Genomic DNA, 70848 nt, shown 5'->3' with positions numbered 1-70848 from the left:
TCCGCTCTAGCTGCGTGCACAGGCTTCTCATTGCAGTGGCTTCTCTTGTTGCAGAGCACGGGCTGTAGGGCTTCAGTGGTCGTGGTGCATGGGCTGTGTAGTGTGCAGGCTTTAGTACTGGTGGCACACGGGCTTAGTTGCCCTGCAGCACGTGGAATCTTCCCAGGCCACATGCAGATTAGGGATCTAACCTGTGTCCCCTTCATTGGCAGGCAGATTCTTAACCATTGGACCATCAGGGAAGTCCCAAACTCATTTATTGGGTTAGAAGACAAGCTAGGGGTTACCCTTGATAAGGAGGTGCCTGAAGGGGGCGTTGAGGGGCCCTCCGGGGTGCTGGTCATATTCTGTTTCATCTGCATGCTGCTTAGATGGATGTGCTCAGCTTGTGAGAATTCATGTATCCTTCAAGATGTATATTTATGATTTGTGTACTTTGCTGTATGTTACATTTCCATAAAAGTTTCTATGAGAAGCCTCTGGGGGTAGCTTCGACTTTCTGAGGAAAAATTTGGTTGCAGTACTACTCGAGTAATAGAGACAAGTCTGATCATATTCTCTTTAATCTACCTGTCATGCAGGACACCAATGTTCAATCCCTGGTTTGAGAAGATCCCCTGGAGAAGGGAGTGGCTACCCACTCCAGTATTCTTGCCTGGAGAATTCCATGGGCAGAGGAGCCTGGCGTGCTACGGTCCATGGGGTCGCAAAGAGTTGGACACGACTGCGCGACTAACACTTCCACTGCTCATAGCGATTTGACAAGATAGATACTTATGTCTCCTCCATTGAAAGACTGGTATGGCACTCCACTGTAGGGAACTGCTCTCCTATGTTTTTGTTTCAACATTTTAGGCTCAATATGGCTATTCAAGCTTCGGTCAGCACACTTGCATTCCTACCAGCAGAAAGGAGGAAAAGGAAACTCTACCGTTCCATCTCTGTCTCTCTTGCCCTCAAACCCAGTGTCTTCTAGGATCTGCTCTGGCACTAGACAGTTAGCACCAAGAAGCTGGGAACTGTCTGCTATTCTACTCCAGATTCTGATATGGTGCCCGGTCCATACAAAGTGTTAGTCACTCAGTCATGTATGACTCTTTGCAACCCCATGGACTGTAGCCCGCCAGGTTCCTCTGTCCATGGGATTCTCCAGGCAAGAATACTGGAGTGGGTAGCCATTCCTTTCTACAGGGGATCTTCCTGATCCAGGTATTGAACCCCAGTCTCCTGAATTGTGGGCGAATTATTTACCACCTCAGCCACCAGGGAAGCCCAAGTACTCAATAAATAATTCTTGAATAAAGTGAATATCAGGGTCCAAGTCTGTGAGTTGTGTTATGCTCCCACCTCTGTTCCTAGGCTCTGCCTTTGAAAGGCCACTGTCCTTCAAGACCCAGGTATTTTGCCACCTCTTCTAGAATGCATCTTTTACAAATTGAATTGTGTTCCCCCTCCCCCCAAATTTCTCTGTTGAAGTTCTAACTCACAGTATCTGAGAATGGGACCATGTTTGGAAATGGGATCATTGAGGATGTAATCAGTTAAGACGATGTCATACTGGAGTAAGGTGGGCCCTACTGCTGTAAAACTGGAGTCCTTATAAAGAGGGGACATTTGGAGACAGACACACAAAGGGAGCCTGCCATGTGAAGATGAAGGCAGAGATGAAGGCCATGCTTCTCCAAGCCAAGGAATGCCTGAGACTGCCAGCAAAGCCCCAGCGGCTAGGAGAGAGACCTAGAATAGACTTTCCATCTCACCCTCAGAAGGAACCAATCCTAGTGATAGCCTGACCTCAGACTTCCATCCCCTGAAATCATGAAACAATAACAAAATACCACAGATATGGCAACCTAGGAAACAAATCCAGCATATCACAGCAAACAGCTGAGAGTGCTGGTCTCTGAGTTCCCTGGGGGCCCTTTCACATCTCTGAAGGATGTTGTGAAATTCACTTTGGACAGGGCTTCATCTGCCTCATCCTGTGTGTGAGTTCCTGAGGAAGAAGAACTATGGATCCTACAGGGTATAGCGATCCTTGCCCAATACCCAGAAATTCACAGAAATTTGTGAATTTGGCTGGGCCACAAAAGTTCCCAGAACCCCGGGAGTTAGGCTATGTTAGATATAACGGTGTTATGCGGTCATATTTTTCCTTCTTGTTCTTAAAAAATATTATGAACGTCCTCCAGTGCAAGAGGAGTAGGACCTTTTTTGCTGATTTAAAGCCAAACAATTAGAACTCCCCTAGTGGTTCAATGGCTAAGACTCCAGGCTCTCAACGCAGGAGGGCTGGGTTCAATCCCTGGTCAGGGAACTAGATCCCACATGCCACAGCTAACAGTTTGCATGTCACAGCAAAGATCCAAGATCCTACATACCATAACTAAGACTTGGAGCAACCAAATAAACACATTTTTTTAAATAAAATAAATATGTATTTTAAAAACAATAAAATCCAGGAAAACTTGAAGGGGAGAGTGTTTGATTCTTTGTTTATTTTAGCAGTACTGCACCTTTCAAGAAAAGACCTGTCTGGTTTGTAGGTTGCCTGATTCAAATGATAACAGGCAAGGAACAAGAAAAACTTGGAGGGCCACAGGGATGGGCAGGAAGTGAACAGTTACCTGAGGATAATGTAGCATGAAGCTTCCAATGTTAAAGGCCCCGACGTGGGGGTGGCCTCAATTCTGAAATCACTGGACCTCTTGGGTCCAGAAAGATGCTGGATAGTTTAATTACTTAGAAAATAAATAAGCAAATAAATCATCAAAAGCTTAGGCCTCTCTGTTTTAGATTTTCCTGAGGGAACACTGACTCCTGGGTTGGGTCATTTCATATTCAGGCGGGGGCCTGCCCTGACTCAGGCCTGGTGCTCATGCTGAGGGAATACAAAGAAAGACATCTCCAGCTTCAAAGGTCTCGCAATATAGTGACACACAATGCAAATTCCTACAGGTAGATTGCCTGTGTATACAGATTAAGCGTTGACCAAGCGGCCATGGCAGGCGGACTTCTGAAGAGATTCAAGACTCAGGCAGGCTCAAAAAACTTGGCCACTGTCCTCAAGGAACTTATGACACCCCAGGGCAGAGATACAGTGTGCCTGTTCTGTTCCAAGGACCAGAAAAGACGTACCTTCCTCCTGGGTTTCCAGAAGCTTCATTCCAATCACGAATTTTTGCTGGTGGCTTACATTTTACTTCATTTATTTCCTTTTATCTATTTTGTTTGTTTGGGGATGGGACCTGGGCTCCCCTCCCCCCCACCAGTGGAAGCTCAGAGTTCTAACCACTGGACCTCCACAGAAGTCCCTTTATTTCCTTTTATAACTGCAGTTTAGGGAAGGGTTTCTGAGGAATGGGGCAGCTGTGAGGCTGAAGCCACAGCTCAGGGAGAAGGAAAGATTTGGAATGGTTGGTGCGGAAGGGCAGGGTGGGTGGTGGTGGTCAAGAGAGGGTGATATTTGAGGCCATCCAGCCATGCTGCTGAGCCCTGGCTAGGCTGGGTTCTAGCCTCGGGCCTGGAAGAATAAGAGGAGAGTGGTTCTGAGGGACATGGTAGCCAAACATGAGTTGATCTGGGGGTTGACCAGGAGGTCCTCAGGAAGCAAGTGCTGTGAAGGGAAGCTGAGACCTGAGATGGGGGAAGCTGAGAACGGGGAGGCATCTCATCAGTGAGGGAGAGGCTGGAGCTAGAAGTGGGAGAGTGGGCTGAGACTGAACCTAGGGTGTGGAAAATGGCACTTTATCAGTCTCACAGAGTTTCTTGAGGTGAAATTGAGTGTCTCACCTAAGGCTCCTGGGCGTCCAGTCTGCTCAGAACATCTGGTTCTGCCCTCTCCCCCAAGCACGGTGAGTCAAGAGGACAGAGTCACTTGTTGGAGATTCTGGGGAAAAGTCAGGGGCTTGGACAGCTCAGGGGCTGAGGAGAGGGGAATTCAGAGGAAGGGAGAAATTTAAGGGAACGCAGAAGTTTCAAGATGAAGACACAGGTGACGTCAACAGATCCGTCAGGCCTAAGGCTATTTTTTTTTCTTTTTAGCCTGTTTCAAAGTTTATTTTCTTGATTACATTTCTAATTCTTTCCAGATAAGAGTCTTTTTTAAAAAAAACCAAAAAACTAAAAAAATCCCACTCTTGGGTATATATCTGAAGAAAATGAAAACATTCATTTGAAATCATACATGCACTTCAATGTTCACAGCAGCACTATTTACAATAGCCAGGACATGGGAGTAACCTAAGTGTTCATCAAAAGATGAGTGCATAAAGAAGAGGTGATATAATATATATAATGGGATACTGTGCTGTGCTGTGCTTAGTTGCTCAGTGGTGTCTGACTCTTTGCAACCCCATGCACTGTAGCCCGCCAGGCTCCTCTGTCTGTGGGATTCTGCAGGCAAGAATACTGGAGTGGGTTGCCATGCCCTCCTCCAGCACATCTTCCCAACCCAGGGATCGAATCCAGGTCTCCTGCACTGCAGGCAGATTCTTTACCATCTGAGCCACCAGGGAAGCCCATACAATGGAATACTATTCAGCTATAAAACAGAATGAAATAGTGCCTTTTGCAACAACATGAGTGGACCTGGAGGGTATGATGCTTAATGAAATTAGTCAGACAGAAAAAGACAAATATTGTATGTTATCACTTATATGTGGAATCTAAGAGGCTACTTTTAAACAATATTTATTTATAATAATTATGATAATTTTTTTATTTGGCTGAGCCAGGTCTTAGTTGCAGCATGCAGGATCTTCAGTCCTCATTACAGCATGCAAACTCTTAGTTGCAGCATGTGGGGCCTAGTTCCCAGACCAGGGATGGAACTTGGGCCCCCTGAGCTGGAAGCACGGAGTCTTAGTCACTGGTCCACCAGTGAGGTCCCAGAAGCTACTTTTTAAGAGGGGACTCTGAGGCACTTGCGAGGCCTCACAACGTGTCCTTTGCCTCCATTCTAGTCTGTGGCTGTGTCTGGTCTTAATCCCACCTGCCAGGTCTAGGAAATGTTGCTCTTAAGCTATGGGAAGTGTCAGGGTGGTGGTAGTGGGTGACCAGGGGAACAGAATCCAGGACTCAAGGGACTAATATTCTAATTTAAAAAAAGGTGAGAAAGGGAGTTCAAGAAGAAAGCTACTTATAAAACACCCATATGGGACTTCCCTGGTGGTCCAGTGGTTGGGACTCCATACTTTCATTGCAAGGGCACGGGTTCAATTCCTGGTTGGGGAACTAAGATGTGTGCACACATGTGTGTGTGTGTCTGTGTGTGGTACAGCCAGGAAGAATTAAAAAAAAAATTTTAAACACTGTATAATATGAAAACAAAACGAAACAGATATATGAATAGAAAAAGAAAGTGAAAGGCTATTCACCAAAACCTTGTCTCCCCCTACCCATGTGCTTGCAGTAATAAAAAATTAAAAATTTTTAAATTAAAAGAATTTTTTAAGTTCATGCTTTATACTGGATTCACTTACTTATTCACCAGGAAATTAACCGAGACCCCAGGCTCAACGGCCTCACTGCACTGTTTTTCTGGGGGGCGTTTAAGGCAGAAGCTCTTGAAATTGTCTCTTTGATGGTCCAACCCCCCCACCAGGGGGTGACTCATCCAGACCATGCGCAATATGATAAAATTTGTATTTCATATTTTTGTGTGAAAGAAAAAGAAACCCTCCAGGGATTTACATCAGAGTTTGCAAACTAGTAGGCCTGGGCCTCCCTGAGATAATTCTGCTTGGCCTATCCATTGTTTTATCAATGTCATGAATGCTTGTGAGTGTTCACAGTAAAAGAAGTCCAGATTACTAGCTTCTCTTCTGAAAGGTCAGAAGACCTGGCAATCCAGGGTCCATTCGCAGCCATAGCTAGTCCCAGAAGCACACTGCCCCTTCCGACAGGGTATGGATGGTTCTCACAGCCCCTGTCACCATCTGCTCTAAGTAACCCAGTGTCAGGCACATGTGAGCATTCAGCCCAAACTTTTCTCCTTTATGTCGTTTTTGTGAAACGTAAATTCCTCTGTGGGTATTTCAGCAGGGTTCCTTGGTTTACACTCACTGAATGGTTTCCATTCCATAAAGATTTGGAGCAAAGGGAGTGTGATGGCTTAAAACCATGCTTCTGAATTCTCTGATCCTCTTCCCTCGAAAGATGGAGTTTAGGGAATTCCCTGGCTGTCCAGTGGTTAGAACTCCTTGCTCTCACTGCCAGGGCTCCAGGTTCAATCCCTGGTAGGGGAACTAAGATCCCATAAACTGTACAGCGTGGCCAAAAAAAAGTACAATAAAAAGAAAAAAAAAGATGGACTCTAATCCATCTGTTTTTGAATACAGGCTGGACTTGGTTATTCACTTCTCAAATAGATGTGGGGAGAGTGACAGTGGGTGACTTTCAGAAGCAGGTCATAAAAAGAAAGCTTCAGAACCATCCCTGCTTTTAAGGGCTGCTTGCCCTGGGAGCCTGGCCCCTGTGGGAGGGAAATGTCCCAGGCCACAGGCAGAGTGTAGGTGTGCCAGCTGTCAGCCCACTTCCTTCACTGGAGCACCAGCTAACAGCCAGCTTCAACCACCAGCTGTGGGACAGAAGGAACCTCCAGAAGATTCCAGCCCCAGCCTATGGGCCACCCCAGGGGATCCCAAGTGGAGTGTAGGTGAGCTGTCTCGAAAGAGGCCTGCTCAAGTTATGAATTCATGAACAAAATGAATGTTGCTGGCCTTCTGTGTCTGGCTTTCTTCATTCAGCATAATGTTTTCAAGGTTCATCCACGTTGTAGCAGATGACAGTATTTCATTCCTTTCTATGGCTAAGTAATATTCCACTGTATAGATAGACAACATTTTCACATTTATTCATTCATCCATTGATGGACATTAGATTTATACTCAGTTTCTTTTTCACTCATGAATAACACTGCTATGAATATTCACGTACAAGATTCTCTGTTGCAGCATTTTCCTATCTCTTGGGTACATGTCTAGGAGTGGAATTGCTGGGGCATATGGAAAATTCTCTAGTTAACATTTTACAGTATGCCAAACTGTGTTCTAAAGTGGCTGCATCATTTTACATCCCTACTAGCAATGTACACAGGTTCCAATTTCTCCACATTCTTACTAACATTTTTTATTATCTGTCCTATAGGCGTAAAGTGGTATCTCATTGTGGTTTTAATTTGCATTTCTCTGAAGGCTAAGGATCTTGAACATATATTTTTAAGTACTTTTTGCCCATTTATATATCTGCTTTGGAGGAAAATCTACTCAAATCCTTTACTTATTTTGTTAATTGAGTAAGTTAATTTATTTTTGTTATTGAGTTGTAAGAGTTCTTTCTATAGTTTGAATATGAGTCCCTTATCAGATATAAGATTTGCAAATATTTTCTCCCAGTCCGTGGGTTATCTTTTCACTTTTTGAAAAAAATAATTTTTATTTATTATGTATTTATTCACTTGGGGCTTCCCTGGTGGCTCAGATGGTAAAGAATCTGCCTCCAGTGTGGGAGACCTGGGTTTGATCCCTCAGTCAGGAAGATCCCCTGGAGAAAGGAACGGCTACCCACTCCAGTATTCTTGCCTGAAAACTCCCATGGACAGTCGGCTGTGCTGGGTCTTCACGGCTGCATGGGTTTTTTTCTCTAGTTGCTGCCACTCTGTAGTTCTCACTGCAGTCGCTTTTCTTGTTGTGGAGCACGGGCTCTAGAGTGCACGGGCTTCAGTAGCTGCGGCTCCCGGGCTCTAGAGCACAAGCTCAATAGTTGTGGCACATGGGCTTAGTTACTCCTTGGCATGTGGGATCTTCCCGGGCCAGGGATCAAACCCGTGTCTCCTGCATTGGCGGGCAGATTCTTCACCGCTGAGTCACCAGGGAAGCCCTGATCTTTTTACTTTCTTGATCATATTATTTGCAGCACAAGTTTTTAATCCTCAAAAGGCCCAATTTTTTAAAAACCATCATTTAATTATTTTTCAATTGAGGTAGAATTGATTTACCTTGTTTCAGGTGTACAGCAAAGTGATTCATGTATATACATATATATATATATCAACTTATTTTTTTGCTTTGGTTGTTCATGCTTTTGGTGTCATGTCTGAAAAAAATTGCCTAACCTCCAGTACTCTTGCCTGGAAAATTCCATGGACAGAGGAGCCTGGTAGGCTGCAGTCCATGGGGTTCTGAAGAGTCGGACACGACTGAGTGACTTCCCTTTCACTTTTCACTTTCATGCATTGGAGAAGGAAATGGCAACCCACTCCAGTGTTCTTGCCTGGAGAATCCCAGGGATGGGGGAGCCTGGTGGGCTGCCGTCTATGGGGTCGCACAGAGTCAGACACGACTGAAGCGACGCAGCAGCGGCAGCAGCAACCAAGATTTGCTCCTAAGTTTTCTCCTAAGAGTTTGATAGTCTTAGCGCCTTTATGTAGGCCATTGCTCCATTTTTAGTTTATTTGTCAGTATGGTATGCAGTCAGGGTCCAACTTCATTCTTTGCAGGTGGATCCCACTTTCCCATGTTAAAACGGCTGTTTTGGGAGCTTCTCTGGTGGTCCAGGAACTGAGACTCCACATTCCCAATGTAAAGGGCCCATGTTCCATCCCTGGTCAAGGAACTAGATTCCACATGCTGCAACTAAAGACCTAGTGCAGTCAAATAAATAAATATTAAAAAAAAAAAAAAAAAAAAGCTGTCCTTTCTGTCATTGAATAGTCCTGGTACCCTTGTTGAAAGTCAGTTGACCATCTCTGTGATAGTTTCTTTCTGGACTCTTCTAGTTTATCCCATTGGTCTATATGTCTGTCCTTATGCCAGTGTAAACCATCAAGCTTGGGAGTGACTTTTATGCAACCATGGTAACTGGAAGAAGGAGGCAGCAGGGAGGGGAATGGCTAGAAGAGATCAAGTGTAAGATGGAGAAGGAGAAGGTAGCTGAAGGAAGAGACAGGAATCTTCCTTGCTCCTTTTTGAGACTCCTTAAGCCTATTCTCTGCTTAAATTTGCAGACCCTAAAAATGCCAGTCTTAAAAAAAAAAAGCCACCGTTGCACATGCACAAGTGGTTTCTTCCAACCCAGGCACTGGGTCATGAGGACTGCTCATTTCTGGGGAACTGAAATCTCGTGGCGTAACAAACAAGTAGGCCAATTTAGAAAGGTTCAGGCTTAGCCTTCTCAGTCCCACCCTTTTAGCTTGACGTCATTGGTTGAGGGCATTGTTAGGACTTGTGTAGACCTTGCAAATCTAGCAGATTTGGGGATGGGAGTGACAGAGGCAAAAGTTCAGCCTTGGCCCAATCGCCAATCGGCCAGACTCAGAGTTAACCTCCAAAACGTGTTCAAGGTCATGCACCCACCAGCTAACAAGATTAATCTGTAGGGGAAGGCCAGGCAGATAAGCAACAACTGCAAACTTACAATTTTCCTTCTAGAACTGTGAACATAGGATGTGCCTGAAGACCAGAAACTATTTGTTATTTTAAACATCACACAGGCTTAAGTCAAAAGGAATTTCTGCTTCCAGAGTTCACATCCTTAGCATTTCCTTCCTTCTTCCTCCTCCTCCTCCCATTCCTTCCTCCTTCTAGTAACCATTTCTCCTCCTCCACTGCCCCTCTACAACCCAAAGGCAGGAACTACCCTGAATTAAGTATGTATCACTCTTCTTGTTTTTGTATCCTTACCAACTGGTCAGAAACTCATTAAGAGCATAACATGGTACTTGGCCTATTTGGAAATGTTAGATAAATATGTCATGCTTTACCCATTCTTCTGTAACTTGCCTTCTATTTTGGTCAATATTATGTTTGTGACATGAATCTGTCTTGGTTGGTGTCTAATATCTCTTTGGTTGACTATAAACCAATTTATTTATTCATTTGCCTGCTCAAAACACCCCCTTCCCAGAGAGGCCCTCTGTCCTGATTATTCATCTAAAGCTGAGTTTTTCTTTCTTCTTCTTCCTCTGCCTCCTGTAATATAAACAAATTGAGGGAAAAAAAAGCAGTTTCCAAAAATCAAGTTGGTCCCCTGCTAATTTTGATCCTAGTCCTCTCTTATAGCACTTGTGGCTGAAGGAAAGTTGTCTACTTTTGGGTCCACCAAGCAGTAGATGCTAGGACTTCCCTGGTGGTCCAGTGATTAAGAATCTACCTGCCAATGCAAGGGACACAGGTTCGATCCCTGGTCTGGGAAGATCCCACATGCCACAGGGCAACTAAGCCCGTGCACCCTAACTACTGAGCCCGTGCTCTAGAGCCTGTGATCTGCAACAAGAGAAGCCACTACGCTGAGTACCCTGCACACCACAACTAGAGAGTGGCCCCTGCTTGCCACAACTAGAGAAAGCCTGTGGGCAGCAAAGAAGACCAAGTACAGCCGAAGAAAAAAAAGTAGATGCCAAGATGGGATCAGACAGGAAAATCAGTCACTGGGGAGGAAGGAGGAAAAGGTAAGGAGATTGTTCAGACCTCGATCAGGTCAGACACGTGGAAGGAGAGGTGAAGGAATATTCTCAGGCTGCAGCGTAGTTCCCAGCAAGCTCCAGCCAGGCTGTGGAGAGTCTTGAGCTAAAGTCAACCATTGGAGGAGCCCTGCATCTCGCCAGAATGAGGGGCCTCAGTATTGCTGCTGTGCTCAGTCACTGGCTGGGAACAGCCCCCCAGGGAAGTGTGACCTCGGCCTGAATGCAGTAGTGGTTCCTGAGAAGAAAGACAGCTGGGCCTTCCATGAAACATACTCCTCATGTGGCAGGTCTGAACGGTGGGCTCTCGTGCCTGCCATACCCCTCCCCAGCAGCTTGGTTCTGCCTGCCTGCCTGGCTGATCAGTCCCCCCATTTGTCCAAACCAGAAGGCTCTGGGAAGGAGGGTGTTGTGGACTGAATGTGGTATCCCCCTCAAATTTCATGTGTTGAAAGCTTAACCCTCAATGTGCTGGTATTTGGTGATGGGGCCTTTAGGAGGTAATTAGGTCCTAAAAGTGGAGAACCCTCATGAACGGAATTAGCGCCCTTTAAGAAGAGGCCAGAGCGCTAATTAACTCCTTTCTGCCATGTGAGGATGCAAGGAGAGGTTGGCAATCTTCACCCCCAAAGAGGGCCTTCCCCAGAACCCAACCATGCAGTCATCCTGATCTCGAACTTCTAGCCTCCAGGACTGTGAGAAAGAAGTTTCTCCTGTTTATAACGTCTCCAGTCTATGGTATTGAATAGACTAAGACAGGGAGTTACTTCAGCGTCAAACAAGAGAGACACCTCCTTCCCTGAACCAGACCGGAAGAATCCAAACCCCAACCTCTGAACCTGGGCTTTGGGAAGGGTCTTAGTGGAGAGGGACTGCACAACTTTTGGGGCCTTGTTTTTGACAGAATCCTAAGACCTTTTAGAAAAGGAAGAAGAGTGACAAGGTAATAAATGTTTTAACCTGTCTTTGTTTCATCTTTCTCTGCGACAGCAGTTATGAGAGACACTGAAAAAAGTCTTACATTTTCCTTTCTTTCCCCTCCCCAACTTATTATTTTGAAATTTTTCAAACCTATGAAAAGTTGGAAGAACAGTTTAATACATCCTTTGTCTAGATTCACCAGTTATTATTTTGCTTTTGTTATCTGTGTGTGTGTATAGCCTTTTTCGCTGAACCGTTTGAAACTAAATTACAGACATCATGATAATTCTCCCTTAAACACCCTAGCATACATCTTCCAAGAATAAGAACATTTTCTTACAAAACCACAATGCTGTTATCACTCCTAAGGAAATTTACATTTATTCAATAATATCTTCTAATTTATAGTCTTTATTTCAATTTCCCCATTGACTCAATAGTGATAGAAACCACATCATTGGTTGCCTGGGGTGAGGAGAATGTTGAAAGCAAAAAGGCACAAGGGAACTTTGGGGGGGTGATGGAAATATTAGATTCTTGATTGGGAGTGGTGGTTACATGGGTGTAGAATTGTCAAAACTCATAGAACTGTACATTTTAAATGGGTGTCTTTTATTTTATCTAAATTGTACCTCAATGAGATTGAATTTAAAAAATTTTCCCAGTAGTCACAAAAGTGTTTATTAACTATTTTTTCCCTGATCTAGAGAACTATCAAGGTTCATGCATTGCATTTCATTGTTTTGTCTCTTCAAACTTCTCTAATCTAGAATATTCCCTCCTGCTTTTTTTTTTTTTTTTTATGGCAGTGATTAAGAAACAGAAATATAGCCAGAGCACTTGTTTTGCAAAATGTCCCACATTCTGGGTTCATCCATTTCCTCATGATGGGATCGGGTTCTGCATTTTTGACAAGAACACTGTAGAGGTGATGCTGTGTCCTTTTTATTCTTATTCATCATGTTGGGAGGCATATGGTACCAGTCTCTTCCTCTCCAGGTGAAGCTCACATTGTCAGCTAAAGACTCAGGGTCAGCCATTTCTTTAAGCAACCCCTGGTTCTTGATAGTGGGGAATGGTATTTAGAAACCAAGAACTTGGTCCTGGATGTGTTCATTGCTACTGGGGTATCAATGTTTTGGAGGCCCTTTCAGTGGACACACAGAGCTTGGAAATCCAAGTTGTATTTGTTTAAATATAGAGTTGACAATTCAAATCCAACACCACAAGGTTCTTTCTCCCTTCTGTACATTTCAAATTCATATCTCCCTTCTCACACAGAGGGCATGACATTACCAACATATTTATCATTTGCTCTATCTTATAATGTGTATAAAATTATAAAATACTTTCAATAAAATACAATATCAATACAAGTATCACTACAAGAGATCTGCTAAGTAAATTTCATGATATCTTTGCAGTTATTTTTGTCCTTAGAATATATTCTACTATGGATGTACACTCTCTGTACTGTTTAAAACTGTCTTGAGCTAATTCTTTTCTCTGTGTGGTAATACTGTCAATAGGATACAAAGTTTCATTTGTTCCTGTTTATATTCAAATTCAGCATTTATCCTTATTCATCTATTTTTGCTTTTTGAATATTTAAAACATTAAAAACTATATAATAGGCGTACACAGAGTGTCTTGCCCCGTTCCTGAGCTTTTGTCATTGAGGACTAGCGTTTGCCATAATTTCTCTTTCAGACAGTTTTCCAGTGAAGAGGTCATCACCAGATGGTAGAGATAAAGAAGGAAAACAAATCTATCTATCTGCAAGAATTTACAAACTGTATGCGATGAGACAGGATCATTTCAGGGTCTTTTTTTAAGTATACAACTTTTTAGAAAGGGGAATCTAAGCATTTATCTAGTGCCTACTACCTGTTGGGCACTGTGATTGGTGTTCTCATTTAATCCTCACAACTCAGAAAGACAAGTATTGATGTTCATTAAAAACAACAACAAAAAAACTTTTATTGTGGAAAATTTCAACTATACCCCAAAGTAGAGAGAGTAGTGCAAATAAACCTCCATGTACCCATCATCCACTTCAATTACCAACTGATAATCAGCCTTGTTTTGTCTATACTTAACCTCCTCCTTCCCCCATCTCCTGGATGATTTTGATGCAAAATATCCTGTCATTTCATCCATAAATATTTCAGCATGTATTGTTAAAAGATAAGGTCTCTACCAAAAAAAAAAATAAAATAAAGCTTGCTGTTCCTATTTCCCTAGTTTTCACAAATATTTCCCAGTTTTAGTTTGTTCAAATCAGAGTCTAAGATCCTTATTATACAATTCTGATATTTCTCTTAAGTCTCTTGTTAGTCTGTGGTTCCCCTCACCTGTTTTTTTTTTTTTCCACTGACAACTTGAAGAAACTAAATACATGTGCCTTATAGAGCTTCAATCTGGCTTTTGCTGAATGCATACACATACTGTCCTAACATGTTCTTTTGTCCCTTTTATTTTTGGTAAATTGCAAAATAAATCTAAACACTGTCCATACAAGTAGCTACTGAGCACTTGAAATGTGGCCAGTCCAAATTGATATACATTGGATAATCCAATAAAATAGACATTGGATTTTTTAAAAAAGTTTTAGTAGAAAAAAAAAAAAGTATCTCATTAATAATGATTTTTATGGGCTTCCCTGGTGGCTCAGTGGTAAAGAATCCACCTGCTAATGCAGGAGACACGGTTTCGATTGGTGATCCGGGAATATCCCACATGTCATGAAAAAACTAAGCCTATGTGCCACAACTACTGAGCCTGTGCTCTAGAGCCTGGGAACTGCAACTACTGAGCCCACGTGCTGCAACTAATGAAGCCCGCATGCCCTAGAGCCTGTGCTTGGCAACAAAAGAAGCCACTGCAATGAGAAGCTCCTGCACCACAATTAGAGAGTAGCCCCCAACTTGCTGCAACTAGAGAAAAGTCCATGTGGCAATGAAGACCCAGCACAGCCAAAAGTAATAAATAAAAAAATGCCAGTCGAGATGTTATACCAGTAAAAAAAAAGATTTTTATTACTTTGCCGACTAAGGTCCGTCTAGTTAAGGCTATGGTTTTTCCAATGGTCATGTATGGATGTGAGAGTTGGACTGTGAACAAGGTTGAGTGCCGAAGAACTGATGCTTTTGAACTGTGGTATTGAAGACTCTTGAGAGTCCCTTGGACTGCAAGGAGATCCAACCAGTCCATTCTGAAGGAGATCAGCCCTGGGATTTCTTTGGAAGGAATGATGCTAAAGCTGAAACTCCAGTACTTGGCCACCTCATGCGAAGAGTTGACTCATTGGAAAAGACTCTGATGCTGGGAGGGATTAGGGGCAGGAGGAGAAGGGGATGACAGAGGATGAGATGGCTGGATGGCATCACTGACTCGATGGACGTGAGTCTGAGTGAACTCCGGGAGTTGGGGATGAACAGGGAGGCCTGGCGTGCTGCGATTCATGGGGTCGCAAAGAGTCGGACACGACTGAGCGACTGAACTGAACACATTGAAATGGTAATACTTTGGATACATTGAGTTAAAATATAAAAATTTTCATTTATTTTTTCCCCCCACTTTTAAAAATGTACTTGCTAGGGAATTCCCTGGCTGTCCAGTGGTTAGGAATCATGTTTTCACTGCCAAGGTCCTGGATTCAATCCCTGGTTGGGGAACTGAGAACCTGTAAGTGGTACAGCATGGCCAAAAAAAAAAAAAAAAAAAAAAACCAACCCTCTAGTGAAGAACTGAGCCTCTTGATGAAAGTGAAAGAGGAGAGTGAAAAAGTTGGCTTAAAGCTCAACATTCAGAAAACTAAGATCATGGCATCTGGTCCCATCACTTCATGGCAAATAGATGGGGAAACAGTGGAAACGGTAGCTGACTTTATTTTGGGGGGCTCCAAAATCACTGCAGATGATGATTGCAGCCATGAAATTAAAAGACGCTTGCTCCTTGGAAGGAAAGTTATGACCAACCTAGAGAGCAGATTAAAAAGCAGACATTACTTTGCCAACAAAGGTCCATCTAGTCAAGGCTATGGTTTTTCCAGTAGTCATGTATGGATGTGAGAGTTGGACTATAAAAAAAGCTGAGCACCGAAGAATTGATGCATTTGAACTGTGGTGTTGGAGAAGACTCGAGAGTCCCTTGGACTGCAAGGAGATCCAACCAGTCCATCCTAAAGGAGATCAGTCCTGGGTGTTCATTGGAAGGACTGATGCTGAAGCTGAAACTCCAATACTCTGGCCACCTGATGCGAAGAGCTGACTCATCTGAAAAGACCCTGATGCTGGGAAAGATTGAAGGTGGGAGGAGGGGACAACAGAGGATGCGATGGTTAGATGGCATCATCGACTCAATGGACATGAGTTTGGGTGAACTCCAGGAGTTGGTGATGGACAGGGAGGCCTGGCGTGCTGCGGTTCATGGGGTTGCAAAGAGTTGGACACGACTGAGTGACTGAACTGAAAAAAAAGAAATAACCCAAAACACCTCTAAAAAAATGTAGCTACTAGAATATTTTAAATTACACATTTGACTCACATTGTATTCCTATTGGGCAATGCAGCTCTGGAGGCTCATCCATTTCAGGTTCAATTTTTTGGTACCACTACTTTATAGGAGGTGAAGTGTTTGCTTATCAGGAGACTCAGAATGCCTGGTTGTTCCTTTTTGCGTTTTCTTTCTATTTTTGGTAATGTTGGCATTTATGACTGGTCATTGCCTAGATCTATTTCATTAAGGGTTGTTCATTAAGGGTTGTAAAATGGTTTAACACCTTATATTGGCTGTAATACTATTATAAAGCAAAACATTTCATGGAGGAAAGGCAGAGAAATGCTTCATTTTTTCCATTTGCCAGTTTTGAAATAATGAGGTTTTCCCTAACATTCCTCCAAAGAGATCAATGAGTTTGTTGTTTTATATACCATTATGAACTCATGGATTTGAACATATTTAATGTGTATAGTACTCTCCCCTAATCAATGAGGGATACATTCCAGGACCCCTCAGTGGATGGCCAGAAATTAGAGATTTAATGACCCAGTTGGCTACTAAGTGACAAAAGGGCAGGTAGCATACACAGCGTGGAAAAGTTGGACAAAGGGATATCTCCTGGGAAGGACTGAGCAAACTTTTATTATGCTACTCAGGACAGTGTACAATATGAATTGTTTCTGGGATTTTCCATTGAATGTTTTTGGACCAAGGTTGACCATGGCTGACTGAAATCTCAGAAAGCGAAAACTGCAGATTGGGGGTAGGATGGAGGGAACTACTCTGTATTTGTTGCAGTTACCCTCATTGATGCTTAAAGTGGCCTGTATTTATAGGGGCTTCTCCAAGGTGGCTACTGAAGCTCTGACACAGCCCCACCAGCTTATATTGTGTGTATGTCCATACTCCCTGCCAACTCTCACTGTAATCAACCATTTCTCAAAGGAACCTCAATTCTCTTTAGTGGGAAAAGGTATTCAGTATTCAGTCTAGGAGTTGTTCGGAGAAGGCAATGGCACCCCACTCCAGTACTCTTGCCTGGAAAATCCGATGGACAGAGAAGCCTGGTAGGCTGCAGTCCATGAGGTCGCAAAGTCGGACACAACTGAGCGACTTCACTTTCACTTTCATGCATTGGAGAAGGAAACGGCAACCCACTCCAGTATTCTTGCCTGGAGAATCCCAGGGACGGGGGAGCCTGGTGGGCTGCCATCTATGGGGTCGCACAGAGTCGGACCCGACTGAAGCGATTTAGCAGCAGCAGCAGCAGCAGCTTAACAGCAGCAGCTGGGAGTTGTTTAGTCACTAAATTGTGTCTGATTCTTTTGCGACCCCATGGACTGGGCCCCTCAGTTCATGGGATTTTCCAGGTAAGAATACTGGCGTGTGTTGCCATTTCCTCCTCTAGGGGATCTTCCTGACCCAGGGATCAAACCTGTGACTCCTGCATTAGCAGGCGGATTCTTTACCACTGAGCCAATGGGAAGCCCAATTCAAGATCTGGACTACCTGATTTCTTTCCTTTAGTTTTTGGCTGTGCCACACTGCTTGCAAGATCTCAGTTCCTTGACCAGGGATTGAATGCATGCCTTCAGCAGCAAAAGCACTAACCACTGGATTGCCAGGGAATTCCCAAGGGAATTTTTAACTTTTTCTTTAACCTTACCAATCCTATATTTGCATCTCCTTTCTTCCATGCAGAAAACCACATTTCTCAACCATGCCAAATAACTTTTTTGGTTCATCTCACAACACAAACAGGATAGTCTCAGCATCACAATGCAGACACTATCAACAAAGATAGGATTAGTGAAAATAAACTAATTTATTAATTATTTAAGAGTTTCTCCAGTCTTCTGTCCTTAGGGCAAGGGATTATATAGTCACTTTATTCTTTTTTAAAGCCACTTGAAATAGTTCCTTTCGGTGTGGTTACACTTCCAACTGGATGGTTAGGGTTTGTTTGTTTTTTGACATTGCTTTTGGTTTATAAATATGTAAACTCTCAAGTCGAATTGATATTGCAAGAACATTCAGAGGAGTGAAGCTTCCACCCCTTTCCCTGGCAGCATGTTCTTTACCCAGAGGTAACCATTTCTAAAGTGAATTAGAAGGCTGGCTCTCAATTCCTTGTACAGTTGGCTTAGTATCACAGTGCGGATGTATCACTATAACTTCAAACAGGGACTGGCTGATTGGCATTTGGGTGTTTTCAGCCTTTTGCTGTTACTATTGGGCCAACTTGACAAGGAAGATGTCCAAGGGCACACCTATGGTTAGCATATTAAGATGAGATTTGGTGGGAGTAGGAGAAAAACTCATAAGAACAGTGGTTTCAACAGAATTGTTTATTTTTCTCGAACATAAAAGGTAGGCAGAGCAGGGCAGCACAGGGCAGGGCTGATGTGATGGTTCAGGGACACTAGGTCGTAAGGGGCCCCAGGTTCCTTAAGCACACTGAATGCTCGACTTCCATGCTTCATGGTCCAGGGTGGCTGCTGTGGCAGTAGCTGTCACAACCACATTGTAGCCAGGAGATAGGATAGGACGAAGAGCATGCCCTCAATCTTTACACCTTCAGAATTCTATTCTATTCGGAGAATAGAATACTTCTATTCTCCACCTGTGCTATGAGGGATTCATTGCCTGGGAGCCTGCTACGGCTAGTACGATCTCACTTGCACTGTTATCTTCACTATGGAAAGCTACTCTACACCCAGTGGGATGTCGTCTCTACTGGTGTTCCCTCTGCTCCCATGGAGGGGGGCAGGATGCACCCACACCTATGGCACCTCCTCTTAACCGCTGGGGAGCTCCTTGACATCCAACCTTTCCTAGGCCATGAACAGCTCATTTCCACCTAGAATCAGTTCTTTAGCTGTTTTTCATCCACGTTTTCAAACACCTGATGTTTCTTACAGTAAGTGTTCTAACTTACCAATGGCTCCTCCAACTGCATGAACCATAACCTTCAATGTCTCCTAAACCAAGCCCATAACCTCCCCTGCACCCCTTAAACCTATGACTCTCACTTTTTTTTTTTTTCCCCACTAATTTTCTTAATTAATAGAATGACCTTCATCCAGGAAAGAACCTCAGTTGGTCGCCAGCCCACCCTTTAACTCCAGCCCAAATGCAAATACAAAGAGCCAAATACCTTGGAGTTGTTATTCTTTGCTTTAATTTGGGCACTTGGGGGCCCCTCATTGCCTGTTAATTCAGGCTCACCAGTGCTCTTTCATTTCAATCATTTCTGCAGGTCTCTTTTGCTTTGTGTGTGACCACTTCCACTTGCTATCTGAGATGACTTCCTAAAAAACAAAAGTTCAGCAAAACTGTTAACACTGATTTTAACTTTTCGGGTGGGGAATGGGAGAAAGGGTTGGTTTGGGATGACAAGAACCTCTATTTCTGAAATGTTGAGATTCTTTTTTGAAAAACAATCAAAGTGTATTTTTTTTATGATCCAAAAAATAAAATAATAGGGCTTCCTTGGTGGCTCAGTGGAAAAGAATCCACTGGCCAGTGCAGAAGACATGGGTTTGATCCCTGGGGCGGGTAGATCCTACATGCAACTATAAGCCTGTGCACCGCCACTATTGAGCCCATGCTCTAGAGCTCAGGAGCTGAGAACACTGAGCCCACACACCACAACTGCTGGAGCCCACATGCTGTAAAGCCCATGCTCTGCAACGAGAGGCGCCGAAGGAAGAAGCCCACACATTGCAATAGAGTAGCCCCGCTCGTTGCACCTAGAGAAAGCCCACGCAGCAAGACGCAGCAGAGCCAAAAGTAAATTTAAAAATATAATTTTTAAAACTAATAAATAAAGTGGATAAATTGAGAACACTGTTCTCTGATTTCCTTGTCTTCAGGATACATCCCAAACTTCATTTGGTACTCACCAACAATGGGCTCCTGATGTGAAGAACCAACTCATTGAAAAAGACCCTGATGCTGGGAAAGATTGAAGGTGGGAGGAGGAGGAGAAGGGGGCAACAGAGGATGAGAAGGTTGGATGGCATCACCGACACCATGGACATGACTTTGAGTAAGCTCCAGGAGTTGGTGATGGGACAGGGAAGCCTGGTGTGCTGCAGTCCATGGGGTTGCAAAGAGTCGGACACGACGGAGCGACTGAACAATGGGCTCTCATCTCACATCTGACAGTACTGGATTTCCCTGTTCCCACAAATGGCTCTTTCCCCACCTGCCAGGTCACACAGCTTACAGGACCCCTTCCTCTCCATACATTAAGACCCCACTCAAGTACATCATCTCCATGGCCCCTTCCATCTTCTCTGCCTAGGTGTTCTCAGAGTTCACTATAAGACTGAAAACCACTAACAGCATTCTGATCACAAACGGATTTGATACAAGGAATCTTTGGGAGGGCTGGAGGAACATGTCAAGGATGACACCAGAACCACTGGATTTAAGAACAGTCTACTGAGGTTGTCATCCAGGCATTACCACAATCACTACTGCATCCCATTACTCACAAAGCTAAAGACCGACTGTTAGAAAGGCTGATTGAGTCACTCTAACTGTTCAACATGTCTCCTTAACCGTAACAGCAGCTTGTAGAGCAGGAAGACACCTCTCCCTCACTATGCCTTCCAAACCTAACCACGATTCAGAATTCTAGCTGCAAGGGAGTCTAGTAATATTCAGGTTTCAAGCCTCTGCAGTGAAGAAAGGAATTAAAAGATGCAGGATGGAAACTGAGTGCCAACTGATACCCAACAGGAATACTGCTGTAAGAAGAAAGAGCAGGAGAATAGCAGAGTGGTCATAACTACAAGCCTTTATTGGGGCCAGGCAGGTCTGGACTTGATGCTAAAATGTAACAGAAAAACATGAGGTCTGGAGGGAAAAGTGACATAATAAAAGTCCTATTTCTGAAAAAATACTCCTAAAGATAAAGGGTTAGCCATGACAAAGCTTCTGTAGTCCATCAAGGTCAAAGGCAACGGAAAAGTTTTCTAGGGCATCAGAGATCAGGTAGAGAAGGATCTGAGAACCATCAAAATATAGGCCTATGAACTGAGCAATCGGGATAGAACTTCAAATTGTCTTCTGAGTCTCACTTCCCTGAAATCTAGTCTGTTTCAGTGCATAGAGAGTATAAACTGGCCTAAAGTTATCTATAGGGAACTGACCATCAACAACACTTAAAAAAAAATTGCCAACAGTAATGTTTTACGAAAATACATAGGACACAAGGTACTTCAATTTTCTCCTTTCCTCAACAGGTTTATTGCCTTTTAAGAAAATTTTTGTAAAATATAAATACAAAGGCAGAGAATTTACTTACAAAGTTAAAACACAGGTTTCATACATAAACACACACTTCAGAAAATTTTAGTTTTATGTACAATTTCAAGCAACCTCAACATATTATGTTAGTTTTCAATATTTTACAGGGTACAGAAAAAAATAGCTCAAAGTCTTCTTTAAATAAGAGCATAAAATGTTTAAACATATAAACAATCCGGTTTTGATGCGTGAAAACTAATTTCACAGCTTTTAAATTAGGATATAAAAGTTTCATACAATTAGTTGTTGTGTGTGGATATGGTTTGAATGTATATTACATACTACTGGATCACATCCAATAGCACTGACCTGGCCCGAGCAGGTACACTGTAAACAAAACATAAAGTTACGATATCGCCAAGTGCCTTCCCCGAATACAACCCCCCAAACCAACCACACAGTTCTGACCACACTCTCAACAGTTACGGCCTTTGTCGTGGGAGCTTTACATGAAATTAAGTCAAAGTGTGGAGCTCCTTTTCCTTGTTTTTTTTTTTTCTCCTTAAAAAAGAAAAGAAACAAATGTTCTGAGTAAAAACAAACATATCCCAAAGCATGTGTGCACTGAAAAGTAAAGAAACATTTTTAACAACTGCATAAAAACTGACTTAAAAGTTTAAAAAGAAAAAAACTTATTTCTGAGTCCTTCCAACTGGAGTCATGTCTCTTATATAAAGAAGAGATATTTTCATATGTAATAGTGTCCCTTCTTTACAGAAATAGTCGTATTATGACACATATGCACAAGGATAAACACTATGACACACTGTACACGGCGGGCCCTGGCGAGCTCACCAGCAGTCGTCTGAACCCATGTCGCTGGGGTGGAGCCACTCCACGGATGAGCCCAGCAGAGTCTGAAGCTCGTTTGTGAACTCCACCAGATCTAAGAGCTCCTTGCTCTCGGGGTTGAAGGCTTCTAGGTCTTTGGAGCAAGAGAACAAAAGGCTTGCTGACACTTGCCGGTAGAACTCAGCCTCCGCAATGGTGACAATTTCCACATTTGGGAAATTGCAGCGAAATATGCGGGAGGACATTTTCAATTTCTTGAGCACGTCTGAAAGCAATAGCCAGTTCCGAGGCCTGCACCAGAGAAAGGACAGTGGTTTGAGTTTCTCATAAAATTAAAAGCTCTCCCAACTATGAACTACCGGTCTCCCAGTGGTAACAAGGGCCAGTTACTTCTGCTTTGATTACTTCGCTCACTCCACTTCTCACTAAGATCTAACTTCTAGCAGGGAACTCTGGACCCATGTGCATGTATTAAGAAACTACCTAGGACGGATCAGCCAATTTAGACGTAAGTGGGAGCAGCACCCATGAATGAGCCTTGTCACAGGCCGCCCCGGCACCTCTAGAACTGATGGACACATCCCAGGCAAAGGCTTGGTCCCTCAGCTCCAGCTACAACTCAGGTCACCCTGTCCAAACGAGTCTCCACCCACCCATCCCCCCCGGTTCTAGTCACAAGGGAAAACTAGTCTGTTTGCGAACCCAAGGCAGATGGCAAACACCTCTGTGATCTCTCCTCTCTTCCGACCCTCATGGAGAGAGCATGAGAAACAGGCAAGGTCGCCTGTCTTTCCTTTCCTTTCTCATACCTCCAACCTGCCACTCAATGTTGCTGGGAGTGAGGCTTTCTCAAAGGAAGGGGGTACAACCTTTCCCTGCTGTCCCCTGCCACGCTTTATGAGCTCTATTCCTAAGAGACCGTCAGCACGAGGACAGACGGACAGACACGTTCCCAGGCTCACAGTCCAAGGAGGATGCTACTCCTTAAGCAAGGGGTCAACACACAGCAGAGCAATGTCTCCTGACGTGTTCACTCTGGAGGATTGGGTGCAGGGCCACAGTGGCCTGACTAATGGGGGCAAAACTCGATCTGACCCAGTCTGAGGATACAGAAGATCCCGGGTGCCACATACGGCTTTACCTAATCTCACACAAGGAGAGGCTACATTAGTGTTGTCCAGTGGACCTTGGGTGCCTTGGACAGCCCCTACAGTGGTCCTTTGTGGGGGACTCCCAAGGAGGATCCTTTCCCCAAGACTGTGGTGACTGAAATTGTGAGCAATTCTAGCCAGTGGCTCTTGTGTCCTTTGGGCTCTGGGGTGTATTCCGATGAGGGCAGTTTGCTGGGATCCCCCACTCCACCCCACCCCTTTCCTGGCAAAGTTCTACTGCAGTATGTGAAGTTGGTGGACACTTGGTGAGGAGTTCACTCACCCCCCACCCCCCGACCCTCATCTGCTGCTTCTCAACATTACGCTGGGCATGCTCACCCTTGAGCGACGGATACTTGGACATTATAACACGGCAAGAGGGGGCTTTCTGAGAATTCGAATTCGAACACGTCGCTGCAGGTGTCGTTATCATCGTCCTCGTCCTCTGGTCCTGGGGGGTTTGCTAAAACGTCATAACCACTTTCATCATCTGGTTCTAAGGGAGGGCAAATGAGAGAGAGGAGGGGATCAGTTAAGCCAGAGCAAGATTCTAGCTGTTCTCCAAACAGAAAGTCTTTCCCAAGCCAGCCCTGCTCATGGCACCCTCCCCAAGCCTTCATCCACACTAGAGAGAAAAGTTCTCTTAACTCCTGCACGTCTTCCCCACCCAACTGAAACGAACAAGGCTGCTCACCACACACAGAGCTGCCATAGAAATCCCAAGAGGCATTGCTGCTGCTGTTGCTGCTGCTGTTGCAGTTGCTGCTGCTGTTGCAGTTGCTGTTGCTGCTGTCATCATCATCGCGACCCTGCAGGTCGTTTAAATAATCTGGAGAGACAGAGGGAAACAAGGTTAACACCTGCTGGCTGGAGGCAAATGCTGGTGGAGGTGGGGAGAATCTCACGCTGGGGCTGGCAGGTTTATCTCCAGACAAGTCCCTCTGCACACGCCTCCAGGTATCGAACTATAAGCTGCATATGCATCTACCTGCCTTCCCAAGTGACAGTCCGCCTCACCGCCCCTGCCTGCCAAACAAAAGCTAGGCCTGGCCAGCTCAGAATTTCCCAGCCGTCCCATGCAACACTCAAGTATGTATCTGTTTGACAGACTAATGTTCCGCCAACTTTCCCAGTTAAGTGTAAAATGAGGTGGGGTGGGGGTGGGGGGAACCTGGCCCATCTAGATGCCTGAACCAGACGATTTTGTGATCTCTGTCATACCTGTTAAGAACTTTTCCATAAGTTCGCTGTGGGTCATTTTCATGATGGTTCTACCTGAGTACGTAGCCAGGGTGGGGTCAGCACCATAGGAAAGGAGCAAGCGGACAATTTCCAAGTGGTCATTCTCGACGGCATCGTGGAGAGGCCTAAGAGAGGCGTGGGGGATTGATTATACCTGTGGACATGATGTTTGCCTCTAACGACACAAAGGCAAAATGGACTGTGTGGTCAAGCCGCTGTTTCACCAAGGAGGGGAGTGTACAGTCACTGCCATTCCACATGGGGAAACTGAGGCACTGTGACTGGCCCACTGTCAAATGATGAATCACTCTATTATTATTTCTACACTTAACCTTTTATAGGACAGATGAAGAAACTATCTCAGGCCTAATTCTCGAATGCAAATCTCTCTTAATCCACTTAGCCTGAGGAGGATCTCAGGCCATGATGAAAACTTTCCCAATGAACTTAAATAGTGACAGACTGTAAGAAGATAACTTATGAGGGGAAAAAAATATCCCAGTATCATGGAAGCCAACATGACAAGCAATTATTTATACCATTAAAAAAAAAAAAAAAAAGATTGCCATTTCTAAAAGAAACTAGGGGCAAAGTAGAACCTCTCCTGAAACCAACTTGGAGATCAATGATCAACCCTCTGGCTCAGAAGCAGTCGGCAGGCAGGGTGAGTTCTCAGGAGGGTCCAGAGTCCTTCCTGTGTCTACTGGGATTGGAAACACAGCCCACAGTCCCATCTGGAAAGAATGCTTTTTGGAAACCATGAACCACCAAATACATTTTAGTTTTGCTCATTTTATGACTGTCAGGAAAGCCCTAGTGCCCCGCCTCCTAGTAGCATCCCAGGCACAATCCAGAAGATGCTTGGGCTGACTCAGACCTGGGCCTCTGGCCAATAAGCCAAGGTCAAGGACAGAGTGGGGGCCAGGGTGTGGGTGACCACTGCAGATCCTCTGAAGCCACTGGCCCCTGGCCCTGTCTGTATTCCAGGGACTTTCAATGCATGTGTACTTTAAATATGGTGATTGAACAGATGCTGGTAAAGAGTCTGGGGCCCTAAAAGGCAACACCCCTGATTATCCATGCAGGTGCAACATTTTCAGAGATTTCTGTCCATGAGAGCATCACTAAGTTTACATAGACCTATGTAAATTTGCCAGAAAGATGTCTGATTCCATCAGTGTGCTTACATGGTATTCACACTCCATCTTTCCTCCTGGGGTTCCCCACCACTCACCTGGTCCCATCCTGGGCACTGCAGTTGACATCAGCGCCATATTCAAGGAGGTGTCGTACAATATTGAGCCATCCCCTTGCACAAGCTTCATGCAGGGCACAGTAACCCGCATTGTCTCGATGGTTCACATCACAAATCTTATTCTCCAGGCAGTACAAGACCACTTCCTGTGGGAAGAAGGTAGGGGATGCCATCAGACCACCACAGTGAACCTTCTAAGGGTGGCCTTTCCATAGCTTGGCAGTGCCCACTTTCAAAGGCATACATCCTTGGATCTAACAGCTCACTGAAGTGTGGTGGGTGTCCTGGTGAGGGGGCAAAAGCTTGTGGGAAGGGCTTGGAGATGCAGATAGCGTTGTCTAGAGCTCTGCTGCCCCAGTGGCCTGGCCTAGGGCAAGCTGCCCTTGAACTTCTCCCAAGCTTCCACAAGGCTGCTGAGAGGATGTATTCAGAGAGCCATGAAACCCCTCAGCCCAGGGGCTGGCATGGCCCATACAGAGGTGCGACAGCTGCTAACATCTTAGATGACACAAGGCCAAGTATAGACCATTCTCCCTTGACTGGTCTGTTCTGTCAGTGGCAATAGCTGACAACACATGCACACATGTTTAAGCATTGATGACTGATGCTTAAAGAGAGCTGAAATCCGCTGAAGAACATCCCTCAGGTTAGAGAACGAAGGACAGACACCTAGGTCAGCCACATCCTCACGCCCCCAGTGAAGACCCCAAATCAGAACCTGGGCCTCAAATGCTATTTGTATGTTCAATAGCATCAAACAGAAGCTTTCTCTATCCATCCACAAGGAATGACACAAAATGCTCCAAATAACCCCACCCTCTATTATGCCTCATTCCCCCCGACAACCTACACATTTCAAGAAGCAAACAAAACAAGTCTACCCTTCCCCCTTCCCCGAAGGTGTTCTGTGTTAAGAGTGTGTGTTAGAATCACTGTTATTAATCTTACTTCTTTGGCGTGTTAAAGTATTAATATGAACCCCTCCCAGTTAGCAGAGCGGTAATTTATTCAATGTTTTATTACCTTGATTAAGAAAGTTTTCAAACACATCGAAAGCATTTGCCACCAGAAAACATGTTATACTTGTTTTCTTCCAAGTCATGCCCAGCAGAGAGCCAGGTTCTGAGAGCCAGGGGTAGGCAGAGTGTGCAGGCAGCCCAATGCACAGTCCACTTGGTAAAGGGGGATGGGACAGGGTCAGAGCAGATCTCCTTATGACAACTCTTAACTAACTCATCTGTGTAACCTATAACAGGGTCCATTCTAGCCACCCGTAGATGTGAGATGGGTTCTATAAAACCTTTTAGGACCTTCGGAGGACATGCCAATCAAAGGTGAGGCCACTCACTTGTGAGTGAACTTGCAAGTTCCATTTGCTTAGTCCATGAACCTAATGGGGCATGCTGGTAAACCTGGCCATCAGTGAGGTCAATGTGGCAGCTCCCTTCCAAAACAAGGGGAGGAAGGGAAAAGGCCCATGAAGGTGTTTCTTCATTCACATCCCAACCTGCCAGAAAGCCCACAATCCTCTGAGCTCCCGGGCCACCTATCCTGAGCCCTGGTATCCAGGATACTGCATGAAGCTGCTGCTCCCTTAGCAGGCCCTCAGTAGCCAGACTCAAGTGGACGGCTGCAAGCTAATGGAGCTGCGTGGCCCAGTCAGGGAGAGGCCCCGTCACGTGGCTCCAGATCAGGTCTGAACGCCACCAACTGTTGTGTACAGATCAGTTACCCCAAGTCCTGGTGGCCTGCCTGGGTCCTACCAACTGGGGATTTATTTGCTCTGACAATCATGACCTTCACCTGGAAACCTTCATTGCTACCAGGGCCAATTCAAGGGGACCTAGAAATGAAAGACCGTCAAAGTTGACGGGTAAGTCAAATCTCTGTTCCTGGAGGACATCAGCAAAGGCAGCAGGAGCCCCACAGCCCAGTCTGACCTAACGCAACCGTGCTGATGCTGCTATTTACACAGTGCTTCTTGTTGCCCCAGATAAGGACGTCTTCCACCATCCCACGGGAACCCAGGAGATGTCAGGAAAGGAAGGTAGTACTATCCTCATTGAACACTTAAGAGAAATTGAGGCCCAGAGAAATTAAACCCCAAGTTCAATTAACATGAAGTACTAGACCTGTAATTCAAGTCTTTGGTAGCTGGTTGGCTGGCAAGATTCAAAAGGCCCAAGGGATGCAATCTATCCATGATGAACATCCCACAGGCCATCTCTATTGGGGTCAGTGGGCTAACCACACTCTCCTAGCTGGGAGGGAGCTGGTCTCTAAACGGATGGCAACCACTGTTACCAACAGAGAGAAAGGTGATGAGGTCAAGTAAGTCTGTCTGCCCAACACATCTCTTGGTTTATTTTCTCTGCTAGAAATGGGAGTGTTTGAAGGGCAGCCCACCCATTTCCAAACAAAATCGAACTGTTTTTGTTGGACAACTCTCTGTTAAGTGGCTATAGCTATAAGCTGAACGCCATTAACCGCAAAATGTAACCATACAGGCCATAAACCCGACATTGTTAATTAATTAAATGCCTCATTAACTTTTTTAAAAACATGATTTATTCAATTCATAGAAAATTTAACCATTACCACTAAGCGCACACGCATGGGGTTGCACGTTGGGATTTTAGCCTAAGCAGCAGAAGCCTTTTTCTGGAGAAAGAAAGGTTTGAGGTCTCTGGCCATGCAAGTAATCTATTGAAAGCAGATCTGAAGCCAGAGTGTGTCTCCAGAACCAGATCATTATGACATAAAGCTCAGATTGCCTTTACTGCAACATGGTATAAGCAGAAAATCACCAACAATGAATGGTAAAGACAAAACTTCAGGAAAACCCTCCCCAAGTGTGTTCAAAGCACACCCTTATTTGGTTAAGTAAACTATCCTTCAATGTTAAAAGGTTTAAATTGTCAAATCTCCCAACTGGGCCATCATCCCAACATTTAAAATTCTGCCTAGAGAAATCCCAGAAAGTTGGATAAAAAAGTTGAAAGCATTCATCTACAAGTCACAATGATCAGTATCAAAACTGGTGATAATCAGTGTATAACCTACATGTTGAAATGTACATTTGAAGAAAACCAAGTCTGACCACAAACATTCCCATGGCCTCCTGTACAATCGAAGGCCAGGTAGGGTAAAAAAAAGTATGGATCAAGTGCCCCTTGGTCCAGACCTCAGAGTCACCAAACAAAAATGGAAACTTTCTTAAAAGACCAACAAGGGTCTCTTGAAGTCTCTGGTCCCAAAGGGAGACTGGTGGAAATGATGCCAAGCAGGCTTCCTACCCTACCCCCCATACCAGGAGTATATGTTCTCAACCACAACTAGTACTCAGCAAATACTTGGCACATGGGGCCTAGCTTAGCACCATGTGCAACAGCCACTCTGTCCACCTAGGTGCTGTTGTTCTCTGCTCTTGGGAAAACCACTTGGGTGCTCCTTGGACTTCATCTTAAAGTAACTGTGTGAACCACCACCAGAAAGTTCTCTCTAGCTAATGAATGGAGAGATCGCCAAAAGACATGTAGATATAAACAGCAGCACATTCAAGCCTTGAACTAAGCACAGGTGCTTCCAACGTCCCACCAACAGTCATGCCTTGGGGGGCTGAGGTGGACATATCTCAAAGGGCTTAGGGCATTGTGGACAAGGGGACAGGGGTTCCACAGAGCTGGCTGGGGGTGTGGGAGCTGGGGGTGGGGGAGCCAGGGTTCCCGGCCCGCATGGGTCCTGCCACCCCAGTGCTAGTCCACACCTCCACGCGCTCAGCCTGCTGAGCCACATTTTACTATGACCATTCAACTCCCAGAGGGCTGATGCCAGCTTGAAAAAATGCCTCTGCCCTGTGGGCTATTACATCACAATTGCAGCTGACAAGTGCGGTGGGGGAGGCGCACAGGGCAGAAGGAGTCATCTATCTCACAGAGGTTCTAAACTGTAAAAAGGGCAATTCCAATGTGAGCCAGTCTTGGTGAGGAGCGTGGTGGGGGAGGGTGGGCTGTGGAGCCAGACTGTAGATTGCCAGTATCAGTTAACCCCTGAGGCTCAGTCTCCTCATCTGGAAGTGGGCTAGTCGTAGCTACTGCCACATCAAGATGCCTCCCTTACAAGGGTGAAGGGAGTTACAGCGGATCACACAGGCTTAGAAAGATATCAGTTATCTTTCTATCTATATTGCCCTGGCAGTAGAGGTTATGGTTGTCGTCAGCTGTGCTGGGTTTGGGTTGGGATACAGCGGTGTGGACCAGGACTTTTGGATAAGGATCAAACCCCCTCTCCCATCAGCCCTGGGCTCCAGTACCCTGTCAAAGAGACCCCTCAGGTCTGCCCCATCACCACCCCTATTCTGAACAAACATTTCCTGCTGTTACCCCACGGTGGGGGCGGGGGTGCGGCGGGGGCGGGGGCGGAGGCATCACTGCCTCCAAACAGTGCAGCAGCCAAAAGCAGAGTTAATAACTTCTCTCCCCCTTGCTAATCAGAATCCAAAAGGGCTCATTAAAATTCCCCTAGTCGCCAAGCCCTGGGTTAGGTCAGATTTTATATCAGAGATAAGTGAGCCAGACTGGAAGATGCTGAAGCAGCCTACTTGCCTGAACACGAAGTAAACATCAGAGAGGCTTTTCTTTTCACACCGCAACTGAACAAGCCACCAAAGAGCCTGCAGCGTGAGCCGGGGCTAACGCAAACATCCCGTTGGAACACCCAGCCCAGCCCCCCACGTGGAGGAGAGTTGGGCTCTGAGGTTCCAGCCCCCGCCCCTGCCAATGGGGCCCCCACCCCCGGAGCAGCGGCCGGTATCCAGCGCACCCACGAGGATGCTCACCTCGTAGCCCAGCCGGGCAGCCCGCTGCAGGAGCGTCTCGCCTGCATTCTTATTGACAATAAGCCTCCGCGCTTCTGGTGGCATCGGGCGGGACTGGGTGGCCTCTGGCGGAGAACTTGAGGGGGGCAGCTGTGACGTGTGCGCAACTGGTAGCAGTTGCTGCAGACGGTCCAGGGGCTTCTGGTCTTGCTTGGCCGGTGACAGATCATAGTCAGAACTGGGGTCAGGCCGTTTTCGGAACCTCCGGACGGTCACCTACCAAGAAAGTGGGCAGCGCACACATTGTGGGATGTCCTTCCGCCATAGCGCTTTCCCCCACCTCTTTTGTGTGGGGATGGGGGTGGGGGAAGAAGGGGTTGGGTTTTCTTTAGCCCCACCGGGGAACTTTAGCACCACCCAGGAGACAGGCCCCCTAGGACAGGGCAGTGACATTTTGGGGGAAGGTGTTCAGGAAAAGGAAACCTTTGTCCCCAGAAGCGGAGAAGCGGGCAGGCAGGATGCGCTGGTACGACCCAGGGGGGAGTGCCGGGGGCAAGAGGTACCTTGCCATCGGCACTCTCCACGTAGTAGTCCCCTGGCAGCGGCAAGCTCCGCCTGGGCTCCTGCGGGATCAAATGCTTGGTTTTGCACAGTCGCTTCCCGGATGGTTTCTCGCTGTTGTCGGGGTATCTCTGCAGCAGGGAGGCAGCCTGGCAATCCTCCTCTTCGTCCGTGCACAGCACATCTGTCTTCTGGCTTTCTTTAATTTTCTGCTGTTTGGCAGGCAGCCTCGAGCCTGCCGTACAGCTTGGCTGACTCTGCTTTCTGCCGGTTAAATTGGTGGATGAAAAGCTCCTCATGGGCGGAGAGCCGGAGAACACAGGCAAACCTAAATCGGGGGGGGGGGGGGGGGGGGGGTCGGGCGAGCGGGAGGCAGGGGGTGGGGAAAGAAAAAGCAGGCGTTACACGGTGCGGAAAGAAAAGCCCATTGTTACCTCTGATCACTGGAGCGGCTTCAGTTTTTAAAGATATACCAATTATGTTTTCAAAGCATTAATATTTTAATTATCCCACATTCAAATGCCAAATGGCAAGTTGTTTCAAAGGGCCCGGACGAGGGGGGCAGAATCCAGCCCTTCCGGCTCTCCAGCCCCCACCCATAGGGGGCCTTGGGTGTTTGGGACATGGAAACTGGGGACTGCCTGAGCCTGGAATGAGGGTTCACCCAGGGCTTCCCTTCCTTGCCCAGCCATGAGCCGGGTGAGGTGCAGCCCAGGAAATGGAGCTCCCTCCTCACGGTATATTCCAGAAGGAAGCGTGGAGGCTGAAAGGACCTCATGGAGTAACTCCCCACCTGCCACATGCTACTCTGTCAACTTAGATGGAGCTCAGGTGCCCTCCAGGGCCCTTTCCCACAGAGGGCAGGTGACCCATCCTCCAAGATCCCCCCCCCCAAAACCCCGTGCATACCTTGTTCACTGTCACTGGATTTGAGGGACTCTTCCGACCAGGTTCTGTTGCCTTTGGCTTCTGCCCTTTTCCTGCCAGGTTTCTCTTCGGAGACGTTATTGCCCTGGGCGGCAACCTCAGGCTGAGCTGCCTGGGTCACTTCCTTCCTGCCCTGCCGCCCAGGTTTGCTCTCTGCTGCCGACACCTGCTGCTCCCACCGTTCTCTAAGGTGCAGCAAGTGGCGTTGCTTTTTGGGATGGAGCCCTGTTAATTCAATGCACACCTTCAGGTTGGTCAGCTCACTATAATGTGGCTCTTCTAAGTGGTTAGAGGAACTGTTTGTCATTTCCCTCTCAGGCCAGTCATCTAATGGAGAAATAACTACAAATTAATCAAAAAGCCCCCTGGGGCGGGGAACAAACTGTCTTATACATCACTGACGGGGTGGGGGAGGGGAGGGGAGGGGTGTGGTCACTGTGGAACCAAGTCTCGGGAGGGGGTAGCCTATTTGCCTTTGGTCATCTTTGGGTTCCTGTACCTGGCTTGGGACGGGGGAGGTGTGAGTGGCTTGCCCCAGGGCTCCAAGGTGGGATTGGAACCTTCCACTGCTCCACCCCCGGACTTCCCCTGAGTGCCCTGTGGAAGCCAGGCCAAGCTCACCTTTGGAGACCCGTCTTCGCTTGGCTTTCAGCAGCGGGTCCTCAGGGAGCTCTTCCACAGTGGTCTCAGTGTGGCTGCTATCCCCTGAGACCTTGTGCTTTCTGTCCACCCGGAGGGTGGGGCTGTGCGGCATGTCTGGGGTGGCCTGGTCGGCGGAGGGGTCGCTCACCGGCTGCCGGTCCAGGAAGTATTTCTCCGGGGAAACATCTTTGTCCTCTGGGGCTTCAAAGGGGTCGTGTTTGCTTCCGGCACTATAATCGCCTGCGGGTGGGTGGGTGGGGAGAACAGGGGAGGAAGGAACAAAGGTCACCGGGCGGGCAGGGGAGCAGATGGGATTCCTACGCGGCGCATCCCTACGCCGCGGCTCCCTACGCCCGAGGTAATCTGCTACCAACAGACCCTCCTTTGGAGACTGGGGTTCTCCTGTGCTGGAAGCACAAGACCCTCGGAAAGACCATGTCCCAAAGGAAGGACAGCTGAAGATACTCTGCCCAGAAAATGAGGGGTGTGGGACACTCACTACTGCTCTTCTCCATGTCCATAGTTGAGGTCGGAGAAAGTCAAGATGAGGCATCAGTTCACTCTTCTAAGCACAGGAGAGAACTGCCTGCCTGCCACCTCCCAGTTAGTCAACTTTGATGGCACTCAGGTCCCCTCCTAGACCTTTACCAACTGCGGGTGGGTGAGCCCGCAGCAAGCTTAAGCCAGGGCGGAGCTACCAGTCGCTATAGAAACAGCTGCTGAGGTCATAAAAGGATGATGTAATAAAGAGACCAAATGTCCCCCAAATGCCACAGGCACAGGGACAAAACCAATGTTCACTCCGGTCAGCAGGGGCAAGGGTGAAGAGGGCAGGGCAAGAATGGTGGGAGGCTGGGAGACCAAGGGAGGAGGAAGCCTGGCAAAGCCAAAGGCAAGGCTTCCTGTTGTGTGTACAAAGATGAAAGGCAGTTTCAAAGAACTCAACCAGATCACTACAAGTCCCTGTGTCCTCTTTCCACAACCATTGCAGGGAAAGCATTTCACTCCCACCCACAGGGGGGGCGGGGCACTCCTCCACGTTCCCAAGACAAGACTCCACCCCCTTCACTAGGGGCTAAACCGCTCACACCCCAGCCCTGCTTGCTTCGGCTCCCTCCACTCAACCTAGCACCACTTGGGGCTTTTCTTCCAATCACCCCAGCCTCACATCACTCCTCACTTTTGCTCCAGCCAAAGAACAGTTTGATTGCGTTGCTGATCGTAGTTTTTCCTAGCACACAAATAATTCCATAATGATTGCTGTGATGTTAAGGTGTTCCCCTAAGATGACCCTGACCATCACGGGGTGGGGGGGGCGGCGCGGGGGGCGGGGAGGATGTATGACTTTTGTATTTCCGTTAACACCCAAGCTAAGCGCCTTGAGCACATCTTTCTAAATGAAATCATAGACACACTCTGCATGTTCCCATATATCACATTTCTGCCCAGCTGGCTAGCCCCCTAATCAACCTCTCCTGTGGGGGCATTCCCAGCATTTAATGGCAGTCAGTTGTGGGGACAAATTTCACCCTGGCCTTGGCTAGCCTGGCCTATGTTCTCAATGCTGGAACCCATTGATCTTTTCTCCAAGGGCATCCCAAGGTGGGACAGATCCCCGTCTACCTTTGCCAAGGAATGGTGGAATCACCTCAACTGCTTGGGTTTCCTGTCATGGCAGCAGGAAAAATCCCAGACTCCTGGCCTGTGCTCAAGGGGGATATAGTCCAGATCACTGAGGGTCTGGGAAGAGGGTGCGCTGCAACTCTCTCTCTGGCTGCTCCGTGACCCTCTGAACCACTCTGGCAGGAACAGCGCCTCTTTACAACTCGGCCCCCTTCAGTTGTACAGTGGGAGTGTTAAAGCCTCCTCCTGTGGGTGGGCTTCAGAAACACAGGGAAAGGCTGGAAAAATTCCTTTAACCAACAGATGCCAAGATTTTCAGAGCAGCCTGAATTTCAGGCCTGAAATGTACGCTGTCTTAAGAGGTGAGCCCTCCTGGTTACACCACTGGACTTCTCTGGTTCAAACAGCCTTTCCTAAAAGCCCCATGGAAGGGGACCCATGGAGAAGTGTAACGGCTACTTTACGAACCCCCATGTCCAATTTTAAAGTTCATTCAAAGTGAGTTTCCCCCCCACCTACTTTAGCTAGGAAAGATGGTTCCAACTCGGTGGTTTGGAAGGAGAGGTAACTGGGTGATGTCAGCGAATGCCGTCAGTGTGGGGCCCTGCCCATCTGAGATGTCCCCAACCACATGAAGAAGCTGTCTACCCTCAGTGTTTCTGATTCCACTTTCACCTATTACATTTTAACCCTGTATGTGTAACAGTCTCTATCTAGGGAGGCATCTTGCTCAGGGAGAAGGTTTTCCATCTAAGTTTTCACCCTCAAGGCCAGCTACCTTGGTTAACAGTGAAATTACTTTGTATCTTTGGCTACAAAAGGCCAGTATTTCTTGCCCATAGAAAACCACTTGGGGGATCTATGATGACAGTTTCTCAGGTGTGGGCAGGCAGTGACTGTGGAAGCTCTTCCCTCTGTTCCTGGAAGAGTAAGTGCACCCCAATGAGTCAGACCCCTCCTGGGGGCTCCTCTAGGCTTCCCATCTGGTAAAAGCTGCCTGGGTGCAGAGGGTACCCCTTCACCCCCCAGGACCAGGAGTGCGTCACACACACTCGGCTAGGGAGGGCGCTCCTGCACCTGACCTTCCCAATGGTCCTTTGTCCCCAGGGACCCCATGGTATAATATCCATGGCTCCTTATCCTCGACTATTACTCAGGAAATTTCCACTGCTCAAGTCAGGGCTCACTGAAATCATCCCCCCATGCACATCGCTTAGTTGTTTTCTTCCCCATTAGGTGAGAGGATCTTTTCCCAAACAGGTCCATCCAGTCTTCCCCCAAACTTCCGAGTCTTTCAGGGCAAAGATCTCAATTCTTCTCAGTTAAGGCCCCGCAAGACCTTATGCTAGTGTGACCTTACCCAGGCCAATAATAACCCTGAAGAACCCTGAAGGACATCCACCCTGACTGGCCAAGATACCCATGGCCACCACCTATGGGGGAGAGACTCTTCTGTCACCTGGAGCCTCTCAATCACTGTTCTAACCACAGGACTACACAGGACCCAGTGGACTACCCTTGAGGGTAAAGGAGATGGAGAGATAGATACATGGGGATCCCAACCATCAGGTTTTGCCATCACTGCTACTTTTGGTCTTCCTAAAAGCGGGAAGCCATGGGCCCTTGGCCACCTAGTCTAAGCAGGTGTGAACATGGCTGTGTTGTTTGAGGTTTAACACTTGCTCCCTGCAGTGTGGTCATATGACTCACAACACATATATCCCATAATTTATCATGGTTGTGCCATAGCATCACCTCAGAGAAGGATCACCATAGCAACATTTACAAGTCACCATGGCAACAAAGCACCCTCACCATTGTTGAGCCATGCCCAGTGAGGCCTAAACAAGGTGGGAGGGTTCTGAGATGTTGGAGGGCTCCCCACAATTGAAATCCCCTTCTCTACAGCTTAAGTATAGCACCACCAGTAAAGGCTAACCTTGTTAAAACTTATACCCTCTACAGAGGGAGCCTAGGGAATCTCTGTTTCAAATTAAAGTAGTTTACAAATATGCAGATGCTCATATGGAAGGAAGTTCCCTGGGCTAAGAAGTTACATGAAGCCCCTTGACTGAGGTTTCCTCCAGTTTCTGGCCCAGCACTGCAACCGAGCAGGTCTTAGGTCTGTCCCGGCCAAGTAGTTGGCAAAGGAGACAGTCATTTCAAGTTTGAGAACAAAGGGGCTAAGGCCTCCTTGTCCCACCCCATTTTCAAATGTCACTGAGGGTTCCTAGTAATAATGAACTTCCCAGTTTGAGGAACCTCCAAACTCATTTGGTGAACTTCCAAAATAAAATTGAACTCAGCCACCCCTGCAATCATAAAGAACAGTGATCATAATAAATGAAAATCCTGGCCACTGTATTTTCAAGTTAATCCACTTTTTTTCGGAACAAGCCACTTGCAAGCCCCACCATCTTAGAAGCACTTGGTCACTCGTGGGGGAGGCTACCTCAGGAGGGGGAAGGCAGACAGAGACGTCTGGACCTCTCATGACCCCAGCCCACCCCAGCTCCCACATGCTCACTCTGCGGCTCTCAACCACACTGACACCCATTAGAAGGACCCTCTGAGCCAGCATGGGCTCAAGATATGATGGTTCAAGGACAGGAAGGCCCATTAATTTCCAGTTGAATGGACTGAACACATGCTGTGCTGTGGATTCGGAGACGGCAGTAAGGACAATGGCTCCTTTAATTAGGTGAACCTTCTCAACCGACTACAAACCACAAGTCTCCAGAAGGCAAACGGAGCTCCTCACCTTCCCCAACCCTCCTCCTGCCCTCCCATGGTGGCAGTGATTCAATGACTCACTGGATCATGTCCTGGGTGCTCCAGGAAGAGACCCACGCCCTGAGCTCGGAAGTGGTAGTGGGGGGTGGGGGGTTGGTGAGGCGGCTTTCCAAATCAACTGGGGCTCAAGCCCTGCTCCCCACCAGCCTTGTCTTGAGGCTCAGCAGGCAAGATGGGGAAGGACACATTAACTTCTCTGGGAAGAAGGCTGAAGTAAAGCTACTGAGATGTGAGGGGTAGTGGCCACCCTGGGTCTGGCCATGTTGCTGGAAAAAAGGGCAAGAAGACTCGAGGCCAGCTAACTTCCTGCTCCCTTCCTCCAGTTTCCCTCACCATCCCCCCAGAACAGGCAGACCCTGGTCCCCCTCTCCCTAGAGAAGCACCCTTCGAGACCATGCAGAACCAGCTGGTCCTGGTGTGGCTCACCCAGAATCCTGGCCCAGAGATCCATGGCTGGCAAGGATGGCTAGACAGACCCGTTCTCTGAGCAGCTGCCACCCAGACGTCGAGCCATCAGAATCGTATTGCTTCCTCTCAACTCCCTCAGCGCTGGGAGCTGAATCACCCTGTTCCCACCTACAACGTCCAAGGACCCAGACCTCCCAAATGTGCCCACCATCCCCAACCGTCCTGTCTCAGGAGGATTCTGCACCCACCCTGACCTCTATGTTCACCTCATGCCCTCATTCACCATCACTGGTGAGGTCTCTGGGGTCGGGAGTGGGCTGCAGACCCCAAGCACGCACACTGAAGAAAACAGGCAAAGACCTCCACTGGCTGCCAACATACCTCCTGAGCTCAGGAAGTTGAGAACACATCCCAAAGTCAACCCCAGTGGAGGAGCAGTGGTTGGGACAGCAGAGTGACTCAAGGCAAGCCCTAGCTTTCTCTCCAATTCTGCCTCCATAACATAAGATACCCCCTGTCTAGTGGGGTGTGATAAACACCCCCCCTTGTTTATCCCACGCCCTTGGAGTGTGCTGTCAACTCCTAATGGCTGCAAACAAACCTGCCACAGAAAATAACTATGCTCTTCTTGCTGGTGCCTTCATCAGCCCTCATCCCATTTTAGCGAAACTTCTGCTTTTGGAGGGAGAAGACGAGGACACTCCATTTCCTACTAGAGGAGACCATTGCTATGGAAGGTCTGGCTCTGGCTGCAAGTGTCATTCATTCCACTGCTACTAAAAACCCGTACCCCTACCTGCTATAAAATACTTGCTGTGCTTGAGGTCTTGCATCGCCATTCCTCTGCTCTATTGTATTACACTGTTATTAACTATGGGACCAATGCTTCTCTGGAAAAGGAGACACATCCCAGGAAACAATGTCTCATACGAGCCTCATGTATAAAACAGCCAAATCGCCCTGTTCTCACCAACATGGTACCACACACAAGCCACTGGGGTTCACTTACATCTCTCAGTGTCGTTCTGGTCGGCAATGGCCTCCTCCAGGGCGACCGACTTTGGCTTTTTGTCCTGACTTCCTTTCAACCTTTCCCAGTCAGTGGGGCTGAATTTGCACACCTCGGAGTCCTTGGTTGGGGGGTGGCCACCTTCTCGCTCTTTCATCTCCAACTCTGAGAAGCGCATCATTGCACGCTAGGAAGAGAATGGAGATGAAAAAAAAAAAAAAAAAAAAAACACAAACACCTTACCATCAAAGCTACTTCATTGGTCTTACCTTAAAGGAAAGTATTTTCCAAGAAAAGTTTGCCCAAAACCAACCACACTTTATGATACAACTGAGATACTTTAAAAGTTAATGATACAAATATGAGAGTGTCTATATGTTAAGCAGTGACACACTCTTTATTCATAAAGCCATATGTGTGTAGAGATATATGTGGTGTGTATGTATAGCCATACATACACTGTGGCATAGAGACAGACATTCTCTTTCGAAGGTAAATAAAACAAAACAGAAACACAACGCAAAGAAAGCAAAACAAAAAACACAACAGAAAAGAAAACAAATGCACAATGAATAAAGACGACCATGGCCCACAAACTTCCCTTTGTATATTTGGAAATGAAATTTAACTCAAAAAGTTTATGTAAGATTCTAGTAATAAAAATTTGAAGAACTGACCTCACAGTAAGCAGCGGGTAGACATAAAATACTGTCCTCTTGTAATCCTTCCATCTATGTAATTAAAATGGGCACTCAATGGATCATTTAGATAACTTCATCCATTTTTATAAGCATAAACCAATTTTTTTCTTAACATTGCAAAACAATTTGGCTTTATTTAGCTTTTAATTAAAAGTAAAATATCTTAAGGAAATTCCTAGACAACATCTATCATTCACTAGCAAGTTAAATACATACTCTTTCCCTTTAATCGAGGTTTTTGTTGTTGTTGTTTTTTTTTTGGTGAAAGAAAAACTGCACAAATCTCACAGACATGCGGCGGCTACATACCTCCACCAAGTATCACGTAAGGCATTCTAAGCAGTGCTGTTAGGTTTATTTGTTAACGTACAGTAAAGTAACAGCAGAGAAATCAAAGCAATTGATACGTCAATGTCATGCAGTATTTTAGACATCTTTTAAAACTTCCGTTATCAGCATTCAAGTGGAGTTTGCTTAAAATCCACAAGAATCCACTTATGTTCCCTTACTGGATACATTTCAAAAAATTATATTATCATAAACTTCATTAATCAAATCTGCCCGGTGTCCTGCTCTCTAGTACCCCCGCCCCCTTCCTCTTCGAACATTAAAAAAAATAAACAAAACAAAAAAAAACTGACAACTGGTCAGGCTCCTGCAATTTGGGTGGGGGGCTCACCTGCAATGCCCGCTGCTCCCGGCTGAGCTGACTGGAATCAGCGTACAGTTCGGTTGTGACGCACTTGAACCGGTCACCCACGTAACCAGCAGAGTTGGCGATTCTCTTTGCCAGCTTAGATGGCTTTGGTTTCAGAACTTTGCCATCAGTTGATTCTGCCTCATCGGCTCCATCTTTGGTATAAGTGGGGGTGGCATCCACACTCGGTGGGGCACCGCCCACGCAAAATGGTTTGGGTTCCTCTTGGGTTTTCCCAAAAGTGACCGCGGGACCATCGCTCCCCGGGGTCGGCTCCAGGAACGGAGTGGAGACCGGCATTGCCAGGTTCTCCTTGTTGGTTCCCGCTGGAACATTCTCCTTGCTTAAGTTGAAAACTGACTGGCCCGGGGCCTGTTTGAAAGCATAGGTGTCGTGGAAGTCATTGATGCGTCCCAGCTCGTCTCTGAGGGTGACGAAATCCCGGTGAGGCTGCAGGGCCGGCTCAGCTGGGGGTTTGCTGGGCTCAGCGCTCTGGCCAACACTCTCAGCTGTGAAGCCGGGTTTGGACGTGTTGGCTTCAGTTTTCGCGTCAGGCTCTTCCCGGAGGAGGTCTACATAGACAAGCTTGTCACTCTTGACGACGGTCTTCCCTTGATTCCAGCTAGGGCTGGGCTTGAGGTTCTTGTCTGTGGGGACTTCTGGATGTAACTTGGTGCCACTAGCTTCGAGTATCTCGGAAAACCGGTTTCGGAGGCTCGGGTCCTCGTAGCGGGCCCTCTCATGGGACCGGGACCTCCTCTCCGGTTTCTCCTCTTTAGTGATCTCGATGGGTGTGTGAGGTATCAACATGGGATGCACCATGCCCAACCCCAGCGCGTCCTGGTAGGTCACGAACTCCGGCCGGCCCGTGGGCAGCCCGTAGGGCAGTCCAGGCTTTGGGGCGAGGTGCCCAGGAAAGAGACTGCCGCTGGGCAGCAACACCGGGTGAGGGTAGACAGGGCCTTTGCCATGCAAGGAGAGGGGACTTATGGCAATGCCTTCGGGTGCTGGGTAAGGGAGGTAACTCCTGGGGTAGGGAATTGGCGGGGACCTGAACGCCTCATTTGGAGAGAGAAATATCGAGCTTGGTGGGAGGCCGTTCTCATTTGCTTTGAAGCTTGGCTCTGGGTTGCTGGCTTTGGCGCCCTTGCTGCCGGTGCTGCCGCTGTGCTTGGCAGGCGTGGTCGGGGGCTGGCCCACGTGCTGGATGACAGACGGTGTGGTGTCCACGGAGCCCCTGCCAGTCTTGCTGCCATCGGCAGTGGCGTTTGGGGCTGGAGATGCAGAGGCCGGGCGGCCAGCGCTGGACACTGAGCTGGACACATTAGTGACCACGGTGTCGGTGGCGCCCATGCGAGGACACGAAGAACTGCGCTGCTGCGGGAGGGCCCAGTCCAAGGCCTTGTTCTTCAGCGGCAGGCCTTTGCCATTGTTCTCTTCGTTAGGACTTGGCCCAGGCACCACCCAGGACGAGGGAGCCGTGCTAATGATCTCAGATCTATAGATAGCACAGCCGTTTCCTGGAGGAGATAGTGTTTCTTTCGGAATCTCACTTCCTGAGAGCACTAGGCCACTTCCAGCTCTGCTGTGAACCAGGACCGTGGGTGCCATCTTCTTCACGTGGTCAGCTTTGGAAGTGTCTACATCCACCACTTTAGAAGACAAGTCTAGTGGCTTATCGGTGACGTCTTTGGTAACCGTCTGCTTTTCCAACAGAGGAGGTGAGCTGCCATCCTTTCTCTCCTGACCCGCTGTTTTCCGAGTGTGCCCAGGAACTGGCTGGGCGCTTTCGGCTCCCTCTGGAGCCTTTGGATACTTGCTGCTGCAGAGTCTGGCCGCGGGAAACTCGCTGCTGACCGTCATGTATGGCTTTGACAGGGTGACAGAGGGTGAGGTGGAGATCCGGGCATAGTGCTTGTGGAATTCAGAATAGGTGTCTGCAGTAGGCTGGGAGGGAAGGTGGACTCGGGGTGAAGGCCGAGGCGAGGGGGGCAACAGGAGAGCTGTGTCCCCTGGCAGGCCGCTGGTGACCGCCTTGGCGGAGGGCACCCTAGGCTGTTTACTGTTCTGGATGTGGGGGTATGAGTGAGAATCGACCGGGTTCCCAGGACTGACACCCATCTTCCAGGGCAGGCTTTTGTCTGTGCAGTGGACCAGAGGCGGGATGGCTGGAGAGGCGGAAGGCGTCGAGAGCCTCATGGGGGAAGCCAGGGACGATGGGATGTGGGGACTGACGTAGTGAGGTGGCGGCAGGTAGAGAAATCGCTCCCCATTGGTGCAGACTGGCGAATATAGCGGCTGGGCCAGGCCATACGACTGCTGAGGTAGCAAGGCCTTGTACATGTTCAGGGAATACTTATTTGGCGAGTCAAGGAAAGGGTAGATGGCTGGCGTGGCCCCCTCCATGTAGGGATTGACCCAGGGCAGCCGCAGGTAACTAGCACCATTGATGTTGAGCGGGCTCTGTTTGTCACTGGCAGGCCTGTCTAAGCCCAGAGTTTCTGCCGTGGGGACAGCACTTTTTTGTATTCCTGGTGGTGTTTTGTATATAGCACTGAAGCCATTCGGGGGCTTTCCAGAGACAGCGGAGGCCTCCACCGTCTCGGGTGTATTCGGTTTGAATTGCATCTCTGGGTTTCTTTCGGAAGAAAACCCCAGACCGCCTAGAGTGGTTGTGGCAGCCTCCCGCCCTTTCTCTGAGCCCAGTCCACACAAGCTAGAATAGACGATGTTTCCGGGGACACGCAGTCCTTCCCGGATCAGGCCAGTGCGGTCCATGCTCAGCGCTGCCAGGCCATCAATCCGATGGGCCGTGGTTGCGTCCACCTTCACACAAGAAGAACACGGGTGTTACCGAGAATGTGCCTCCAAAGCAGCCCATCCCCAAAAGAAACCACAGACTAGCTCAGTAGGATATCAGCCTCAAGATCTGAGCAGAAAGGGTTAAAAAAGCAAGGCTTCACAAGGTCTGTGCCCCCCTCCCCCCTTATCCAGCATCCTCCTCTGCCTGCCTTCTCACCTTTGTCCGACTAGTATCCTGGAAGCACGTAAAATGATCCCTTTACACTTGAGGCCCCTGCATTAATTCAGTCATCTATTAACTCTGGAAAATCCACCTTCTCAGCAAAAATTCTTCGCTGCAACTGAGGTGGTACCAACTCCACTGCTCTCAGCACCGACCTTGTGGGGTACAGATTTCAGACTTACCCTCCCTGGGTCCGGTCAGGATGGGGTGGGGTGATGTTTACTGGGGCTTTCCCAGATGTGGGGAGGCATTATTTAACATAACAAAAAAAACCCAATCTTTCAGGGGGACAGCAAGGAACAGAAGACTTGAGCTGTCTCATTTCGAAATCAATAAAGAGGCCATGGGTCAAACTGCAGTTGTGTCTTTCGACTTCTTCTCCCTGGTTTCTGAAGATGGCTCTATTTCATATTTTACTGGGAAGGTAAATCCTCAGGGTCTACTTGGAGGCTAGAAATTTATCCAGCTGGGAGCGCCGGTGGGGCACATAGCTTATCAAGGAAAAGGTGGTATGGACCCCACCAGTCACCAGGGTACGAGGGCATAAATGGCAAGCGCAGCCAAGCAAGCAAGCCAGGAAGAAACTGGGTGAAGCCTTGTCCCACTGCCTAGGCTTTCTCCAGCAGCCCCCCAAAGGCCCTTTAATGGTATGCAAATGAATGCACGATTGATTACAGATCACTGATACTCAGATAGCACATCAACAGAAGCCATTAATCTCTTACCACGTTGTGGTTCAAGGGATTTTCTTCCCTTAGTTCCAGTCTGGCCTTTGAAGCGTCACCATCATTTACGGGAATTTTCCTATTTAAAAGGACATACCAACTTCGTGAAAGCATTCCTCATTTAATGTATCTTTCATAGATTACCCCGGAACAGGCCAGTTTCTAAAAACTCTATTTTCCCAACTGCCCTTAAAAAAACAAAAAAAAATCCTCCCCCATGGCCCATATTGAAAGTTATCCCCAAATGGTGATTCAATGGGACTGGGAAAAAAACCAAAGCAAGGCAAGGGAACGGGGATGCAAAATCACAAATACGTCCCTGAGTTGGGTAAGGTAGAAATTCTGCACAACTATGTCTCCTTCACGATTGTTTCTCCACACAGGCTGGGCAGGGCTATCTGGGCCCTGCAGTCCGAGCAGACCCTTATAAGCTCTACCTGAGGACAGGCGTGTGGGTACAACGGCCAAAGCCAAAGGGGCAGACCTGGAGACTAAAGTCTATGGACCAGCCATGTCAACCATTTCTGTGTTACCCAGGAAGACAGGTTCTCAAAACTTTTCCCCAAACAAAGTTAGGCACCATGTCCTAAGAAACTGGTTTCCATGGTGATAATAAAGCCATATATGACGGCCTTTATCAAAATGATGGGGGATACACACAAATATACAAATGTTAGCCACTTCAGAGGAAGAAGCCACACATCTGTGCCAGGCTGCTGCGGCTGCCCTGAGACTTGTTATCAGAGAGCATTGATAAAGAAAGTGCTTGGTGCCAACTTCCAAATCCCCAGGATAAAATCGCTGACAAATGGCAGAGCAAAGTTTCATCATTACCCCAAAGAGCAGCTTCAATTATCTACTGCTTAGCTGCCTCTACCCCACACTCCCAAATTACTGATTAGGAAGCATAACAGAGCTGTTGGGTGACTGAAACCAGGAGCCGGTGGCCTCGCCAAATAGGCGGCAGAGGATCCGGAGAAACCCTGGGCTTCCATAAAGTGAAGGGTGGCTTTTGCCCCATTTATTACTGAGCAAACTATTTGTTTTAAAAGCACATCGAATGCCGATCCACCTGGGCCCACACTCCTGACATTTAGAGTTAAAGCAGCATATAGACTGGGATTAATTCTCCTTCATAAATATGAAATAATAAATTAAGGACGAAAGAGCACTGAAAGGCCGCTTTAGGGGCTAATCTCTTAAAGGGCGGCAATGCTTCGCTGAGCCGGGTTGCCTGTTAAAACTGTAAATCAAGGGCTGCCAGCTAGGCAGGAGATCTCTCCCCACCACCCCCCTTTGGGCCCACTCTGGCTGTGAGGAGGTTAAGGGAGGCTCTGCTCAGGAGCCCCAGGGAAGGACCCACATGCTCCCCAGGCCTCAGCCAGACCCACGCATTCACCTGTCGTCACTGATCCCACACATGCGGACCCTCTCGCTGTTCATCCAGCTGTGAACGTTCCCATACAGGGGGGTTGCTGAAAGCATGTCGTCTTCTTGGATGGCAGCTTTTCTTCAAGCGTCTAGTCTGTTTAACAACAACAACAAAAATCCCAGGAGGTTGAATAAAAAAGAGCCAAACAGGGAATGAGAGAAACCCCCTTTCTAGGCAAATTCATACGGAGTGTGGAATGCACACTCGGGAAGGTAGAGCCTGCTTGGATGTTCTACAGACAGCTGGGAGTGAAGTATGCCTGACCCAGGGGTTCGAGGAAGGGGATGTAACTTCCCTGGCAGGAGGCGCCGGGGATGTGGAGGGCCCAGCACCTTGGGGCCCCATCAGTCAAGGTACTGCATACGGCACCCTACACCTGCCATTCTCCCTTCCCCTTTCCCAGCCTTTGGAGAACACACTTGCATAGAAAGCAGCTGGTGGGGGATCCCGCGGAGCCCCACACTGATTCTTCTTGGGGCTGAAAGGATGGCGGAGAGGGGGTTGGAGGTGGTAGGAGCGGAATAAAAGGCACAGCAGTCCAGTGCGGCAGCCCAAACTACGACTCATTTCCAGGGCTGTGCTGTGCACGACTTACAGGTGGAGGGTTAAAGTGTCAGTGGGCTGGCAAGCCACCCCACCCAAGCCCTAGATTAGATTAAGCCCCAAACCCGGGTGGTTTTGCCTGGGTGGTTTGGCCTGGGAACTGCAAAGGGAGGTGGCTGAGTAATTCAATGACGCCTGCTCGCTGGGGACAAAAATCATTAGCGAGCGCAGAAGTCTTAGCAGCCCGGGCTGTTGGGCTCCGGCTTCGAGCCGCTAGCACTGGGGGAGCGGGCAAAAGCCACCCATTTCCCATCCACTGGGAAGGAGGGAGGGGGAGGCGGCACCTTCCCCCCTCCTTACCTTCTCTGCTCACCACCCCCACCCACATCACATTCTAGTTTGCTGCATGAGTGAAGGGTCAGGACAAGCTGCATTTTATTAACAGGATTATCACGGCGCGTGATTTATCCTCGTGCAGGATTTTAATTGCTCTTTGGAGGTTGAGCCGTTTCTTTTGACTGCGCTTCAGCCCATATCCTGCTGTTAAATGCTGGGTTAATAAGTAGGGGAGCCTTTAATGCCTGGGACCGATGGCCCTCGGCAATTCCCCCAGCTCGCACGCTGCCTTGTCCAGGCACCCCCCAGCCACAGCCTCTGTACACCGGGACCCAAACCTGAGTGTGAAATCCCTGGTGTGCAGCTCATGGGGGAACTTTTCTTTCTCCTCCCTCACACCCACCCACAGTTTCCGAAAGCCCAAATGTTCCCTAAGTCGACACATTTCCTTTGTTAGCAGGAAAAAATATGCAAATGATTGCTTTTACACTTTAGCACAGGGAGCTGACTGCCAGGTCGGTTGGGTGGGAGCCACTAGGACTGGGGAACACCTGGGAGACCCCAATCCCAAAGCCAGGCTATCCCTCTGCATTTCTTTGTCCTAACTCGGGCTTTTGTCCACCAGCATCCCTCGTCGGCCCCTATACATAAAACACCGTCTGTTAATCGAGAGCCACGCGCGCGGACACACACCATGCATAGTTAGAGCTCAACAATAAAGCTGGGAGAGAGATAGCAATCTCCCCATGTGTCCAGCCTGGTGGGATCCTGGAGAGGCTATTTGTCTAGAAAGTGTTCCTTTCTTCAGGCAGGCTGGGACATTTCCAGGGGGCTGGCTACAGTGCCCCAAAGACAGAATCAGTCGGATGCAGGCATTGAGGAAGATTCTGTGGGGGTTCACAGGCCGTTCTTCTGTGTTCCGAACATGCACATCAAACTGGGGGTAGGCCACCACAAGAGAAGGCTCACTCAACAGTGTGTCCCCTCTCTAACCCCTGCCACCCTTTCTAATGAAAGGAAGACAGGTCTCAATCTAGAAGGTGGAGCAACATTCCTCCCTGCAAGTGTCCTGGGCATATGGCTGCCACGGGAGGGCCATGACATGCCATTCCCTGGCTGCGTGTCATGATGAAATTTGGACCTTACACCAAAAGCTCCCTCTATCAAACCCTTAAGAAAAGGATGAGGGGAGTTACACCAGCTGCCTCCTAAGAGCTTCTGTTAGTTGTCACCTGGGTACAAGGACCTCTGAGCACCTGACTGAGGCAACAGGAAGGCTGTTGCCACAATCACCCTACTGAGCCCTCCCCCCCCCCAGAGCCTGCAGCCCCTTCTTCCCCCACCCCCAGGGCCTGCAGCCCCCTTCCCTTGAAAGGGTTTTTCTTTGGAAAGGGCAGCCTGAATTTAGCAGGTGAGGTGGACGGAGTTTAGAAGGGACAACCTGGGATCACAGAGTGCTTTCAAAGCTTCTCCCCCGCTCCAGATCTCATCTGGTTTTCAGTATTAATACTGCACAGATAAATAACACCCCGCGTCAGAATGAAGTGTTCTGACGAGCACAGGATCAGATGGAGGGCTGAGGCCCAGAGCATGGTCCAGGGTCACAGATGTGGGGGTGAGAGGGAGAAGGGTGAGGCCCAGTATTGGATCCTGCTGACTACACCTACACACACACACACACACACCCCACTCTCTCTCTCTTATAATCTTTAGCTGCCCCATGAACTTTTTGTGAACTGTTTAAAAGTGGAGGTCTGTTGAACAAACAGCGGCGCCACTGCCAGCCATAATTTCATTGCAACGAGCTAAAGACTTTTTAACTCTTCAGGTTCCTGGCCCAAGATGGAGCTGGGTGGAAAGGGCCAACGAGCCAGGGCCCTGCCCAGCACAAGGCCCTTCTCCAGAGAGACAGCCCACATCCTGGGCAAAGGCCAGACTGCTTACAGCCCCCCTCATCTCTCTGGGATGGAGAACCGACGAAGGGGATCTTGGGGGTAAGGGACACACAGACAGGGCCAGACAGGTAGTCATGCTCACCCCACTCCACTTTTAGAAAGGGCTACTGAAATTGTTGGAGAGGTGGGGTCTTTCTTTTTAACTAAGGAAAAGTTCTTCAAAAGTGACTTTCCTGACCCTTGGCTGTGGGTCACGGTGAAGGGGGTAAACGATGTGATTTGGATGACAAACAGAGCAGATGCTGTGCTGCTATATATAAGATGTGTATTCCCCCTTATTTCTCAATGACCACCCCACCCTGGCCTGGTCTTCCACAGGCAGGCTATGCTTCTGGCAGTGCCAAGATGTGTGAAGTCAGTCATGAAAAGCACTTTACAAGCACCAACCTGTTTCCAGTGCAAGCTGCTAAGCTATACCTTGGCTTTGGGTTTTAACCCTTTTTTCCAGCAGAGGAGAGAAGGGGGCAAGGATGCCGGAGAGGGATAAAGAGGGAAGGTGGCCCAGAGAAGGGGTCAGCCCAGGAGACAAGAGTGTCTGGTTTCTGGAAGAAGAGACAGGAATTGTGGTGGCTGCCCGCTGAACACGCAGCTCTTGGAGAGACAAAACAGCCACCCCGCATGGAGGTCTCTGGCTTTGCGCCTGAGTGCAAGCACAGGAGAGCTTGAGTCTCCCTCGACAGACTTGGGCCCTCATCTGCTTTAGGAGTCAAGTTATGATTACCCCCAGCCTGGCCTGGACACTGGGGAGAAGCACCTGATTGGCAGAAAGAGGTCAGAGGGACTACGATTAGGAGCTGTCACCCCCACCTTGGCACCCTTGAGTGGGGGCACCTTGGCACTCTGTGAAAAGACACGTGGGGGAACACGGGCCCTGAGCTGCACTCCACCACCAGTGGTCTGCCAAGTCCTGCCATGAAGATACCATTATGCGCCAAGGAAAAGGACAGAACTTTTTTTTCTCCCTTTAAGGCCGAGTTCCCCTGGCAGACAACAGACAGGGTGTAAAGGAAGGAGCCGTGGTTGTTGAGAGGCCAGCTTGAGTGCAGGGAGGGGGGCAGTGCTGGGCCACTCTTGGCACCTCTCCTTTCTCTCCACCCCGCTCTTCCTGGCACCGGGCCACTTTCCACTGCCTCCGCCCTCGAGGTGACGGATGGATTGGTTCAAGTCTGCACATCAAGCTCGTCAAGTGACACCAACAAAATGCGAAGCAGCACCACCACACTGGCCCCGCTCCATGCCACTACCTACAGGGCCCCTTCCCAGGGCCTTGCTCACTAAGCACCCCTTAACCCATCAGTCAGTGGCCAAGGAGGCCTGGACAGGTTTGGGGGAGCACCTGGTCCAGAAGACTGAGTGGACATCAGGGACCCCAGGCAGCACCGTGTGCCAGGGTTGACTGTGGGCTGGGGACCTTTGCAGGACAGGGACTCCCTCAGTGCGTGGCCGGTTCTCCAAGGAGGATGCGTTGAGAGCACAATCACCACTGCCTTCCCGCTCTCTCGTTCAACAGCCTGTCTCTGGGCAGGTGGCTGAACCTCTTCAGCCTCGGTGCCCTCATCTGTAAATATTTGGCACCCTGTTTTCCAGAGGATTAAACTGCACTCAGGACTTGAGTTCTGCCTGGCAATAGCTGGTGCAGGCCCCGTCTAACACCATTAAGCAGCATCTAACTCCACTAAACATACTATATAACAAACCCCCAGAATGGCTGCGTGGTTCCTTTGTGGTAGTGGGGAGACTGAGGAACGGACACAGAGGGGCCAGGAAGGGGTGACCTTCAGCAGGGCAAGGGGCTTTCATGGAAGCTCGCAGAACAGGAGCCCCTCCTGAGGCTGCTCCAAGCCCAGACTGAGTCACCCACAGGCACTTCTCTATGGGTGTCAAGGAAGGAAGGGGTGAATAACTTTCTATTTTAGGATGGGGGGCTGCTTGGATGTGGGAGCTGAGAAAAAGTGGTCCAGGGTGGGAGGCATTGGGGTGAGTCCTCCTGGGCTATTTTCCCCAGTGTGTGTAACAGTGGGGAGAGGGGAACCCCAAGGATGCCTCCCAGGTCAGGGGAAGGTTGAAGGTTTCCAACGGTATGGTGGAAGGAGGTCGCTGGCTGGGTCCTCCAGCCTGTACAGGGGTGCTGAAGTTGGGCTGAGGGGGAATGGGAAGCGTGATCTGCCTGCCAAGGTGTTATCTCTCGGTGCACCCTGCAAGCCTCCCTGAAAGCCTCCGGGGCATCCCCACTCCTGCCCCAGGTTTTGCATTTGTAACAGACAGCACTGCTGAGGGCTAGCACTGGGGAGTAGGGGGTGGGGAGAACGAGAAACTCGCGGCAGGCCCTGACCTGCAGCACCCAGCACCTTCCCCGCCTTCCCCCAGGGCACTGGGGATAGAGCTACTCGGGGCAGTAAGGAGTGAACTTGGCCAGCAGCGGCGGCGGCGGGTGGTGGGGGAGGGGCGCACCCTCCCAAGTCTTGCCCCGATCGGTTGGCAACAAAGGGATTTTCTCTCCCACCGCACACACACACCCCGTGCGGCTGTGGGCTCCTCGCAGCTCCTCTGCCAGGTCCCTGCGCAGGGCAGTGGCCAGTACACATCCCTGCCCTCGGCCCCCGCCCGACCTTCCAGGAACTCCACCTCTCTCCACTAGCCCTCCGAGACCCCGCTTCACACCTCGCCTGTGCGCATCTCTGGGCTCTCCCTTTCCCAGGCGCCTGCCACTGAATCTCGACAAAAAGCAACTTTGGGTGGGCACACGGAGAACCCAGAATGTGCGGTGGAGCTCACCAGGGGACCGGGCACTGGAGACCCCTGCGGCCATCGTCCTGGGCTCCCTTTGGCCAGTCTGGAGTGTTGCACTCCATGGATGCTTCCCCCCCATCTTCCCTGATTGAAAGATGCAAGCCAAGTGTAGCCAACTGTAAAAGGGGGCTGGGGGCTTGAGGAGAGGGGAGGGCACCAGCAAGGATCAACCTGGAGAGCTGCTGCCAAACCAGGAGTGCTGCCCGCCACACACTCCCTTTCCCACACAGCAGAGTCATGCCCCCCCCCACCCCCATCGGCGGAACTTCCCCTTCTCCCCTGACGCCATGCCTTGGCTTTTTGTCCCTTTCACTTTCTTTCACGGTGGTGCCACACACAACAACCATGTGTGTATGCAAGGGGGGGGCCCCACTTGGAAGCGGGTGTCCCCCCACAGGAGGCAGCAGCCCAGGACAGGAAACCTAGGCTGAACGCAATCAATCATCCTTATTCCTCTCCTTCTGCCAACCCACACCCCTCCCCCGCCCCACACCCCCTCCAGTGGGGTCCCTACAGGGCTGGGTTCCCAGCTGGAGTCTCCCCCAACCTGGAGGCAAATGCAGAACCGATCCATAAGGCTATTAACAGCAGCTATCATTAGTACACACAGGAAGCACAAAGGAACTTTTTACAAATAAAAGATGCAGAAAACACAGGGTCCTGCAGTCTGCACCCGGATTCCCTGCTGATTGTGTACCGCCTGGGAGTCCTGGGAAAACTGGGGATGAGGGTCAGGGGAGGACAGGGTCTCCCACTTTCTTAACAAGGAACAATAGGAACCCCATGTCTGCTACTCAATCTTGGAACCAGAACACCCCAAACAAAGCTGTGGGAAAACTGCAGTAGACGTGGGGGCCCGTGAATTTTTGTAGCTGTTCAGAGCTTAATTACTCCTCCTTGATCCGTGGGACTAGACACGACACCGCCAAGGTTAAAATGCCCCGAACAGCGCCGAGCAGATGTGAGCGAGCTGGCAGACGCGCAAATGAGGCCTGCCTCGGAGCACGATAACAAGTGACTAATACATTGCATATCGTTGAAAGAAAATTATTTTTCTCTAATTTGCATTTGCTTGGGGGAAAAAAAAAAGCCAACCAGAGTCCCTCCTCACAAGCTCGAGTCTAATCCTGGAAATACAGCCCGGCTGCTTTAAGAGAGCTGGAAGGAGGGAAAGACTGCCAGTGTTTTGGCGTTGCAGGCTTGTTTATCTTTCCGCCTTTCCTCCAAGGCGAAACTCGTTTTGCAAGCAACATTCCTACAGAAAATGGCACACGTCATAAAAAGAGACCAATTTATAGAACTGGCACCGAAGTTCATGTATCATTCCAGAAGTATCTCCCAGCTCCCCACTAGGGAACCCAACTAGATGTAGAAGTCCACATTATAACTCCAGGCGGGGAGTAGCGGGGAGGGGGGGGGGTAAGGTTTGAGGTGGGAGGGGGGATGAAATCATCATTTGCAGATATCCTGAAAGCTGTATACCCAGGGGGCCAAGTCACACAGAAGGTCAGGATATAGAATTAAGTCAGCTCTGAATGATCCTCCAGAGAGCCCCGAAGGCTTCAAACTTGAGGCTGGGGTGGTGGGGGAGCGGTTTTTACACTCAGCTGGCCCCAGGACAGCCCAGGGGCAGGCCCAGCCTCCTGACCATCCATGCCCCTTGCCAGCTTGGGCTCCAGGACTGGCCCCTGGCGGGGGGAGTGCGGGGGGCGGGGGGATGGCCGCCACCCACCAACTGTTCTGCCTCCCACCCTGGCGCCTCCCTGCACTGCCTGGCAGAGGACCAGGAACTCAGAGAAGGCCTGTGGCTGTGGGCATCTATCTAGTTGATTAAGTCACAGAGTGGGTGGCGCTGTGGGCTGACCTGAAGACAGTGGCGTCCTACAGCTTAGAGGCAAGTGCACTCTTAAAAAAAACACGGGAAGGCAAAGGGACGTGGGTAATCCAAAGCTTTGGGTCCTGAACCTACACACTGATGTTGCCAATCCAGGAAACAGGGCCCAGTGCATAAAACACAGCAACCGCCTGTCTCTCAAACTTGTCTGAATAACAGGGCCATTTCAGAGGAAGAACAACGGCCTTCAGAGACTCTGCAATTTCCAGAAAGCCTTCAGTTAATAATACATTCTTTCCAACAGGCTTGCTTTAGGGCGGAAAGTTATTTTCCCAAATCTTAACAACCTGGTCACAAGCCACTGAGGCCCCAGGCCCCAGGCAACCCCTCCAGACAGCTGACACTCATGACCCTTCGGGCCTTCTCCTGCCACCTCTGCCTAACAAGTTCCCTAAACCACAAAACACCAACCAGCGCGCCTGTCCACCCAGGTCCCGGGAGCCAGAGGGCCATGTGTCCGCGGGGTGGGGAAGGGGCGCCGCCGCCAAGGGTTGTCTCGCCTTGCTTCCGAGGACGCCCCGGCCAGCAAGTGGCGGCCACCTCTGCGGCTCTCCGTGGGCCTGCATAGTGCGCGCTTTGTGTGAGCGCCGGGGAGGCACAGCGCGGCCCGTGCACCAACAGCTGTCACATTATTTGCACTCGCTGTAAACAGCCTTCACATTCCCCCCTTACCACATAGTTAAAGCCAGACTAACAATCCACAGTTAGAGATCAAACCAACAACAGCAGTATTGTGTCTGCCTTCGCTGCCTTCGCACCAAGCCCAGCAGCTGGCAGGTTTCTCCGGAACAAGGGACCCCCCCTCCCCCCAACCCCTCCGGGCTCCAGCCCAGGCTGGCCAAGGCAGTGCTGCGTGTGTCGCTGCTGATTGTTAAAGCAAGAGAACACAGCCATTTCGAGCAGAGTTCGGTGGGGTTCATCGCCTCTCTCTCCTGAGTTTCCTCCTCCAGCTAGTGGCTCGGGGCAGCCCCCCTTCCCCCATCTCCTCCGCAGGGAATAAAGGTTGTTCAGAGTCCCAGACTCTGCTCAGCAAAGCGTGGGCCAGCCTGGGGTCCTGCAGCCCTCTCTACCGTGTCCCAGAGGAAACGCAGCTTGGCCCCGTCTGCAGCTCACAGCCCCCTTGTGTTTCTGGAAAACTGTCCAAGTCCCTGAATCCTGACTGGTCGCCCCACTGATCAGAATGTCTCCTTTATGATTTTTGGTTAAGTCGAACATTTCCATAATCGTCATTATTAGCGCAAATTACACGCCTAATCGGTCCTTAAATAGATTTTAATTAAATAATCATACAAGGCTCATTTTATGACTTAAGAAAGGCATTACTTTTCGTTATAAACTTTCTACCAGGATATAGAATAAGGATAGCATACAAATACTTAGTCTCTGAAAAGCACCAATAACTGATGGGCAGTGTACTGGGAGGGCAGACCCAGCCTCACACCTGGAATCAAAGTGCAGACTAGATACACCACATCTGCCCAACTTTCCGCCTCCAAAGCATGACTTTGTCTTCTCTTTGGGGCCAGACGAAAGGAACCCCAAATGCTCCTTTTGTCCCTGCCCATCTAGAGCCCACTCCTCACCACCCTCATCTGTTTTCCACCCCTCAGTCCGCTGAGAGCCGCGGTGGAAAGCAGGCAGGCTGTGCTTGTTAAATGCTGTGTAAAATGCTGTTAATAAAATAATAAATACAAAGGATGGAGGCTGCTGGTTCCATGGGTGTTTTGACTGGAAATGCCTTGGCACTTGTCATGTGTTTATGGGAGGGCAGACAACTCTAGGATTTACATAGTTTGGACATTTCTGTACTTCATTTATTCTTTCTTAAATGACGTAGGCCTAGAGCTATTTCAAGTTTGCCTTTGTACAGAACTGTTAAATGCCTAAGAGTTTCTCCAATTAAACCAAGTTTTAAATCAGACCCAAGGCTGGAACGGACTGACTCGCCCCATTCCACCCCTCAGCCCGAGGCTGGAGAAAACAAACAGACCCTCCACAACAATCCCCTGGCCTTGCTCTCCCCACCTTCTCCACCTACCCCCTCCACGGGGGCGGCGCACCTAGGGTAAAGGTTAAGGTGTCTTCAGAATTACAGGCAAGGTCCTGGCTACACACTCTGGAAAGCACTGCAGTTGGGCACATCCTGGCCATACTCTAACCTCTAAAATAGTGAGCTAAGATGGGGGGAAAACTGCTGGCCTGGTAAAACCCACTGTTCGCAAAACAATGTCAGCAAAGGCTGGGAGGCATTCTTTAGAGAGGGACCAGGGATTCATGCCTACTGAAGCTCTTTCAGCACAAAGGCTTTTAGGGGAAGAAGGGAAAAGGGGGGTGGGGGTAGGGGAGAGAAAGGGAGGGCTCCTGTTTCAGAGCAGGCATCCCCAGAGAGTCAAGAACCAAGTGTAGCTTCAATCAAATGCTGACTTCCCCTCTGGGAGTCGAGTAGGAAACCTGATCACAGTAGCTTACTACCGGCCTGGATCCATACAGGTCTGGTTTTCTTCTCATGCTAGTAATTTTTTTAAATACATATCGATATAAAAGAAGCAATCCCTGGCAGACTTTATTGAAAACCACACTGAGACCTCATAACATCCGGACTTAATCCCTATCAAACAAACCACAGCACCTCTGGCCTCTACAGCGGCCAGACCCTCTCACTTCTTCCCACCAGGTCTCTCGTCCAGCTGCTGCTGTTCCCTCCCCTAAGGGAGGACTAGCCAAAGAGCACCTAGATACTGGTTCTGGAATCAATTCCTAACCGTAAAAATGATCCCACTCTGGCGAGGGGGGGTAAGAAAAAAAACCCAGCCTTTTCATATGGAATCCTTTAAAGCCCAGAATGTAAAGAACTGTAACAAAGGGAAAGAGGAACCCACCAAGGCAGACCTGGAGAAAAAGCCTCAGGAACACCCTTGGAGGAAAGCTTAACCTGCAGGTTGGTCCCCTCCAAGCTAGGCCTAAGCAGGTGGGCGGGCGGTGGGGGTGGGGGTGGGGGTGCGGTGTCCTCAGGGACAGGAGGAAATGGAGAAGCAACCTATAGGAACCTGACCAGTCATTCAAAGCAATTACTAATCCTCAGGGCCTACTATGTGCCCAGTAGTCTTCTTTGATCCTAAAGGTGGATAATTATTCCCAGTCTTACAAATGAAGAAACTTACTGAGGCTCAGAGGCCATAAATAACTTGCCCCCAAGGTCACACAGCTAGTAAATATGGGCCACGGTCAAACTCAGTCCTGGAGTTGCGGAGAGGAGCCAAGTATTGGTCAAACTGTGCCATCTGGAATTACCAAGAAGTTCGGGAAGCTTTCTCGGCCCTTTTACTCCAACACAGGGTAAAAGGATAGCACTCAGCACCTAGGAAACTCAGTCTACCAGGAGCCTGCACCCTAGTTTCTCCTACACCGAGAAATCACTCGGTCCATATGAAGTCTTTCCACTGACATCCTACACATCACCCAGCACTGGAACACCCCAGTGTGAGGCCAGGGATCCCCACAAGACTCCACACTCTCCTCCTCCAGGAGACCAGAACAGGCAGCAGAAAATGGGCACTAAAGTGCTGACACCTGGAACTAGAACTAGGCTTGCCACCCTAGTTTTGCCACATGGAGCAATAAATCAAGTTATCTAGGTAGGGCAAAAGCCCTTTGGAAAGAGTACCTACACCTACCTTTCCTAGGGACCCGAGTACCAAAGTGGGCTGGGGAGGGAATTGAGGGGGAAGTGGCCAAGTCCCAAGTCCCAGCTGGCAGCTGGGGTTATCTTTTCATTGCCCAACTTCTCATCCCAGAAGTGCAGTGTCAGCGTTAAGCATCCCCTTCCCACCCCATCCTCAATTTCCGGGTCTGTCCCGGGCTTTCAGAACCTCCGGGAACTCTCCACACCCGTTACCACAGATGCGGCCGGCTTCAGGACCAAGGGCCGTCTCCAGCTCGGCTCGGTGGGAAGGTGAACAGGCAGGAACGCCGGACAATCAGCCGCCCCTGTGGCTTCCCGGCCACGGGCGGGATCGAGGCCACGGGCGGGTGTCTCTTCCAGAGGCCGAGGCTCCGGATGTGCGAAATGGCTCCAGGAGCCCCTGGGGCGGGCCAGAGCCTCGGCCACGGGAGGGACCGAGGCGATGGCGGCGCCGGGTCCTCACCCCTCTAGCCAGCCGAACACGCCCCGGCGGCCCGGCCGGCCCTGGCTCCCGGCCAGTGGCTTTCTCTCTTTTTTAAACTTTCCGGCCTTGGCGATAACTGCCAATTGGGGTAGGATTTCCAGCCCTACCTTCCCTCCTCCACCTTCTCCGTGTAGGCCCTTCCAGCCTCCAGGGAAACGACCCCCGGCCCCGGCAGACCATCCCCGACCCCCGCCACTTGGGGCACCTGAAAAAGAGCTTCCGGAAGATATAGGCGTCAGGCCGAGTCTGGGGCTGGTCCAGGGAGGAAGTCCCGCAGCCTCCAACGGTCCGAGCCTGCTCGCGGCGTGGCGCGCGGACGCAGAGCCGCCCCCTACTCTAGTTCTCTCTTAAAGACCTGACGGCTGGGGGGCAGGGGGTAGGTTAAAGGCCTGCCTTAACAAAAATTTTTAACGCTTCAGATGCCAAGAATTTTGCGTGTCCTTGGGCATGGCTGTGAGCGCTCAGGTAGAACAATAGAAATGAGGGGTGCCGAAAGACCCCTATAGCCCTATAAACCTCTCTCCCCCCCCCCAGCAGTTACTATTAGCATTAAAAGACCCTAGTGCCTTCAATGCAGTAGTGCCGGTTTATAACTTTTTCCCCCGCTGGGTCCCCATACCCTAAACAAGCCCCCTCCTCACATTTTGAAATCACCAGGGCAAAGACAGCTCCCAACCCTCTGAGGTTCCAAAGCTTCTCACCTGGTCTGCTCCTGGGACCCTGACCTGACTCACCCCCATCCCCCCAGTAGTTTCTCCGGTTTGCACCTAGACAATAAATTTAGTTTAATTTAGCTTCCGGTCTTTAATTTTAGCAGGTCTCCTTTTTGCATGCAAATCAATATGGCAATTACCATCTAAAAGCTCGCCCAGCCCCGGGTCAATGTAAATTGATCATTGTCCGCCTTCCACAAAATAACACCGGGAGTCTGTGGTGCATAATGAGATTATACTGGAAACTGTCTTTTAGATCACAAATTATATTTTATGCTGTCAGGATCTTCTCCTAGCGGACTTCCCCGCTAATCACGGGGCGCAGGAGCCCGTGGGTGCTGAGGGGCAATGGTTGGCGGGGAGACTTGGCTCTAAGGAATAACTAAGTGCGGGGGCTCCCCCCCCCAATTTCCAAGATCCTCGACTGGGGGCAGGTGGAAATGAGCCTGTAATGGGAAAGGGGGCCTTCTACCAAAACGTTGCGGGAAAAGCTCGTTCTTTAATTCTCATCCAACAAAAAGTCGGCTACCCCTTGCGGAGAAACACATGGGGGGAAACCAGCCTAAGCCGTCGGTCCTGGGCCGGGGTTTGGTAGACGTCCCCGACCAAGTGCTCGAGACACAGGAGGCTGGGCCGCCCCGGCGGCTGCGTGAGGAGACCTTCCACTCCTACCCCGGCTGTTACTCAAGCGGGCGCCACCACCTAGGCCCCGGCAGCGCAGCCAGCCTTGCAAACAGACGGAATCTTGCCGGCCGGACTTTCGGGCGAAGCAGCCCAGGCGGGCTGGGCGGGCCTCGGCCTCCCCTCCCCAAACTGGGCGAGGCACCGCCAGGCCCGAACCGTGTGAGCAGACGGCTGGAAACCTCCGAGCCAGGAGAACGTACCTTCTCGCAGAGAGCAAGGCCCTCCCGCCCCGGCGCGGCCCCCGGGCCACGGGTGTGACCCTGGAGCCTAACAAAGGGCCTTCAGAGCTCCTTTCGGCCTCGGACTGGCGGGGGAGGGGTGGGACCCGCGGGGAGGGGGGCGGCGCGGCGGCCCAAGTGTACCCGCGCGCCCCCTGCCCCGCCGTGCCGAGTCGGCCGAGCCCGGCGCCCTCGAGGAAACCACCGAGGTGGCTTGATCGAGGCCGCTGGGCACTCCCCAGGACCATGAAGGGGTTCGGGCAGCTCGGCGGCCGGCGAGCCTCCCTCCCAGCCCCGCGGCCCAGCCCTGCCCCGCCCGACCCAGCGCGGGCTCCACCCGAGTGCGGTCTTCCCCATAAAAGCTGGAATTCCCGGCTGGGCTCAGACAAAGAGGGACCGCGGCAAATCGACGCCGCGGGCAAACCAAACCCAAGCCTAGTTTACGTGCACGTTTGGGGTCACAGAGGCGCCTGCTAATCCTCCCTACCGAGCAGGCCGTCCCCGCACGGTCTCCTCCAGGAAAAGAGAAGAAAAAAAAAAAGCATACCTCCCCTTGATTTCGCCCAGAGGCCGAACTTCGCACTTCTTTCGGTTCACTAGACCCTGTGCACCAACCTTAGCAAACAGGACCTAGAGCAGCACAGCATCCCTTCCTCCCCAGCCAGGAGTGGAACGCTTACTCCTCGTCTTCCTCCACCATCCATCCTCTCAAGGTCAAGAACTCAAAAATCTTTAAGAAACCCTCCAACCTGGTCAAGACATACCTTCTTCCCCACTCTAGCCAGGAAGAAACTATAACCAGAAGCAATCTTAGTGACTGAGGACCATCCAACCTTAGCCTCTGCCCTCAGTTTCCCTCTAGCCAAAGACACACTCACGTAAATGAGTGTGTGAATGTGGTTGTGTGGTGCACATTTCCGTGCCCTGGTCGGTCTCCCGGGGCAGGAAAGTCTCCATCAGGCATTGAGGAGTTTTTGTCATTCAGCCTGTGTATCTAAGCGTGGATGTGTGCATATGAATGCTTTTTGTGTTTCCAAGTGACCCTCTTCACACCTTTAAATGGGCTTTTGTCTCTGAACGAACTTACAGAAATTCTGCCCCAGTTTCCAGCTCAACAAAGTCTGGGATTTTTCTCTCCTAGAATCTATCTAGCTCTACGTCTCAGTATTTGCATATCCATGTTTACATTCCTCTTGGCCAGTTCTTTATCTCTTCTGTATCTCTTGTTCCGTGTGGGCATCGGAGCCCAAGTGTCTTGATTTGTCTCAGCACATGTCATTCAGGCACACATCTTAATCTGTGCATTCCTGTCTAACACATACACCTCTCCCCACGACTTACATTCTTGCTTTGCCTATAATGTGGTTCATTCCCAGACCAGACTAATGTTGGTTTGTAGTTTAAATGTAGCTAGAGGATTCCCCTAAGATTACAATCCCTAAAAGGGAGAGGAAGGGGAAAGGAGTGTGACTAATCATTCATTTTTATATAGAGTAACCTACCCACCAACTGTCTACCTCTGCAAAAGCTAGACCAATGCCTTCAAGAGTTGTATTAAAATTTTCGACCAATGTTGAGTCCCCTGTATGTGTCCATATATACATTGTACACATCACTGTCCAATTCCTGTTTGGACGCTGTCTCCCTGAACATATCTGATCTGAACTCTCCACAAGTTCATGGTTAAAAGTGTATCTCTACACAGACAACTCGAGGACCCTTTTGCTCTCTCCCATGCATACCTGCACACAAGGGCCGAGCATTTCAGGCTTGGGTCGGCAGCAGTTTCCGTCAGAGGCCCCACCCCACTAAAGCTCTGAGCAGACCTTTCCACACCGGGCCGCTGGGAACACTGAGATCTAATCTATTCATCTCCCAAACTCACTTCCTTAAGTGAGAGGAGCCCAATGTGTGTGTTCACACCTCCCCCATTAAGAAGTACCGGGTCAAATTAGATCACCTAGCAGCTGCGTCTGGTTCGTCGAAGAATCGAGCCGGATGCACCAGGATGTCAGCGTGCAAACACAGAACAGAAAAAGACAAACCCTGGGTCCAGACTCCCGCCCCCTCCAACCTAGAGGCTACTTTGCCTCCAGGAATTTCTACTAGATTCCCCACCCCCACTCTCCCCTTTGCCTTTAAAGGGTTAAGAGAAATCCTCGCAGCCTTCCCTTCACCCTTGGTCGCTGGGCCCGCAGGGTGGCTCGCTCACTCGCGGCTCACGGGAGTCTGCCGCCGCCTCCAAGGCCCGCCCCCCCCCTTCCGTCCTTCAGCCGGGAGGGAGCCTGCATGCCTGTCTAGACCGATCTATCACAGGCACACCAACAACACCCGCGAGAGCGCCGAGACCTGCCCGGGTCCCCCCTGCCCGCACGGCTTCCCGGCGGACCGAACCCTGGAGCGTGACCGCACCGGCGGCGGGGTGGGGTTGGGAGCCTCCGGGCGCGGGCTGCCCCGAGCGCACCGCGCGGCCGCCCCGGCCCCCAGCGCTCCCGCCAGCCCGGCTGCCGGGACACAGTCACAGCTCTGCGCGCTGGGCAGCCCTATTTTTATCTTGTCTAATCCCAAACTGGGCGGGGAGCACAGGCGTCGTGCTTAGAGAACAAGAGATAGGCGAGGGAGGCGGGGAGGAGCAGCCAGGCAGCGACGCGAGCGGGAGAGAGTTAAAGACACAGTCGAGGCGACCGAGAGCAGGAAGAAAAAGCGGGCTGCGCGGGGCCTCGGGGCACCGCACGCAATACGCCGCCGGCGAAGTTACACTCGCCTCCCCGCCGCCCCTCGCCGCCAGTCCTTCCCCATTTCCCAGTGGCGCTCCCCGCAGCCCCGGCCGCGGGGCCCCGGCCTGTGTGGGAGGCAGAGGCCCGGCCGGCCCTGCAAAGAGCTGGAGAGAATCGCTAATGAGCTGTGCGGCCCATTGATCCGGAGAACACTTCCTAATTAACTCTCACTCACCTACTGGTGACAGCGCCTCAAAGGACAGCGCTGGGGCCATCCAAGCCCCAGCCCCGGCCTGCCCGCCGAGTGCCTGGCGCCCGAACCCCGCGCACTCCCCTCACTACCTCAGGCAATCCCGGTCAGTGGCGGCGTCAACCCGCATACTTAAGACCGGCCTCGGATTAAACCTGGACAGCATATTAATCACCACCATCTCCACCCTTCCTCCACGCGGTGAAATCATGGCCCAAATAAACACGAGAACTGCAAAGCCCAGACAACAGATCGGGGGTGAAGTGGGAAGGGTCGCTATGCAAACGTATTCTCCAAGTGTCCACATACAGGAGTCTCGGAGGCCGACACTTAAAATGCCTTCCACACAAGCAATTCTGTTGGCAAAACCGAATCCAACACCTCGTAAGGATTGATTTCGGCCCGCGGTGTCCGTTTCCAGTGCCACAGGAAGTGTCAGATGGCTAGGAATACTCAAGTCTGTCTGCGTTCACCACCCACCACCTTCTGGGGTGGGCCATTTCCTCCGCTTTTTTATTCCCAAGTCATTTAAAATATTTTTCTCCAGGAGGCTACCCCTAGAACCAAACAGCACTACCCCATCTCTGGCCTAATCTCAAAAAAAGAAAAAAAAAAAAGCTAAAACCCAGAGCAGTCTAGTCTAGACACAGGAGGCTCTACGGATACCTATTTGAAGCGCGCTGGTTTCTTTTTAAGGTTTGTTTTTAAATACACATAACCCTCCCCCTTCCTTCGCTCTTCCATTCCCCAACCCCCACCCTTCAGACGCCGGCGGCGCGCGTTCTCGCGCGCGGGCACTCACTAGCTGAAGATCGCGGACTTTCTGGGAAAGATTCATTAACAGCAAATTAAGCCTCGCCCGGCCTCGGCCTACACGAAGCCAGGCTCAGCCGTCTCAGGGACTGGGGGACGTGCCCACTCGAGAGTACAGGCGGCGGGAAGCCCACCGGGACCACGCGTGCCTCGAGCCGCCCTACTCCGCACACGGCGCCCCAGGGCTTGCTTGGTAAACAGCCGGCGCACGTCGCCGCCACCCCGAGCCCCCGAGTTGGCGGAGGCTCTGCAGCGCAGCCGCCCGCCTGCTCCGAGCGCGGGCCCCGCGGCGCGGAGGAGCCTCTCCCTCCTCGCCTCGGCGGAGGATCGCGCCGTGTGCGCAAGTTCCTCTTCGCCCTCAGCCTCCGCGCCGCACGCCCTCCGAGCGGGACCAACTTCCTCCGGCCACAGACTTGCACACGCCCTACAGGGCTTCCCACCAGACTCGTAGCTGCCCAGGTCTAGCCCCCACCCCCTCGCCCTCCCTTCTCGCCGCCGCCCCCGCACGATCTACCCCCGCCCCTGGGGACTCACAACTTGAAACCAACCCTACGACGTCGCGGGGAGGGTGGGGGTGGACCAGGGTCGCAGATTAAAATTTTAAAAGAACATTTACAAAACAAAGCGTCTGACCTGGCGGGCGGGTGGACAGGCCGAGTCGGAACCCCTCGCTCTGCTCGATTTCCTAGTATATATTTTTTTAATCCACGTGATTCGCGCTTTGGAGCAAGCCCCAAAAAAAAAAAAACACCCGGGACTCCCCTCCCGAGTTGCGCGGCGGCGGCGGCAGCAGGTCGAGCTCGGCTCGGCCCGGGGCGCCCGCCACACACACCCTGCGCACGCACACGCCGTCGTTCCACGAGCAAGAACGAGCGGCCCCCGGAGAGGCAAGACGAGGCAGCGGCGGCTGGGGGTTTTTACAGTTCTTTCCCGAGTCGAAAAAGAAAGCAGACGGGAACCCGCCGCCCTCCCCTTCCTGCTAGCGAGCTAACGCCGAGCCGAGCTTCCCAGCTTCCAGCCCAGCTCCCCCCCGCCGCCCCCCCACCCGCGCCCGACTCGCGGCGCTCAGCGACGACCGCGCTCCCGCGCACAGAGGCACACACTGGCTGCAAACTTCCACTCTGTGAACTCCCCGCTCTCCTCCCAGCCCCCCGGGAGGCAGCAGCCCCTCCACGCCGCGCCCCCTCCCTCCCCGGAGCCCACTTGGAGCCGCTTAGGTTGGCTGCATTTTTAATAACTTATAGCTAGGAAATAAAAATGAAAGCTAGCAAAGCAGCCAAAGTGAAGCGCGAGGCGCAAGCTTCGAGGGGGTACGCGAGAGTCAAAAGAAGCCACCCGCCACGAGTGGGGGCCCCGAGGGAGGGGGCCGACTGCAGCCCGCTGCCTCCCCCGGGGAAAGGTGTTCCGGGCACTGACCTGAAATCCCCGGCCGGGGAGTAAGCAGAGAGCCTGCGATCCGGCGCTTTGAAGTTTTTCCCCGGAGCAGAGTCGAGGCGGCGAGGAGGAGCAAGGGGCGATGGGGTGGATGGGAACTGGTGTGCGGGGTTGGAGGAAAGTGGGGTGGCGACGGAAGAAGGAGCCGGGCCGGGGAAGCGCGGCGAGCAGCAAAGTTTGCCGTCCCCGGCTGCCCGCAGCCCGCTCGCGGCGCCGCGCTCGCTCGCCTCCCTCGCCGTCTGCTGCCAGCCGGCTGCCCTCGGGGTCGGCCCCGCCGAGGGGTGGGCTCTGGGCCGGGTGGGGGCGGGGCGGGGCGGGGCGGGCTCAAAGCCTCCGGGCAGGTGGCGACAACCCCGCGCGATCCTCGAGGCTCCGGCGGCTGGGCCGGGCTCGGTCGGGCTCAGCAGCTCCCGCGCCGCCGCTGCTGCCGCCCGCACTCGGGCAGGAGCCCCAGCGCCATGTTGACGGTTCGCCGCGAGCGCCCGCTCGGGCTGGGTGTGTGTGAGTGTGTGTTGGCCAAGTCGTCCCTGCGCGGCGACAGCGCGGCTTGGGCTCTCCGCCCGGCGGCTCACGGGCTCCCCCTCCGCCGCCGCCTCGTTCCCGCTCTCGGTCGCGGCTCCGGCGCGTCTCCCCCGCAGCCGCCGAGCTCCGTCCGCGTTCAGCGAGGAGCGTAGCTCTGCTCACCTTGCCGCTGGGAGCCTGGGCTCCGTCTGCCGCCGCACGCCGCGCTCCCAACGCGTCCCCCCTCCCTGGTTCCCTCCTCTTCCTCCTCCCCCTCCCTCCGCCCTCTCGCCCTCCCTCCCTCCCTCCCTCCCAGCAGCCGCCTCCCCTCCCCCCGCAGGCGCAGCGCTCGGGCGACAGCCGCCCGCCCGCCCGCCGCCGCCTCCAGCTCTCGCAAGTTTGAGCTCCCCCAGCCTCCGCTCACCCTCCGCTGCGGCGCCTCGGCGGTGGGGTTTCGAAGGGGTGATTCCCCAGGAAAGGTTTGCCCGAGTTTCCCCAGCCGTCATCGATCCTCGGAGCGTTTCGCTTCTCTGGGTCCGAACCCTAGACCACTTGGGTGGCGCCCCCCCCCCGCCCCTTGCCCTCCCCTCCGCCGCTCGGACCGAGTTGGCTGCGCACACCCCGCCCGGGCGCGCGTCCTGGGCGAACCAGAGACCGACTCGGGCGGCGGCGGCGGCGGCCGGCAGATCCTAAGCCGAGGGGATGGGGGCGGCGGGGGCGGCTCTCCCAGCCGCGCGCCGAGACTCCCCTCGCTACCCAGAAGGCCAGTGGAGGACCGCAATTACCATAAAGCGCCTCGCACTCCGCTCAGCCAAAGCTGTCAAACCCCAGCGGCAGCCGCCGCTGCCTCCTCTCGCCACCAGCTCTGCGCTCTCCCGGTCGCGCGTCCCCTCCGAGACCTAGTGGAGCCTGGCGGGTGCGCGTCGGTGCCCATCCCCACCTTGGATCGCCCCTTCCTCCCGGAGGAGCCCCTTCCCATTTCGGTGTCAAGAATTACCTTTAGACGCCACCTTGAGCAACGGTGGCCGTTCCGCCCGAACTCTGTGCCCGAGTTCCCCGGACGTTTCGATTGTGTGGGAATTGTCTGGAGAGGCGGGGGACGGAGGAGGCAGCCCGTGGGGCACCAGGAGGCGGGGGTGGGGGCGGTAGGGGAGCAGAGATTCGCCAGAATTTCTCCCCGTTCTCGTGCATTTCACAGTCTGCATCTCAGATGATTGGAGGGTCTGTCCTGGCCCCTCACCCCTGCCTCGGGAGATTATCTCCCGCGTTTTATTTTCCTTGGCAAGGAGCAACTTTTGGCTTACACCGTTCGCTCCATAAATTTCCACTCGGTAACGTCGTGCTGATCGGAGCTCGGCGGCAGCGTACAGCCTGCGCCCGAAGCAGTTCAATTCAATTGACACGTATTGAGCTTCTCCAGCGCACCCGGCGCGGCGCTGGGCGCGCGGGCGGGGGTGATGGGTAGGGTGGGGGCAGGCAGGCGAGAGGGGGAAGCGGAGAGGCGAGGTTCCGGCCTCCCCGGAGCGCAGAGCCTCTAAGGCGAGCTAAGAAGCCCCAGTTCGAGAAGCAGGCGGGAAGGGATGGGAGTGGGGGGAGGGGTGTTCCGGCCTAACCGCACCCAGACCGCGGGCCGGGACGTCACCGCAATAGGTGACCCCATTCGGTTAATGGATAGGGTCTTTTTATGCTGAAGGTGGGGGGAGTCTCTTTCTGCCTAAGGACAAGATGGTGCAAACTCGATGAGAACATCAATCTGAAATGGAGGTGGCTTGTAAATCCACACGTAAAGTTTTAAAATATCCTGGAGTGTCTCCATACCAAAAATAATCAAAAGCATCTCAAGTTGATTACTAAGTCAAGGTCAAGGCCAAAATCAGCTCTAGCTAGTAGATCCCTTTAAAAAAAATTAGACTTAATCCTGACTGTAGGATTGGTGTTAGGTGCGATTTTATTTATTCTGTTTTAGTTCTCAGTATAGTTATAAAAACAGCTCTTTTCAAAGCAGAAGTGAAACATCTCTACCGTTTGAAACCTGAAACTTCGGGCAGAATTAAATCTTCATGCTCCAGAGCTGCTTAAAACAACTGATGCAAAAGACAGGCAGGCAAGTGCCCCAGTGAGCAGTCCCCAGCCCTGCGGGGCCGCCACCGCTTCCAGGACTTGCGCCTGCATGATAGAACGTATGCCTTTTTCTTCCCCGTCTTTCTGGAGGTGGATGTCTCTGAAAGCGAACCCACACATTTTTTTAATCTCTGGTAACAAGCAGAAAGACACCTGGACTATTATGCTGTAAAGCTATTTTTTATAAAGACATTTTAGGGCCAGACATTAAAAGTTATTAGACTGAACGCATGCAAGTTACAGACACAGCTGGAGAAAAGGCCTCTGGTTGTGTGTTGTAGCAACATTTCTTTTTGAAGCGACTCCTTTTATTCAAAACAAGTCTAAAATAACCAGGAAGGCTGAAGTTGGGTATTTGTGGGGAAACTCTCTGAATGTGGTTCAGAGGCCACAAGGAGGCAAGGAGGCCGCTGCGCCACTGTGGGCCTCGCAGGAGAGCTGGCCTGGGCGAGTTCGGAGCCGTGCCAGCCTCTTCCGGCTCAGTTAGGCTGCCGCAGAGACCTTGGCCCCTTGCCCGGCCACCTTCTCTCCTCTTCCCATGCCTCCCCAACTCTCCCCCCCAGGCAGGGGCCTTTCCCAGAGTTAAAAGTTGCATGTAACCATCCAGAACTTTTGGAAAATCCAGGAACCAAGTGAAAACCCGGAGCCTGCAGCCTCTCTGAGTCCTGTGGCCTCTTGGGGCTGCTGACAAAGGGGCCTGTTTGTCTACCTTTAAAAGTCCTAGAGTTAAAAATGAATTGGGGAGGGGGGCAGTGCTGTAAATGCAAAGGGGCCAGAGAAGGGCTGACTGTGGGAGAAATTTGATGCTGGAGACAAACAGACCAGTAAATTTGCCTTTGACGTAATTTGCACACACACACACACACACACACACACACACACACACCCTTTTTAAGGAGTCTTGCCTCCATGGTATCTTTGTGCAAGTTGGTGGGATTAAAGGGTTTCTCTTCCATTTCTGAGGGATACATTTTCAACTGTGGGATTTTTAAAATATCTTATTAAGGGAATCCTAAGAGGTATGAATGTATGTGTGAGGGAGAGGGGATTCATGACTCACTGGGAATTAAAAGGTGAGATTTTTCCTGAAGTGCTCTAAGGTGGAGGAGGAGTAGGGAGCTTACACCTATTGGCCCGATTCATTGACATTGTTCCAGGGAGAAGCAGCAGTCCCATCTTGTACCCCCACTCAGGAAGGGGCTCTGGGAGCTGGGGACACTTCGGAGCCTACAGCGGGTGCGGGCCTCTTCATGCTCCCTCCCTCCCCTACCCTCCCAGGAGTCCCTTGGGAGCTGACCTGGGGGTCAGGCTGCTACACTCGGCACTCAGCAAGGGGAGGATTTCAATGAAAGCAGAGGAGGCGGCGGTGGCGGGAGAGAGCCAGCGAGTGAGCTCAAGGGAGGGGAGGCTGCAAAGGCAGTGAGCGGAGAAATAAAGAAATAGGCACAGAAAGGCGAGGTGCTTCAACTGAGCTGCAGGGGCCACCCCCTCCCACCTGCCGCTGGTTCCCTGGGAAGGGCCTCCCAGTTAGAACCTATGGCTCTCGGGCACTCTCCTGCTGCCCATTCTATCCAGCGTCTGCAACTGGACAAGCAGGTTGGCGCTTCGAGAAGCAGGCCTGGAGCCTGGTCTCCCTTTTCCTGACAGGTTGATTGTGTAAGGCCGGCCAGGTCCTCTTCCACACCTTCATTCATTGCCCAAGCCCTCGGGGAAAGGCCATGCATCCCATAGTGAGGGTCCTACCTGGAGTTTGGGGGACCCTGGGATCCCAGCATGATGTGTGGGGTTTGTTTGTAACATACATGTGAGGACTAAATTATAAAGCTTTATAGACCCCAATGGGGCTCTTCAGCAGCTGTTCTCTTCTGTGATGCTGGGTACTGAAATGGGTGGGATTGGGGTGATTAGAGAGACTGTATTTTTATTTTATATACTGTGAGCTACTTTAAGTATTTTTAAAAATACACAAACACCCCCAGGAACAGTCTTTCCTGGTCACTTTGTAAAAGAACTCTGGGCTTACCACGGGTGCCACTTAGAAGATCCACTGGTCCATCCCTCAAGCAAAAGGCATCTTTGTCCCAGGGATTTCAGTTAACTGGGAACATCTAAAGGTAGCTGCCTTCCCTGGTAGGAGTCTGCTAGACTTAGGAGTCTCCAGGTTGAAGATGGCTGCTCTATTCTTTGAAGGGTTATTGGGCCTTCTCCTCCGGAGGGTCCAGAAGGCAGCCCCAACATGGTAGCAGCAACTGCCTCTCAAAATTTCTGGTCTGGGCTCGATTTCAGGCTCTGACCAGGCACGGGTGGGTGAACTACCATTGACATTGAGGGGCTTTCTGAGTAGTAGATGGGTGTTGGCGGCTTGGGGAGGCCTGTCTTGCGTCCCACCTGGTTCCGGCTTAAGAGACCTGAAAGCCGCCGAGCTGGGCTAGATGCTCCTGTAGATAAACTCGGACGCCATGACCCGTCCTGGCTGCTTATTTAGCGGTCCCTCCAGGTCATATTTTACCCAGCCGGGGGCAGTGAGTGGGAACCGCGGAGAGAGGGGGCAGAGAACACCAACTCTTCGCTCGCAGACCCTGCAAGGCGGCTTTCGGCCCGAGACGTTTTCTCGGCAGCTTCCCTCCACGGCGGCCGCGGGACTCCGCTGACACGCACCACCCCGAACCCTTTCGCGGACAGCACCCCGGGGACTGGAGGGATCCGGAAGGCTCCGCCAGCCCCTCGCTCGGGGCCGGAGGGGAGTACGGCCCAGCAGATGGAAACGCGGCGCTGGCCTGTCCCTAAGTACCTCTGGGCCCCCACAAAGTCGGGCACCGAGGTGAGTGGAGCGGGGCAGCTGCCTAGGGAAGGTCAGCCAGGAACAAAACTTGGGGCTAGCACAGGGAGGGGGATTCCAAACGGTCTAATCCGCGGCACTTTCCCCACCCCTCCCCGATTCCCCCTCCGGGTCCACTCGGCTCGGCCTTCGCCCTCGATGCGCGCCCCACCCCCATCCCAGAGTCTCCAGCACTTTGGCCACCGCACAGCCCCCGGCCGCGAGTGCGGGGGGTGGGGGGTGGGGGTGCTGGGTGGTTTGTGTTGCGAGGCCTGACAGAACCTTCTGTGTGCGGCGCTCGGAGGAGGCTAATGCATAATGCACAGCGCCTGGAAGCCCGGCCATTAGCGGCCTGTCGGTGACACAGACAAACGACTGAGAGGGAGGAGATCTAGCTCGCTCTGGAGTTTAAATATACCAGCGTGGAGGGGAAACGCCATGATTTAAAAGTGTGTGTTTGCAGGCACTCGCATATATTTTAATGATTTCCAGCAGGCCATGCGTCCCAGCCTTGCATCCCCCTCCCCCAAACGGGGATGTGTGCGGGGTGGAGGGGAGGAAAAGGCAGGGGGGGGGGGAACGAAGGCAGAATGAGAGGCTTCAACCTGAGACCCACCACTAGCTTTTGAGAGATGAAGGGAAGGTGAGGTTGGTAAACGCAGGGCGGAGAAAGCGAGGCCTAGAGAAGCCACACGACCCAAGGCCATACCCAGATTTTTTTTTTTTTTTTTTAAATCTGGCCATCGAGACTTCCACCCGGACTGGACCTTTTCTGCGTTGTACTAGAAAGGCCTGGGGGAAAGAAGAAACCCTGCTACCCTGGCTTCCCCCAAAGTGTCCACATTTTTTAATCTTCCCTTTCCACTGACAATCCTGAGACCTCCTTCCTCCCCCTTTAACACACCAGTGTTTTTTAGCAATTAAGGCGAGAAGGGGGTGGGGATAAAGATAAGCCAATTTTTTTCCGCCATGCAAGTGTGAAAGATAAGATAAGGCTAAGCTGAGGCAAAGCGGCTGCTTACAACCTCCCCTCAGCGATTTTGATCGGTCACTTCTTATCTCGCAAAAATGCTCCTTTCGAAAACTGCATCAAGAAAAGAAAAAGGCTGAAGGAAAGCATTTTCATTTGGAAGTGACATTTAAAACCCACCTCCTCTACACCAGCAACCCCCTCCTCATCCGCCGGACTCCCCAGGAAAAGTCGCACCTCGACTACAGGGTTTCAGGCTTTCTCGTAGGGGGGAAGATTACTAGTGTAATTAGGCTGCATAAAACCAGGGATGCGTGATCAGGAATTATCCTGCCTCCAACCCCAAGCTCACAGCCGGGTTTTCCTTCTCTGAGTTCCTGATCGGTGTTTGTGTTTCATCGTCTCGCTGGTGTGTTGAAACTAAACAGGTAGTTATATTTGGGAAGGTCATATAACTATGTCAACACGAAGCGGTTGTTAATCCGAAATAATAAGAAACTCTGCTGATTTTTACAGGCCCCTGTAAAGGAAAAAAAGGTGTCATGAGCCTCGGAACCTGAGAACCCTCAGCCGAACCGGACTCTCGAGGAGCCTTATAAAATCCTTTTCTTGCACAAAAATCTCACCAAAGGGTTTCCGGAAGACTTTGTTGAGGGAGGTTTCGGTATTGAACTCCAGGCCTGCAGAGCGGCCTGTAAATTTCCCCCAGCCCAGCCGCTGGCCAGATCGCAAACATCAAGGCAGGCGCCCCAGGCCGAGTTGATGAGCCTCTGCGCCCACCTCCGGCTTAGAGCTCCCGAGATCCCACCTCTTCACCCCTCATCCCGGGTTCGCACCTCGGCGCCGGGCGCACATTGAGTCGGCCCCCTCCGGGCGCAACCTAAAGCCCGGGGCTAGCCGCGGCCGGATAGTCCCCGGGGA

At 50.7% G+C, this 70848-nt stretch overlaps 1 protein-coding gene across 3 annotated transcripts; it reads right to left on the bottom strand.

The window, feature by feature from the left end:
* Window positions 1-21201: 21201 nt before the first annotated feature.
* BCOR (BCL6 corepressor) lies at window positions 21202-45057 on the bottom strand. Of its 3 annotated transcripts, none has more exons than XM_068962360.1 (14): window positions 44972-45057; window positions 43573-43651; window positions 39805-42648; window positions 39102-39155; window positions 38425-38611; window positions 32571-32831; window positions 31932-32276; window positions 31025-31350; window positions 30483-30737; window positions 25625-25791; window positions 24370-24515; window positions 23843-23977; window positions 23488-23644; window positions 21202-22288 (listed from the first exon to the last, which is right to left on the bottom strand). In XM_068962360.1, the coding sequence occupies exons 1-14, from the start codon at window positions 45055-45057 to the stop codon at window positions 21997-21999; spliced, it is 5334 nt and encodes a 1777-aa protein (XP_068818461.1). In that variant the 3' UTR covers window positions 21202-21996. The 3 variants fall into 3 exon arrangements, with proteins under 3 accessions (XP_068818461.1, XP_068818462.1, XP_068818463.1); XM_068962361.1 differs by having other exon boundaries at window positions 31932-32174; XM_068962362.1 differs by lacking the exon at window positions 39102-39155 and having other exon boundaries at window positions 31932-32174.
* Window positions 45058-70848: the final 25791 nt, after the last annotated feature.

The sequence above is a fragment of the Capricornis sumatraensis genome, chromosome X, assembly GCF_032405125.1.
Source record: "Capricornis sumatraensis isolate serow.1 chromosome X, serow.2, whole genome shotgun sequence".
NCBI lineage: Eukaryota > Metazoa > Chordata > Mammalia > Artiodactyla > Bovidae > Capricornis > Capricornis sumatraensis.
The sequence above is the reverse complement of the archived record's forward strand: the minus strand, read 5'-3'. Positions and strand labels throughout refer to the sequence as shown.

Coding starts and splice junctions, on each gene's coding strand:
- BCOR (XM_068962360.1), bottom strand. CDS start 45,057: ATGCTTTCAGCAACCCCCCTGTATGGGAACGTTCACAGCTGGATGAAC. Junction 42,649..43,572: donor ATCCCTTGAACCACAACGTG/GTAAGAGATTAA, acceptor TCTTGTGTGAAG/GTGGACGCAACCACGGCCCA. Junction 23,645..23,842: donor CTATGGCAGCTCTGTGTGTG/GTGAGCAGCCTT, acceptor GCCCTCCCTTAG/AACCAGATGATGAAAGTGGT.